Genomic DNA, 72,089 nt, shown 5'->3' on the forward strand with positions numbered 1-72,089 from the left:
CATCACAACTTTCCACATTTGATGAATGTTATAAACCTTCTTAATACTTATCACTCAATTTCACAATCTTAACTCTAAGACTTGTTTTTGGAACGAAGTATGATTGACTTCTTGATTTAACCATTTCTTCAATTCTTGATTCCTCTTCTTAGACATACAATTGTACTAAGACTCACTTAGAGGATCAATTGAGATATGGTTCTTAATCATTAAGACCTATCATAAAGCATAAAAGCTACTCTCCCTTCTTCTTAGAATGGAGAAACTTTTATCTTTCTGCCTACTTCATTCTTCTTATTCGTTCTGCTATTGATTTAAACCTTTTCAATCAATTCAGAATTACACTTAATCTTGTAAGTATAATCATATTTACTAAACCTTTAGTAAATCATGACGAATATTTTTGTTATTCTTATGGTGGACTTGATCAACACGCAACTTTGTGTACTCGATCTCCTAGTCCTTCACTTGACACTTTGTCAATGAATTAGTCTAATTTCCAAATATGAAATTTCTCATTCATCGTGCAACCAAGTTGCATGATTCCAAGTTTCTGTCCAATTGAAACTTGGGCGATGAGAAACTTTCCTTATTCGGTAAATTTCCAACATTTTTCACAAATAACATAATTAAGAATCAAATCCGTTATTGCTAATAATATAAACATTCAAACATCAATTTTTCATATACGCTATTGCAAGGATAAATAAATAATATAAAATCAAAATTTATTTTATTGCGGATTTTTTTTCCTTACAATGCAATTCATTGAAAAACTATGCTAATACATCTTTCTTAGCAATCTAATTCTAACTCTAAGTAGTAGCTCAAGAATCTAATCTTCGAGAAATGCGATCGAAATTCATTCCTTCACGGTTAGATTCTGCTCACTTCTTCCCTTAAGCTTCCTTTCTTTTCTTCGATCTTACAAAACATCAATTGCAATCTTATCACATTATGTATTAAGAATCTAGAATAGAAGCTTAAAAGAGTTAGTTAATGGATTTTACCTATATTAGAGCCATACGTTTCGACTCTCCCATCTCTTAGATCTCTTAGGTAAATGGGGCAGCTTCGTCTCCAATGCCCTTTCTCTTGGCAATAAAAGCAAATTTACTCATTTGGAACATGACATGGAACTACTTCAGACATTGCCTTTCTCTTATGATCAAACTTTTCGATCATAGCATGTCTTTCGTTGCCATTGTCTATATCCATAAAGGTCTTGAAGGTAGATTCACCAATCAACTTTGCTTTTCTATTGCGCCAAACCATTGCTGATTCAGCAGCAATAAGCATATAGGTGAGATCTATAAGGGTCACCTCGCGGTTCATCATATAGTACTTTCTTACGAACTCACTATATGAGTTAGGAAGTGACTGAAGAACCCAATCAACATCTATTTCCTCACAGACAACGGATCCCAACATTCATAACCTATCAATGTGTGACTTCATCCCTAGGACGTGTGCACACACTGACTTTCCTTCTTTATGTTTACTTGCCAAAAGGGCTTGAGTGATCTTGAACTTTTCAAGTCTTTGAACTTGTGGATTGGGGAGAATAATTGGAGGAGGTGGAGGAAGTGAAACATGATTTCTTGTTCCTCGATCGAATCGTGGAATATCATCTTCATGTGGAATGCTTGTTCCACGGGATTTGAGAAGACCATAGTTGTCAAACTTTGACATCTTCAAAATGGGAGAAACAAATTCAAGTTAGTTGATTGATTGAGTCCTTAGTAAATCACCCAAATGAGATACTAAGGCTAGGACCCAACACAATATTCTACAACTCGGGAGAGGGATACCGTAACCCAAATTGCAGAACATTTGAAGGTAAGTGAATGACGATTCACTAATTTCCACCATGAAAAACGAAAAACAAATTTAAGTTTTAAATCTATGAAAACTCCTAGATCCTATGAGATTCATTGAACTTTCAATGACGTGTTTAAATCTCGATATGCCCCTCTTGTTTGTGACTGGGATGCCGAGGATCACAAAACGGGTGTGAATAACCATGCAAACTTACATGGTACCCTCACATGTTACAGTCATCTATTCGATGTGCCGGTAAACCACACACGCTCCACCGGACTATGACAAACATTGAGTCACCCTTTGCTACCTTTGCTTAGAACCATTTAGTGTGCCGGTAAACCACACACGCTCCACTAACGTCTTCACAAGGGCACAAAGTGTAATTTCATGGAATTGCATCAATTCACTTTAGCCTAAGTAACTAAGATTGGGAATTTGTAAAACATTTAGTTACTTTAGAAATTCATTATACTTATAATAGAAGGTTTCGTCCTATCCTACCCGTTCGGCTAACGACCCTCCACTAGTCAAGAGTGCGGTGGGTAAGAGTGGATACCCATTCAATCGCCATTTTATAGGCAATTTTCTTTAACACCCCTTATAGACCAGCTTCGTGAATGAGGCCTACTAACGGTAAGACTGACTTTTACTCATACATATATATATATATATATATATATATATATATATATATATATATATATATATATATATATATAATGTTAGACTTTTAATGTTATATATATAGTATAGGGTGTATTTTACACTTTTAAAATATTAGGTGGTCAAATTTAACAATTATACTTTTAATTTAATTAAATGTAAACCAAAACTTTTATGGATTTATTAAACATCTTTTAATTATACACCTTAATTAATTAATAAAACCATAAGGGTGTGATATGAACTTTTCAAAACAATACTAGGGTTTTAGAATTTAACATTCCTAAATTAAACTTTTAATCAACTTTTAAATTCCAAAACTTGAGGGCAAGTTTTGAAACATTTCAAAAACTTAGGGTTTAGAATTTAAATATACATCAAAATTAAACTATTAATCAAAATTTAAATTTCAAAACTTGAGGGCAAGTTTTGAAACTTTTTTCAAAACAATAGGGTTTCAACTATTTAAATTTCAAAACAACAAAACTTTTGAGGTCAAATTTAAACTATAAAACCTAAAGGGGAAAATATGAAACTTTTCATAACACAAGGATCAAATAACAAATAATCTAAAATTAACATTTAATCACATAATTATCGATATTTGATTTATTTAATGATTTCTTGCAAAACATTTTACCAATTTAATGAGAATAATTAATCAATTATCACATAAGGAAACAAATATTTTATTAATTGATAAATATCTTCAATTAGATCAAGAATATAGTCAAATATATCATAAAATCGGATTTATATTGATCTAATGTGATAAGGTAACTATCCCAAAGCAAAAACAGCAAGAAATCCCGAGATATGCTCCATCTGACAAGTTGACTCGTCGAGTCAAGCTTGGACTCGTCGAGTCTGCATGGACTCGGCGAGTTCAGCTACGGACTCGGCGAGTCCAGCTTCCAGAAACCAAAAAATCGAATTTTTCAAACATATCAAGCATCAATACAATAGAAACCGGTCTAGTCTCTGATACCACTGATGGGTTTTGGTCCTAAGAACATCTTATGTGCTCATACAAACCCTAATGCTTGGATCTAGGTTTCTCTATTGTACATGCAAGTTATCCAAGACTATAAACCCTAATTCTAGCATTCAAGTAATCATATTAACATGAGAATAGGTTTAAGATATTACCTTGATTGTTATGTAGCAATAACAATCCCAAATCTCCTTGTATTGACTTTGGAAGGCTTAGAGTCACAAGTGTCACTCCTCTAATGGTTCACAAACACCATAAGCAAGAGGATGAAGAGGAGAGAGGATGGAGGCTGCCCAAAAACGTCTACAAACCCTAGAGGAGTCTTCACCACTTTTTTGGGTCATAAGGGTCTTATATATAGTAAGGCTATTAGGGTTATCTAACAAGGAAACCCTAATTTGGATGCTTAAGCCCTAAGCAACCCATGGACCTCTTTCTTTAAGGCCTTGGACGATTTCCTTATGGGCTTCCCCATAGAATTCGTCCACCCCTTAATACAAGGCAATCCATAGCCCAAATTGCAATTATCTTATAATTACAATTCCAGTCCCTTAAGTTTAATTAATCTCTTTTAGTCACAAAACTAATTACCAATTTATTATTGACTAATATTAATTAAACAATATGATTTCTCCTTTAATATATTATTCTCATAATATATTAATAAATCATATTTAATCCTTTCTCTCCATAATTCATCCTATCAAGTTGCTTTGGTGAAGGCAACCCAAAAGGACCATGCACCATCGGGTCAAGTACATACCAAAATAGTTATGGACTTAGACACTAATCCAATAGTAACTTCAGTCTGAAACCTCCACTTAATGATTTGATTCCTTAATCCATTAAGCCTCCAACTCCAAATTTTCCAGAAGCTTAAGGGGACACCAAAGGTCCATAAACATGATTACTTTATGGACATGCATGCTCCATGCATGTCCTCTATCCATTCTAGGATAAAAGTGAAGAGATAACACCAAAACTCACAAGCATGGATCCAAAACTCAACCAACTTCTAAATCTGAACCTTATAATACTCAAGGGACCTTTAGAATCTATAAAGTTGCTAACTTTATGGATCCCTTGCAATCAAGCTTGCTCGAACATGAAGAATATGGAACAAAACCTAGATCTGGCAACATAAAAGCATAAAGGTTGAATCTTGGACACTTACAAAGGTCCAGAATGAGCACAAGATGATGCTGAGGTTTTCCTGCTAGATCCACAATTAGAACACATTATTCTCATTATTTTCTCCTTCTCCAAGCTCCCAAATGCACCAAAAGGCCAAGAACCACCAAAAGAGATTAGGGTTATGTTTTTTCTGAGGTTTGAGGGTGATGGAGGTTGATAATGAACCCTAGATTCGAGATAATGGGGCTTAAATACGAGGAAAACCCTAAAAGATCATGGGCTTGGGCTGCATCCTTCCTCACGTTGTGATCACCTATGGGTCACGTCATGAGTACAGACTCAAACATGCATTTCTTACTTGTCTTGTCACGTTGTGACCACCCTTGGTCACGTTGTGATACCTGGTTTTTATGACATCCTGGAATTTAGGTCAAAGACTATGAGCGATCGATTCACTGTAAATCTCTTTGTAATTTGACTCATTCAGTCTTAGTGCATCTTTTGCAAAATAAATGAGTTAATTGCAACTATTATAAGATACTAGATGGTATTTTACTTCCGAATGCTTAAACTGGCAAACGAGTCAAACAACTTAAACTACACCCCTAGTTATTGCATTTGTAAAACTGAAAATTCGTATTAAGCAGTTGTAAGCGAAGCAAACACTTTAATCTCATAGTAAATGTTCCCCTGTTTCCAAAAATATAAAGAACGTCCAAAACAGATTTCGTGTGCAAAAGTTACGGCAGTTATAAGAAAACCATCCAGTAAATCACTAATTTTCTTTAAACTGCTAAAACCGAATCGATCCGTTGAGACACTTGCAAATCTCAGATGGAAATTCTAAGAGCATTTTTGGACTCGGGCTATGTTCTAGTATTTAATTTCATATTTGAAATACTTTTAGCAAAAAATATTTGCAAAAGTCGAAAAATCGAATGTTTCGGTCCATTTAGACACGAAACTTTAAACACAATTTCTCGTAGTTCTACAACTCGAAAAATTAATTCGTTCGTGTTTTTGGAATCCTTGAACTCGGCTCTATCAAACGACACTTTCGGAAAAATAATTCAACATCAGGATCTCAATATATCAAACTAGGATCGTTTTGGGCAATTAATGGGATTGTGACATATTGTCACAAAAACCTTTAATAATAACTAACAATTAATAAATGACAAAATAAATAAATAAATAAATAAATAAATCTTTACAAAAAAATAATAAATAAATATCCTAATGACAATAATAGAATATAAAGTAACAAACTAAACACTAATTTTTTTTATAACTTCAAAATTGATATCAATAAAATCCGTTAAAGTATAGTGTATTAAATCTAAAACAAATTTAGAATACGATCTATTGTTCTAAATCTTCAAAACTATCATAAAGCTAATCTACTAAAATTAAATAAATCTTCAAATCGGAATCACTATATGAAGAATAGAGTATAAAAGCTAGATCTATAAATTCAGTTAATTTTTATTTAATACTTTGGGAGCTACATATCAGTGTATTACCATGACTTTTGGTTCATATTTTTACCATTTTTTTCAATTAAACACATCTCCTTCTTAATATATATATTTTTTAGATTTATTGATAAAGTTGTTATAACTTACTCCTCATATTATGTTTTATGTTTACGTTAGCACTATCACTTAAGTTATTACATCTTGTTCTGGATTATCATATCTAGCTATTTAAAAAAAAAATAAAAAAAAAAAAATAATAAAAAAAAATAAAAACAATTATGAATATTAACATGTTACCCACATCAAAGTTTTATGTTAATTCAATACAGTTTTCTTTGTATTGGCAATCTCTACTTTAATATCAATGTAAAATACTTTGGTATATACGATTTAACTAAACAGAATAAAAGTTGTAAGATCGTAACAACTTTTTGTATGGTATATTACCAATATTATTATATTATTTATATATAACTTTCTAATATTACTCTTCGGAAGTAAGGACCTATACCCCACACAAACACGATGATAGAAACTCGAAGAAACAAAACACGAAGATTTAAAGTGATTTACTCTATCGAGATTTTAACGTGACCATTTATCGAGCACTATAGCCATCAAAAACACGCAGTTGCACCACAACCTACTAAAATATATATTTTGATGTGGCCTATATATCGAGCACCACAATTGCGGTGCCCAGTAACTCACTCCGTAGTTGCACCGCAACTTACTTAAGTCATTGATTCGCCATTTTTTATATGATAATTACTAATCCGTTTTGAAGCGTTAATATTATAAAAGCCCTAAATTTTTAATTCGTAATTGAAAAAAACTCTAATATATTTTTTATTATTGCTATGGTCATAACTTTTTCACAGAATTATTATTCTAGCCCACTTAACGAGTTTTATGGTTAAGTTGGTTAAATTTTTTGCAAAATCAGTCCTAAAATGTTCCAATTTAGTCCATGAGGTTTGCAAAAATGAGATTTTTAATAACTTTTGAATGTTAATAAGTTTTTTTAGTGATACTTTGTCGATTGGTTATCTAGTTAATTATGTAACTGTTCTACGATTAGGCTATCCGGAGTGGACAGCTCAACCCACGTGTGGAGTTGAGCTTGAGGGCCTGAAGACGCGCGTCACCATCCCCACACCCACTGGTTTGTGTGTGTTGTCTCTATGAAGACGGACGAAGACAGAAGAAACTCTTGGCTGACTTCCTATTTTAACTATTTGGAGTCGTTGGAAGCAATAAAAAAAATATTTTCCGATTTGCAGGTATTCAAATGAAGAAGATGATAAGAAGACACACATTTTTCAACAGTTTTCAACTATGGTATTTTAAGTTTGGGTCAAAGGCACAACAAACTCTATTCCTAATTTTCTTTTCAAAGCTGGTTTACTATTTTATCAATTATTATTATTATTATTATTATTATTATTATTATTATTATTATCTATGTTTTTATTAATTATGTTTTTTTATTTAATTTAATATTAAAAGTAAAAAAATAAAATATAAATATTGTGGATTGGTAACCAATTCCAATGTTAATGGGTTGGTGGTGGAGCTAACGTGACACAAAGGTGATACCATTTTTTCGGTAGGTTGCTGGTGACCACTTCCCACAACCTTAATAACCTTTTCTTAATTACCGACCTTTAAAAACAATATATAAATCTTTCATGTTAGTATATTAGATTCATGGTATAAAGTTATTAAAGTGACATCCAATTTGATACGGTAAAATTATAAAACAAATATATATATATATATATATATATATATATATATATATATATATATATATATATATATATATATAAAATTTAATTTTTGTGATTAAAGAAAAGATTTATAAAAACTAACTATAGATAAAACTGTAAAGTTGGTCATTATAATTTGCCAAAAATTATGGATAAGGTCTAAAAAGTTTTCAACTTGTATGAAATGTCTAAAATCAGAAAATTTTCATAACTTTGGTCCGTTTTGGTTCTTGAAAAAACTAAAAAACTGTTTTATCCTTTAAATTTTTTATTTTCATTTTTAATATCAAATATAATTATTTTGTAATTAAAAAAAATAAAACAAAAGGATCCTCCCTAATTATACCCCTCCCCTTTCTCTTCCTCATCTTTTCGTGTTTTTCTCTCTATTGTGCATCTTCTCTCTATTGAAGATGATGATTCTAACTCAATCACCTTCACTTTACCACCTTCTTCACTTAATCACAAATCGACCCCCAAAAGGTTCGTTGTTGTTGTTGTTGTTATTATTATTATTTGGCTAGTATTCCTTTTTTTGCATCTATGTTTAGTAACATCCTGAAAATTATAAAGATAATTTTCATTTTAAAATATATTAACCAAGTATAACATTTTACTTAAAATCAATAAGTGATATTCATTTATTTTAAAATCATAATGTTATTAGAGCCTTGTTACAAGGACAGCGGAAATCAAAATCTTTGATGCGTGTATACAATCCCGCCTAGCTCTTCTTATGAACAACCTGCAAAATTTTTTTATCCATAATTGTAAGCATAAAGCTTAGTTACTTCCCAAGTATACCACATATTTCATCATATATAAAATGCATCCACACAAAGTCCTCATCTCTAAAATCGACCTACTTGCTCTCCTAATCACAACCATACACCATACATATCGGACCTAGCCCAAATATACATAACCGACACAACACAAAGTATACAACGGGCCCATCCAAACATACATATAACTGTCAGCGACCAAACCCTGGTCTTTCATACGATACATAAAGTCAGATGTAGTCAATGATCAGATAGACAATCGAATAAGTGGACCACAACGACCCCTAGTATATCTACTCAACGACCATCCAAAACTATCATTACCCTAACCATTCTTAACTATACAAGTGTTGTGATCTAATCATAGTCTTTCATACATCTGTTATGATCCAACCATGATATTTCATATATGTGTTGTGATCTAGAACACTCATAAGTTATGGCTAGATGATTTAAGTGAATATAATAAATAAATTCATTTTATTGAATAACTAATTATTAATCGTACGCGTTGCAAACTATATAGACATTTTTATCACCGAGCGATAAAAAATAACATTTTTGATAGAAGATTATTTAGAATAAATAATCTTGATGAAATTAATAGTAGTCACGATGATGATTCTGTGGGTATAAAGAATTCTCAAATATGACTTCGTATGAATAAGTTATGATCTTTCGAAGTTTCGCGTTCAACCCTATACAACAACGTGTGTCATAAAATACGAATTAGAGATAGATTGCTTGTTAACCTAAGTAATCTAAACAAAAGGCGTAGTAATCATAAAAACGAAAGTGTGCATATAAAGAACGCCTAAATCTAACTTCATATGAGGAAGTTATGATTTTTTTGAAATTTCGGTGCGACATAGTACAACAGTACACGACACAGATGTTGAAATTAAGATCAGTTGATTGTTAGTCAAAACAAAGTAAACGAGAATTAAAGTTATCATAAATATGAATCCATCGATATAAAGACATATGAGAACGGAGCTCATATGAAAGAGTTATGATTTTCACACAGACTTTAACAGTGTAATCTCTTTTAAAATATGAATTTAAAAGAGAGTAAGAATTAGCTGTTGACGTCTAAAGAAAAGTTGTACTACTCAGAAATACATACACGTGGATATAGAGAGCATTGAAAACGGATCTCCATTGCAAAAATTATGGCTTTTCTAAGATTTTAGAAAATACTTGCGTATGATGACGTGCTGATACTAGAGTGCACCACGTGGTGAAGAGGAGGCCGAATCTTCCATCGACACGTCGACATGGCGCTATGAGAAGTGGACATATGCCACCGCCACGAGTTGACACGTGGAAAGGTCGAAGACAGTTAGAGACATGGTGAAGTGACCCACCGATTTGACAATACGTGGCACCTCAAAGGACCGGACATGCCTTCGAGGTGCGACACACCTCTAGCTTATGGCATGGCGTGCCTACCTTTTCATCCTATAAATAGATGCGTATTTCATCCCATTTGATCACACATTCAACCTTAAACATCTATAAGTTTTTCCCACCCTTTGAACTCGATTTTTCTGAGCTTCTGAACACTTTGGCAAGGCTCTAAGGTATCTAGGAGCCCAACGAAAAAGAGCTTTCGGGTCGAGATTCTGCCCGCACCTTCTCGTTTTTCGCTAGAAAATCTATAAGTTAAGCTACACTTATTATGCTTTAAGTGTAACTTATGTTTAAGTTCATTATCGTTATCATGAACCTATAAACTAGATTTATCAGTGATTCCATGTCATAATATTGATTTATCTAATTATGGGAGTGATGTCTAGGCTAGATCTAGTGAGGTGTTTAAAGTGTATTTTCCAAACAGTATATATATATATATATATATATATATATATATATATATATATATATATATGCTCTGTTTAGGATCGTTCCATGTGAACGGTATCCTAGTTCAGGTGTTGTTTGATTCGGGGGCTACCCAATCATTTGTTTCTCTTGCGCTTAGCAAGAAGTTTCCTGAGTCTTCGGGCACGTTGGATTGCCCTTTAGAGGTGGAGATTGCCGATGATCGATCGGTGCGAGCATCAGCAATGTTCAGGGATTGTGTTCTAAGGTTGTTTGAGGAGCGCTATTTGGTGGATTTGGTTCCCATTACGTTGTGTGGGAACAAGGTGATTATAGGCATGGATTGGTTGAGCCCTAATGGGGCGGTGATAGATTATGCACAACAGCTGGTGCGGATCAGGACCCCAAGTGGGGGAGAGTTGGTGATCCACGGTAAGAGGCCACAACGTGGACCCACAATGTGTTCAGCAGCGAGAGCTAGACGCTACCTTCAGCAGGGGTGCGCGGGATATGTCGTGTATGTTATGGACACCCGGGAGGCGGGTAAGGCGACGGTGAGCGAGGTTCCGGTGGTACAGGACTACGTTGATGTATTCCCCTAGGAGCTTCCGGGAATACCTCCGGAGCGACAGGTAGAGTTCAGGATCGACTTAGTCCCCGGTGCGGCTCCGATAGCCAAGGCACCGTACCGGTTGGCTCCTCCCGAGATGCAGGAGTTGTCTACACAGCTGCAGGAGCTGTTAGACAAAGGATTCATTAGACTGAGCAGTTCACCCTGGGGAGCCACGATTCTATTTGTGAAGAAGAAGGATGGGTTGCATCGGATGTGTGTAGACTATCGGGAACTGAATAAGGTAACGGTTAAGAACCGTTACCCACTCCCGAGGATCGATGACCTCTTTGACCAGTTATAGGGAGCATCTTGGTTCTCCAAGATCGATTTGCGTTCGGGCTATCATCAGATGAGGGTCAGAGAGGAGGATGTGCAGAAGACCGCGTTTTGGACACGCTATGGCCATTATGAGTTTGTGGTGATGCCGTTTGGGCTCACCAATTCCCCTGCCGCGTTCATGGACCTCATGAACCGTGTGTGCAGACCGATGCTGGACCGGTCTATGATAGTTTTCATTGATGACATCTTAGTGTATTCCAAGACGCATGAGGAACACGAGGGGCACCTACGAGAGGTGCAGTTTCTTGGGCACCTTGTCAACCAAGATGTGATTTCGGTGGATCCGGCCAAGGTGAAGGACGTGATGAGGTGGGAGGTTCCGAAGTCTCCATATGAGATTTGGAGTTTCCTGGGGTTAGCGGACTACTATCGGAGATTCATTCAGGACTTCTCCAAGACAGTCGTACCCCTGACACGGTTGACTAAGAAAGTCGTGGTCTTTCGATGGGGGCCTGAGCAGCAGGCAGCATTCGAGGTTCTGAGACAGAGATTGTGTGAGGCGCCAATCTTAGCCCTGCCAGAGGGCATAGAGGATTTTGTGGTATATTGTGATGCGTCCATTTCAAGGTTGGGCGCGGTACTGATGTAGAGAGGTCATGTCATTGCCTACGCTTCGAGGCAGCTGAAGCCTCACGAGGCGAACTACCCGACGCACGATTTAGAGTTGGGGCGGTGGTCTTCGCCCTCAAGATTTGGTGGCATTACCTCTATGGGGTTCGGTGTATCATTTACACGGACCACAAGAGTATGAGGTGCCTCATGGATCAGCCGAATCTGAACATGAGGCAGCGTCGGTGGCTCGATGTGGTGAAGGATTATGATTGTGAGATCCTTTACCACCCAGGGAAGGCCAATGTGGTGGTCGATGCGCTTAGCCGCAAGGCGGCGCCGATCAGGGATATTTGCATGCGGATGGCAGTGGTGACTCTGCTTTTGGGGCGGATTCGGGAGGCCCAGCAAGAAGCCATGAAGGAGGAACATCGGAAGAGTGAGCGCATAGTGGGTCAGGTTTCCTCCTTCGACTATGATAGTAGGGGATTATTGACATTACACTGCAGGGTGTGGGTGCCATAACTCGGAGGCGTGCGCTAGCTCTTGATGGAGGAGGTGCACAAATCTCGATTCTCCATTCATCCTGGGGCGACGAAGATGTATAGGGATCTTCTTCTGGACTATTGGTGGCCCTGCATGAAGCGAGATGTGGCTTGGTACGTCGAGCGGTGCTTGACCTGCAGGAAGGTCAAGGCCGAGCATCAGAGACCGCACGGCAAGGTGCAGCCGTTGGATATCCCGTTGTGGAAATGGGAAGATATTACGATGGATTTTATCATGAAGCTACCCAGGACCACGCGGGGGGAGGATTTTATATGGGTCATCGTGGATCGATTGACCAAGAGCGCCCATTTTATCCCGATTCAGGAGAGCATCTCGGCCGAGAAGTTGGCCGACATCTATATCAGGGAGTATCAGTGATTTCAGACAGGGATGTGCGTTTTACTTCCAGGTTTTGGAAGAAGTTTCATGACGAGTTGGGTACTCGTCTGCATTTCAGCACCGCTTTTCACCCGCAGACGGATGGTTAGAGCGAGCGGACCATCCAAACTTTAGAGGATATGTTGCGGGCATGTGTTCTGAATTTCGGAGGTAGTTGGGATACCTACCTCCCGTTGGCGGAGTTCTCATATAATAATAGCTATCATGCGAGCATCGACCGTCCTCCCTTCGAGATGTTGTATGGGAGGAGGTGCAGGACCCCGATATGTTGGGGAGAGGTTGGCCAGAGGGTCATGGGAAGCACCGAAGTGGTGCTCCAGACGACAGAGAAGATCCAGCAGGTCCGGAGTAGGCTTCAGACTGCTCAGAGTCGGCAGAAAGTTTATGCCGACAAGCGCCGTTCAGACTTTGAATTCCAATTCGGGGATATGGTTCTCCTGAAGGTGTCGCCATGGAAAGGCGTCATCCGATTCAGGAAGCGAGGCAAGTTGGGCCCAAGGTTCATCGGGCCATTCAAGGTTGTAGCCCGGGTGGGCAAGGTGGCGTATAGGTTGGATCTGCCATTCGAACTCAGCCAGATCCACAACACTTTCCACGTCTCTCAGTTGTGGAAGTGTTTGGTAGACGACTCGGCAGTGGTGCCTTTGGAGGATATTCAAGTCGATGACAACCTGAATTACATCGAGCGGCCTGTGGCAATCCTCGACAAGAAGTCAAAGGATCTAAGGAACAAGAGGGTGGAACTCGTGAAAGTGCAATGGCAGCACCAAAAGGGATCGTAGTGGACTTCGGAGCCGACGGAAGAAATGATGGAGCACTACCCCGAGCTGTTTCAGGATCGAGCAGCAGACTTCGAGGACGAAGTCTAAAATAAGTGGGGGAGATTTGTAGCACCTGGTTCCTAGTACGTACTCCTTGTGTTTAATATTTTAATAAAGTGCATTTTTGCCTTGGACTCGGTGAGTTGAAGGACCAACTCGCCGAGTAGGAGCGGGATAAGACGCGGGGTTTGAACTTTGGACTCGGCGAGTAGACCCTGTTAGGGCAAAAACCCTAATCCGGGTGTTTGCACCCTATTTAAATGCTCTAACTTGGCCTGCTTTGTCCCTAACACTTCCAGAGAGCTGTAGAAAGAAACCCTAGCCCCCATATTGTTCTTGAGAGTGATTTTGGCTTTGTGAAGAAGGTTTGGAGCTTAGAAGAAGAAGGAAGAGGTTGAAGTGTGCAAGGAGGGGAGGTAGATCCGGAATCTACATTGTGAGAAGCTTCCATTCAGGTAGAAAAGTTCTTACCTTGATCACTAGTTCATTAGATCCCCCTTTTGTCCCAAATTAGCGATTTTCAAGCCCTAAAACCTCAGACTCCATGTATTTATGCTCTATGTTCTGAAAGGACTTCAGATTGGGACCTTATGGACATCTTAAAAGTATAAAGTCTCTGTGCTTGGAATTATTAAGGTCCCTATTGAGTGTATGACCTCTTAAAGAGCTTGGATTTGCCTTCTTGAGCTTATAAGGCCATGCATGCACGTAAAGTTTGCAACTTTACGTGGTAAGCATGCCTTAGGAGCATAGATCTATGGTTTAGAAGCGTTGCATGACTCAGATTTGGTATGTATGGGAAGTGGGTCGAAGGGACTCGGCGAGTCCCAAAGTGGAACTCGGCGAGTTCTATGAAGATGGTCTTAGACTCGGCGAGTTAGATGAACAACTCGGCGAGTCCTATGAAGATTGCCTGGAACTCGACAAGTTGTTCTTCAAACTCGGCGGGTCATATCAACTTTCACTGAGTAAGAGGGGTTTAAGCGTTGAAGGTCCAACCCTTAGTATCTACACGCGGAATTAGCAATTTAACGTGTAGCATAGTCCCAGAACCCCAAATCCTCTTAAGGGATGCTCTGGTGAGGATTTGGAAGCGAGTAGGAGATCTGCTCGTGGGGAATCGGCGAGTCGGATCACGATTCGGTTCTATAGTCTGGAGTAGTGAGTTAAGGGTGACTCAGTGAGTGGGAAGAGGGACTTGGCGAGTATGACCGGGTTAGTAGGAGAAGGACTCGGCGAGTCTGTGCCACGACTCGGCGAGTCCAGTCAACTAGAAGTTGACTTTGACCAAGGAGTTGACCTTGGACCAGAGGTGGGTCGGTCAATTGACCTTAGGGTATTTATGAGTGGCTAATCTATGTTTATGGATTTGTAGCCGGAGGATTACCAGTGCAGCAGCCAAACGTCTAACAGTCAGACTTTCGGTAGCTACTTTTCGAGGTGAGTTTCCTTCCAGTAGTAACGGGTATAAGGCACCAAGGCCGGCTTGTATAGACGACATGTTAGTGTCGGAGTGTGGGCAGAGCCCGTATCTCATGGTTGAGTTTGATTATGATATATGCCAGTATGATAGAATTGTTTATACTCGTTGTTTGTGTGATACTTGTATGTTATGGTTTAGCAGCTGAGTGTGGGCGAGGCCCGTATCTCTCAGATAGTGGAGTGTGGGCGAGGCCCGTATCTCTTAGATAGCAGAGTGTGGGCGAGGCCCGTATCTCTCAGATAAGGGGGTGTGGGCGAGGCCCGTATCTCCCAGCTAGCGGAGTGTGGGCGAGGCCCGTATCTCCTAGTTGTCCATTGTATGTTTGTATGGTATGAGGTATTATGGGGGAAGTCACTAAGCTTCGTGCTTACGGTTTACAGTTTTGATTTTAGGTACCTCTTCTTCAAGGGGGGAGGAGCTGGCATGGTAGCGACACATCATACACGCGCCTTGTTTTCCGCACTATGAGTCATTTTGGGATTTTGTACTCTGATAGTTGATTGTTTTCATGTTTCGGTTTTTAGACGCGATGTATGTTATGAAATGGTTTGACCAGACAGTGTTTTAATTACAATCGTTTTCTAAAGTATTGATTTAAAAAGAAAAATTTTGGACGTGAAATTTGGGTCGTTACAATTTTATCGTGGTCAAAGTCAACATCCTGTTCAAAGTCAAAGTCAAGGTTAACTCCGAGTCAACCCCAACTCGGCAAGTTCATGAACAACTCAAACACGTGGTCAACTAAGTCAACTCGTCGAGTCCCTTAACAGACTCGTCGAGTTCTTCCTGTCATAAGGAACGGGACATATCAACTCTAACTCGTCGATTCCCTCCTTGGACTCGTCGACTTTTTCAGCTTCTAAGTCCTAATCTTGTCCAACCCACCGAGTCATCTTCTAAACTCAATGGTTTCACTCACAACCAGAAAAAAAGTTAGGGTTAACGACCCGAATCGCCGAGTTCCAAGAACAACTCATCAAATCCTTCTTGTGACATATCCATTCAGTCGATTATAATCCATTCCAATGTTTCTAACTCATAGATATGGACTCCTTAGACTAGCATTACACGTAAAGTTGCTAACTTTACGTGCATGCACGGTGTTATGAAGTTAAAACACCCAATCCAAGCCAAAAATGAAGGTCTAAGTCATAGCATGGAGACATGGTTGAATAAAGGTGGCAACTTTGAGCTTCTAAAGCTCAAGAGTGCCAAAATCTGAATTCCTTTCGTCCTCAAGGGTTCAATTCTCGGACTGACCTTGGAAATTGCCCAAAAATGAAAACATACAAGATAAGAAGGATATATAAGTGAATAATAGCCAAGGTATAATCTTTATACCTCCAGAAGGTCTGAAATGCAACACAAACTCTGGATCTACTGCTTCTTCTTGAACCACCAAGGGTTGCCTTCCTTCTCCTATCTTCAAATCACACACAATGGCAAGAAACTAACTCAATAACACACAAGGTTGATTAGGGTTTTAAGAGTAGGCTATGGAGGCTGGTGTGGAGTCCTAATATGATGTTTAAATAGGGTGCAAACCCTAAAGATTAGGGTTTCCTCCTGACGGACCTACTCGTCGAGTCAATACTTTCGATTCGTCAAGTAGACAACTTAAATCCCGCGTCCAAATAGGCATCTACTCGACGAGTTAGGGCTACCAACTCGTCGAGTAGCTCTTACAAAATAAATACTTAAATAAATTAAATGCGTACCAGAAGCGGAACGTTACACAAACGGATCCTACCTCCGATATAATCTTACCTGGTTGTTCCTTATTTTATAGATCTCGATGTATTCATTGGGATTGTTGAGGAATCTAAGGAATAGTTATAAAACCTGTATAAATACAAACAAATATTGGGGTAGTAATACTCGTATTTAGGTTGTTAAAAGGGATAAGCTGAAGTGTTAGCAAGGAAGCTAGCTTTCCCGAGGATCTTCCACCTTAATCAGGTGAGTGCATAGTTGCTTTCACAAACATGATTTTAATATAAGTATTATTTAAAGTATTAAATATCTACTGAAAGATATATGTGAATTACATGCTTATTGTATGAGATATGTGTTAGATGTATATTTGATGACATATGATGAGCTCACAAAATATGGTTCTATATGCGTTAAGATGTATATATGATATTATTACATCATGATGATGATGATGATGATGATGATGATAATAATAATAATAATAATAATAATAATAATAATAATAAGTATTATTACTGAGAAGATAAGTGTATATTAATACCTGATACTAAATATATACACTAAATTAGGATAGTGTTGCCTAAATAGTTTTGTATTGGAAGATGATTTTAAGCATTATAGTCTTGCCTAGTGATAGGATAAGACTTACAAAGGATGATTAGTATGATTTAAGATGAAATACTGATAGTTATACCTTGTATTGTAAAGATATTACATAGGTATGAAATTTATGATGATTATGGGTATTTTAGACTTGTTATACCCTTAGATCTAAAGGGGTGCTCAGTTCAATTAGGTTTAGATGTTGAATAACATCTTATTAACGGTACGTGTGAGATGAGAGTAGAGAGTAGAACCCAGTTCGATGATATTGAGAACCAGCGAGGTACGCTTCATGTACCATCCCTGACGTAATTGTCTTGTGGTGTAATGAACAATGGTTCCTTTGAGAACTCCATTCCCCTCATTTTTTGTCTTTATTGATCCTCGCTTGCTGTAAGGGAATCCCCGGAACAGTATAGTCAATTCGTTGTTTACCGTGATCCATCAGAGTAAACCTCATAGGTTCATTGCTATAGGATCACTATGAGAGAATTGATGGGATGCGTACTAAGGATAGATGGTTATATATATATATATATATATATATATATATGTGTGTGTGTGTGTGTGTGTGTGTGTGTGTGTATGTATGTATTGTTGATACTAGTTGGTTTTGTAAGTTGAGATATATGATTTAATATTATTAAAACATTGTGGAATTGAAAGCCCTATATATCTCACCTGATTTCCCAACCTAACACACTCAGTTTATATGCATCACAGGTAGTGGTGTTAAGACTGTTGAAGACTCGAATAGGATGTTGAGTGATTGAAGAAGAAAATTGTAGTAGTATTCAGGGTCGTTAGGTCTTTACGATGTAACATATGTTGTGTATCGATTATGGCATCCTTAGAGTTTTGATATTTTGGTATAATCAATTGTAATCAAAATACTGTAATATATTGGGAACTACCGCAAATAAAAGATATTATGAATTTTGAAAGTGTAAAGATTTTCTTTTTGGTTCTGAAAACTGGGGATGTCACAATTGGTATCAGAACATTAGTTTAAGCGAACTAGAAGTTATGAGGAGTTATAGACTTAAACTTAGATGGTTAAGTAATGATGATGAGATGTGTGTCTAGTAAGCTTTAGGTTGTATACCTAAGAGTAATATTATATTGACACATGCACTAGAATACTTTAGGCTATATACCTTAAATGCTATTAGGTGCTAATAAAATTTATTTTATAACATGCCTTAGGTTGAATACCTTACTTGCTATGACGTGTAGTAACATACTTTAGGAGGAATGTCTTATATGTTAATATGTGCTAAATGATATGTAATATAGCATGCCTTAGGCTGCTTACCCATATTGCTATTATTAGAAGAAATTTTAAGGTTTATTGCCGACCTTGAGTGGAAAAAAGGAAAATTATGTGTACATATTTTAAATGTTTAATTACTGTATTAGAGCCAACATGTAGCTTTTCAAAGAGACCAGGAGATTTATGGTAGTTGACATTGGTAACTTCGTAAAATAAATCGATCAAGTGATATCGTTAATAATACCTATAGAGTGAAATTGGTGAAACTATAATACATTTGAAGAAGTATTTTACGTATGAAGTACAATTTCTATATGTGGGATGATAAAACGTTGACGAAATCCATGGAATCGTCTTACCACCTGGCGATTCCACCGCCGACCAGATTGAAACATATATTAATTGCTTACGGATTGAGAAGAATTGAAGATAGTGATGAATACTTCAATGATATTGAAGTTAAAGTTATAAAGAATTCAAAGGAATTCAACAAATAGGAAGAGAAGAAGGCCGACGAAGTTTCCAAACTCAATAGGTTGAGTCTTTGTATGTCTAATGCAAAGGAGTAAACAGTTTAAGTGGTGTGCTAAGAGCTAATCTGTATTCTATACATGCTCTGACTTAGTATTTAATAATACTAAGTGATGATTGACTTCTGTCACATCCTTACGAGAATTTCTTAATATGTTAAGTCGATTTTAACATACAATATTAGGATGGTGAAAATAGTCATCTATTGGTGAAATCATGAGTAACTTGTTTAGTAAGTTAGAGTACTTAATTGAAGGAGCAATACCTCTGGTGGAAAGAAAAATCAAAAACTTCTGGAGTATGTGTGTGTGTGTTATTGTACATGGGGTTTTATAAATGGTGGAACCCCAAAAACCAAATCAACATTTTATGTGTGTGTGTGTGTTTAAATGGTGGAACCCCAAACCCCAATAAACCAACATCTTCATTTCCATTTCCATGATTTTCATATGTTCTTGACCAAGTTCTTCAAATGTTCATCAACACAAAGTCTCAACAACATCTCATATCAATTCAAGAATCAAAATTCTCCTTGAGTGGTGTGAATCTATACTCCAAATACATTGTAATCAATTGAAATGAAAGCAAAATCGATTATAATCAGATTGAAAATAGAAATCAATCAACTCAAATTTTACAATAAGGAACCAAATCTGAATCAATGATGAACAATCTCAAGATTCAAGTTTATTCACACACACAAATTCAAAAGAAATTGATTAGAATTGATCGATCAAAAAATCATTAGATCGCAAAAAGTAAAGAGATCAATCAATTTATCTTTTAAGACATGAATCGAGATATGGAAACAACATGTTGCCATATAATGCTGAAATTGGAAGTTTTTGTGATCTGGTTTGGTGTTACGTGGAGAGAGAGAGAGAGAGAGAGAGAGAGAGAGAGAGAGAGAGAGAGAGAGAGAGAGAGAGAGAGAGAAAGAGAGAGAGAGAGATGGGCACAATTTTTCTTTTTGATTTTTAATTAATAAAAGATTAAAATAAATATGAAAAAATACAAAAAAAAGCCAAGCAGACCTTTCAAGTTTTTCAAGACAAAAAACACGAGAATTTTTTATTTTAGATCTTCCAGTCAAGTTAAATTTTTTTTGGACTATATCCACAGTTTTTGATAAACCATATGGACAAATTTTGTAGTTTTGTCTTAACTATATATTAAAAAGCAATGTCCATTGATATATCTACCAATAATTTGCACCTATTTACTTTGGAAAATGATTTTTCTTAAAATATCATTTTGACCCCTTAGATTTTTACCATTGATAATTTGCACACTACTTTGTAAGATGGCATTTTGTCTACACTCTTTACTTTGTAAAATGATTTTTTCAACCTCTCTACTTTTTAAAATGTCACTTGGACCCCTCGACTTTTACCATCGACATTTTCACCCATCTGCTTTGTAAAATGACATTTTCCACTTCTTTACTTTTTAAAATGTCACTTTGACCCTCTCGACTTTAAGCTTTGTATAATATCACTTTTCACCCCCTTCATTTTCTAAACTTTTGTATTTATTCCTCATATTATACATAATCTCGTTCTCCATGATTACTTTCATTCGTTAACTTAAAAAAAAAAAATATTTACATGCTTATTTTTATGTATGTGTTGGTATAAATTCGATGTAGTCACGTTTCAACTTAAATTTATAACTTTTGGTTGTAAATTTTTTTTAAAAAATTACGTGATTTTTTTACGTACGCAAGGACGGTTCTAAGGGGTTCCCGGTGTAGCACCGGCAACCCCTAACTTTTCTGGCCGTAGTGAAATTTTATTTGATTTTTCAGTTTTTTTTTTACCTATTTTTCATGTATCGGCAACACCTATTCATCCCGGCAATACCTACAATGTATTCCCGCGTCCGTCCATGTACGTATGTGTCGGTATAAGTTTGAGTTTGTTTACATTTAAACTCTAGAAACAGAAACTGTTTTTTCGTCTATTTTCAACATGTAAGAAATTATTTTCTACTTCTTAAATTTATTATTGTCATAGTGACACGTGGCGGGTAAAATAATCCTAGTATTGATTAAAAGATAAAATTTACAAAAAAATCTTATAAAAAAATATAAATAAAAATTTATTAAATAAAATATTTATAATTACATATTACATAATTTTTTAATATTACATAAACTTAAAAATAATTTAATTTATAAATCGTTATTGATTTGATAAAAAAACTATTTATTACATTCAATTTATAGCGGATTTAAGATTATTTTAGTGGTATAACTTTGTTAAAAGTTTTGTACATATTTGAAAAATATTTTAAAGAAATAAGAACATATTTAAATATAGTATATATAAAATACAAAAGAATGTAATTATAATAATCACTTGGTTATAACTCATATACAGCACCGATTGACAAAATAAAATAACATAAAGATTCATAATCATTAATAGTAAATTTACAAAAAAAAAAAATAATCTTACAAGTCAACAACAAAATAAATTAATAAACAAGTATATAATCAGAAAAAGAAAAACGAACATAAAGTAGACCTCGTAGCCTTCCTTTCTTCTACTAAACATGTGTCTGATGTACAAATTCAGAGATAAACGGGTACAAATTATAAGAAATCACATTAATAATATTCTTCGATGCATAGAAGAAAGGGAATAACATGTAAGAAAGTTTTAAAGCATGTCCAGGAGCAAAAATGTTGAGAGGAAGTTGTATTTAGAAAGGGAATAACATGTGCGAACCTGAAAAAATAAATCATTTTGAATTTTCAGCAGTTTGACTTTCCTGAAAGTGCATTTATGCACAAAAATCTTCGGTACATGATGCTTACTGCGATCAATCGACTAGTTTGAGTGGCAATTATCTCATAGAGACAAAGAAAGAACACGCATAAAGATTGACTTGAACAAAAAAAAAATCACTAATTAGATACTAACCTATGAGTTGAAAGAAAACCTTTAATCTAAGTTCCAATACCTTGACTTTAATTCTTTGTTGCATGGTTGTAATGCATTATATAATGCGTTCCATGTATATAAATGAAGTAAATAAAACGCTTACGATATTCAAATTGAATTAGGGATAATATTTATTTCCTGATTTATTGTAATTTGTTTGAAATTTTGATGATTTTATGGGATTTGTTGTAATTTGTACTATCTAAATAAAAGAAAATGTAGTATCATGATTGAATTCAAATCACACTTAAGGGTATAAATGTAATTTATTATGGAAATGCAAAAGGGGGGAAAACCGGAAAACAATCCTAAGATGATCGCGTCAACAATAGTTACTCTTTGATTATAATAAAAATATAGGTAGATAGATAAAAGTTAAAAGGATTATAAATTCAACTATAGAGAGGTTTAACGTAAACATGCAATTGGCTAATTCAATTTGGGGCTACAAACCTATTTTCAGTTGGCTAATTCAATTTGTGGGGCTACCATTCTATTTTCACAAGTGATATAAAAAGCACCATATATTTTGCCAAATACGTCGTGTCGGGTGATTCCTGCATCTCCCTCCAATCAGCACCCTCTTTCATAATGTTATATATTTCCCTCTCATCACCCACTCCTCGTTCTTACCTTCCAAAGCCTTTCTCTCTATCAACCAACAAACTCCGTTTCCATGTATTCTCGAAAAACCAATTTTCCGGTGGTGGAAATTACACTTCGCCAGAGGAACCAGTTGTTACTCCTGAGGGACTCCGTCGTGAGTTAATGCCGAAGCACGTAGCAGTCATTATGGACGGAAACAGAAGATGGGCTCGGTCTCAAAGATTGACGCCTCAGGCCGGTTACTTGGCGGGTGCCGCAGCCTTGAAGTTGGTGTTGGATCTGTGTCGTAAGTGGGGAATCCAGGTTCTAACAGTCTTCGCCTTCTCAACAGATAACTTGTTAAGACCCAAAGTATGTGTAACATTGATATTAGATTCCAGTTTCATCAGTTATTTTCTGGGTTTAATCGATTAATTGCTTCTGTTTATGCCTTTATGGTAGATTGAAGTCGATCCCCTCCTTGGCATGTTTGGAAGTAAAATAAAAGATGAAATTGCTTATATGGAGAGGTAAATTTCTGTTGATTACAACATGTTATTGTTCGACCATAATTCAATTTTAGAAGAGAACTGTGATTGAATTACGTTGATCATTTGCTTGATCGAACAGGGAGAATATCCGGCTTTCTATCATGGGAGACGTATCAAAGCTTCCACAATCCTTGCGAGAAGTTATCATACATGCTGAAAACACAACGAAGAACAATTCACGACTCAATCTTGTTATAGCGATTAATTACAGTGGCAGGTATGATATCGTTCAAGCTTGTCAAAGCATTTGTCAAAAAGTCAATGATGGCGTGGTTGAACCTGAAGAAATCAATGAGTTTATGATCGATAATGAACTTTGTATGAAGTTGATGGGGCTTCCAGACCCTGATCTTCTTATTCGGACAAGCGGGGAGATTAGAGTGAGCAACTTCTTTTTATGGCAGCTGGCATATACTGAACTATACTTCACTGAAACGCTTTGGCCGGATTTTGGAGAAGATGAACTTTTACGTGCTTTACATGTTTTTCAACAGAGACCAAGGCGATATGGTGTATGATTTCTTTTAGATGGATTAAAAAATTGAACACATGCCATATACTTTGACTTTTGAGGTGATGCCGACTTGTTCAAATAATTAGGTTTTAAACACTTCGATAAACAATGCAATATTTCTTTTTCTGAGTAATAAATGTAAACGAAAAAACAAAGATAATCGGTTCATGTGATTAGAATAACCGGCTACGTTCGTGATGAAAACAAAAGAAAGATTTTAATGCTTTCTACGATGTATTAGCTTACACGAATTCAAAAGAATATAAATACTAGTTGTTCGATCTAATAGCATCCACAATCCATTAAAATCTAATGGATTACCATATCATCTATTAAACATCTATACAACACTACCCACAACGTGTCTTGATGTTGTTTTTGATAAAAAGAACTAAGCCACAAAAAATTTCTTCCTAATGCACGCCCATGTCCCCCATGGTCGGTTTGTATAATGGGTATAGGGTCAAACGTCCCCCATTGTTGGTTTGTATAATGGGTATAGGGTCAAACGGTGAATCAGTTTTCACAATTCAACATAGGTACTATTAGTGACAAAAATCTTTTTGAAAAGTTAAATACACCTCTAGTTATACTTACGTCGGGTGTTATGCCTCCACCGCAAGCTAGCGGTGTTAAGTTGGCAATGTGGCCACGGGCGGGAATACATCCTTTAGGGCAATGTTCGTGTTAGGGACCAATGTCTCGAAAAAGTAAATTTAAAAAACTAATTTTGATGAAATTTTCTAAAAAAACAAATTAGATCATATTTATAACAAAATTTAAAATTTGGATCAATTTCATAATAAAACATAAGACATCTGTTAAAACTGTATAATTAAAAAAAATGTTATACATGTCTTCTCTAATAAAAGAATAATTTTATTCTCCTATTGACAAGTGTCATAGTATTACAACTTCTCATTAATATTATGTCACCTATCATGCGACTTGTCAACCTATTAATTATATATTTCAAAATTTAAAATTTAAAATTGTCATTTTAATTACATTAAATTAATAATTGATTCTTCATTTTAAATTTTCTCACTCTAATTATATAAATTACTAACATTAGATTAAAAAATAAAATAAATTAATACAAATTATCAGGTGATATAACTTCATATATTTATTTAAATCAATGATTATAATTTTATACTAACTAAAAAAAATATCTTTTAAGTAATAATTTAGTTAAAATTATTGACTAATAATTTTGATTTTTTAATATGAAAGTTTAATTAATTTTATAACCGTAGTTCTTACGGGTTATCCTTCCTAATAAATAAAGATCTTTTTGTCACATGTCATATTCTCATTTATTTTGCCACATGTAATTTTGTGGTTATTTTTAATTAATTTTTATTCCAGATATCATTTTATAGATTTTTATTTTAGTAAGTTCTAGATATATTTAAACGCAATAATAAATACATATTCTCATTAATTAACTTTCCTTTTAATTTCAAGATTACTAAATTAATAATTCATTAATTTTATTTATTTATTTATCTAAATTTAATAAAGAATAAAAACACTTTAATTTTTATAATACAATATTTTCTCAATTTTCTTATAAATTCAAACTTATCAAATGTTTAAAATTTTATATTTAATTTTTATTTTAAATAAACACATATAATACATAGGTCTCACACCTAGTAAACTAATATATAATATAATAGGTGGACAAAAAAAGTTCATGTTACCTTAAATTTATGGATATATTTATATACACACTTCGACTCCACATCTTTTAATTTTTTGTTTTCTTTTTGTTGTTTCTTATTTTTTTTTTGTCTTTATATTTTATCTTTTGTTGTCATTTTTCTTTTATTAATATTATTTCATTTATTTGATTTAGACAAAACTGCAAAAATAGTCTATATGATATGTATTTTTTTTGAGGTCATTTTGAACTAGTTTTTTTCCTTAGAAAACTAAAAAGATTAAAATGCCATTTTATTTTTATTTTTCTATTTTCTAATACTTATTTTTCTATTTTATTAATTAAAAAACAAAAAAAAAACCACCTCTCTCTCACACACACCTACTCTCTCTCTCTCATCATCTTCATTGATAGATCTTAAAAATCCAAAATCAAATGGGAATATATGGAATAATATATTCGTTCATCCCTACACGATAGCAACTTCCTACTTCTCCATTCTTCGCAGTCCATTATGCGCTGGTGGCCTTCCCACACACTTCATTGATTCTCAGCATCGGGTAAACAAGAAACAGATAATAGAGGTAGGGGTGTGTGTAACTTTGTGTCTACTGGTGTGTGTTTCATGTTTTTTCTTTCTTGAATCAATTCCCAACTATTCCTCCTCTCTCGTGTTATAGCATCGATGGTAGATCCAAATCCAATCGGAGAAGAAGACCCGATCCACCCTCCTCCTACAAGCTCGATGTAACCTAGATGAAAACAATGAAAAACCTTCTAATACCCTAACGATACCCACCTAATTTAAGGGGCGCCAACCTCCATAATCCAAAATTAAGCCACCAAACTGAGCAAAATAAAGAAACCCATCCATAGATTGAAGTAAAGGCTGTTGATTGGAACACATAAAACAAACATCAACCAAATATGAAGAGAAACACCGAAAGCAAATCGATATTGAAGAAATCGGATGCAATAATTTGTAGCCCTCAGAAATTAGATGTAGACTTGTGGTTTCTTCTTCATCATCGATTTAGATGTGGAGTTTTGAGTTTCTTCACAGACCACAAACATGTGGAGTAACGATGGTTGATCTGTAGTTTTATCTGTGATTCTTACTTAAGTTAAAGAGTTTTTTAGGAGGAACAATCGTTCATCTGGTTTTCGATTTCATTGCAGATTTTTTTGGGTTTTTGTTTATTTCAAATATGTTTGTTGACATAATTGTTGGTGAAGAAGCCATTAAAGATGGTGAAGGAATGAAAGAAAGAAATGGTTTTTACAGTGGAGAGAGAGAGAGAGAAAAAGAAGAGATATGTGTCTTTTTTGTTTTTTTAACTAACAAAATATAAAAATAAAACTAAAAGGGTATTTTAGTCTTTTTAGTTTTCTAAGGGACCAAAAAAAACTAGCTCAAAAGGATTTCAATAAAAAAAATCGATGTTTAGATTAAACCTCAGAAAAAATGCATACAATAGGGACCATTTTTGTAGTTTTGTCTTTGATTTATTATCATTATTATTAAAAAAAATATCACAAATAACAATAATGTAATAATAATAATAACAAAGCATTGTTATTATTCATCGTATATACTGTATATACTGACAGTTTGTGTAACGTCTTAAAACTCAAAACCAAATTTTTTTGTTTTTATATTAAAGAAAACATCAACCAAACGTCTTTATCAAAACCTAAGGGAAATCATAATGTATTCATAATCATGCAAAACACATCAGAGTCAAATAAGTGAAAAGTCATGGTGTGTGTGCGATGTGATCACCTCGAGCTCTTCCATTTCGATCCGGAAGTGCCTGAAACATAAAAATCGATTTTGTAACTCAAGAGTTAGGATGGAAGGTCCATCGATGGATGAAAGAAAAAGTGGAGGTTCAAGCACCACCTTCGAAAAATAAGTTCAAACTTATTTGATTTTCGCTTAGAAAGATAGAAGAGCCGCAGTCGTTCTAAGCTAGTATATGAAGATGTAAGCATCTTTGCTTCAGATATGGTTAGAAGGGTGTCCTATGGAAGAGGGAGGAATCGTATTGAGATCAACAACAGTCTTTGTTGGTAGTGATTCCCATTACGTTGCTAATACCATCTTGTACCATTTTGTACATATGTACGTTGGTAGACAACTTTGTGCTTGTCGTAATCTTGATCGATATGTGATTGTGATATACGAGAAGATCACTCGTTGTGAGCACAAGTAGTTATACTACGTTGGGGATGTTAAAGTCATTGATATGACAATCAAGAAAGATAGTTTAGAGCAGGTTACCACAACGAGTTGATGTTAGTGGTGGTGGGAGAAGGAGGGATGAGATAGTTTAGAGGCTTAGAGCAGTTGCCATAGATGGTGATCGGAGGACTAGCTCTAAGGTTTGGAGTGAAAAGGAGGTGGAAGAAGACGACTTGCTGGGTATTTGCAGATTTGTGTTTGTTACTTCCCTTAATTTAGATGAGGGTATAGACATAATTGTCCACAGAAAAGAAAAAAATTAGCTTCCATTTAAAAAATATACATATAAGCTTTTACCATTTGAGACAATATAGCTTGTTTGGAAAACTACTACAACCTGGTTATTATTCTTATTCTTACCTAAATAATCAATTTCCATAAATAGACTTCATAAAATAACCATCGTATTCACGAAAAGCCCCAATGACCATATACTTTAACAATTCGTTAATTATGAATTTCAAACTAAAAAAAACACGTTTGAAATTTGTTTATTCGAATAACCTGCATGTTTGAGCGCCATTATAAATTTTTGCATGTGTTTATCCTGAAAAAAAAAAGCCTAAGTTTGAATTTTTCAAGTTTGCAAAAAAAAGGAATTTTTATTTGATTTCTTGACATATTTAATGCTGTTGTTTCCATGATTTTAAATTTATAACTTGTTCCAACTTTCAAATTTCCCTAGATGTTGTGGAAGTCATTCCAGTTTAACAAAATAAATAAATAAATAAATAAATAAAATTGTGGGAGGTATAAACTATAAACTGAATTTATTCTATTATGCTCGGTTTTAGAGGAATACCGTATTAAATAACCATGCTCGAGATAAATAAATAATGTTCTTTTATGTAATTACGTTTCACATTAATTTTCTTTTAATTTACACAACAAAGTGAAATTTTCTTTGTCTGCGTTTTTTCTATAAGTTTCATTTAAAATTTCACTTTTTTGTGTAAATTAAAAGAAAATTAATGTGAAACGTAATTACATAAAGAACATTATTTATTTATCTCGAGCATGGTTATTTAATACGGTATTCCTCTAAAACGGTAAATATAAACCTTTTTTGCTGCTTTTTTTTTCACTGTATCACTATAGTAAGCTAAAATGAAATAGACGCACCCTGAAATAAAGGCTGAAGACTTATATTTATATATGGATTAAAATAAGATGGGCCTAAAAAGGTTGGGCTATCTAATCATGGCTAAAATAACCCAACAGAAATATGTAACAATGTTTTCATTATAGTTATAGAAGCATAACATACAATATTTTACTTCAAATTGTTTAAACGGTTACCATAGGCGAATCGACTTAAAAAAAGTTTATCCAAGAATAGCATTTGAACAAGTCGGCATCACTAGATCACCTCAAAAGTCTAATTAAGTATATAGCATCTGTTCAATTCTTAGACCATTTAAAAGAATTTCAATTCATGCACCATATCGCCTTGATCTCTCTTGAAAAACATGTAAAGCACGTAAAAGTTCATCTTCTCCAAAATCTGGCCAAAGTGTTTGAATAAAGTATAGTTCAGTATATGCCAACTGCCACAAATAAAAGTTGCTCACTCTAACCTCCCCGCTAGTCCGAATAAGGAGATCAGGGTGTGGTAATTGCATGGACTTCATACCAACTTCATTATCAATCATTAACTCATTGATTTCTTCGGATTTAACCACACCATCTTTGACCTTTAGAGCTATGGTTTGACAAGCTTGGACAATGTCATACTTGCCACTATAATTAACCGCTATAACAAGATTGAGTCGTGAATTGTTCTTCGTGGCGTTTTCAGCATGTGTGATAACTTCTCGCAAGGATTGTGGAAGCTTTGATACGTCTCCCATGATAGAAAGCCGGATATTCTCCCTGTTCGATCAAGCAAATGATCAACGTAATTCAATCACAGTTCTCTTCTAAAATTGAATTATGGTCGAACAATAACATGTTGTAATCAACAGAAATTTACCTCTCCATATAAGCAATTTCATCTTTTATTTTATCTCCAATCAGACCCACGAATTTTCAAATGGAAAACTAAAGGCTTGTTATTTAACAGTATAACATGACTTATATGCCCGTGTCAACCAATATCTATCTGGATCTAGTTCAATTTTTTGTAAATCAAAAGAGATCAACTTCAGTCTACCAGCAACCAATCGCACGAATATTAAACCCAGAAAATAACTTATGAAACTGGAATTAATCTAATATCAATATCACACATACTTTGGGTCTTAACCAGTTGTCAGATGAGAAGGCGAAGACGGTGAGAACCTGGATTCCCCACTTACGACAGAGATCAACCACCAACTTCAAGGCTCTGGCACCCGCCAAGTAACCGGCCTGAGGCATCAATCTTTGAGATCGAGCCCATCTTCTGTTTCCATCCATGATGATTGCCACATGATTCGGCATTAACTCGCGATGAAGCCCCTCTGGAGTAACTACCGATTCCTCAGGCCATGTGTTTCCACCGCTACAGGCAAATTGATCTTTGATGGATACATGAAAAGAAGGTTTGTTGGTTGATAGAGAGAAGCGCTTTGGAAAGTAAGAGCAAGGAATGGGTGAGTAGAGGGAAAGAGATAGCATTATGAAAGACCGATTATGGTGATGATGATTGGAAGAAGATGAAGTAATAATCCGGCACGAGGTATTTCGGATGATTGCCAAAATAATTACATTTGAGTAGATATATAGTCACACTCTTGAAGCCTCTCTTATATTATGGATGAAAAAAAAAGAATCAAAGATAATCACAAAGAAAATGTGATATATATATATATATATATATATATATATATATATATATATATATATATATATATATATTATACCTTTAAGGGTATATAAGCTTACGTACCCAAACACACTATAATACGTCGTTTTGTTTAATATATTTATTATAATGTGTGTAAACTTCAACTCTTAACTTGATTAACTTTCAAGATTTTCGAAATTTCACTAATATCTTTCTCTTATATCATATCTTTTTGCCGAACACTTATTAGGCTATATATATTGTAGTTGAAAATGAAAATTACGTAAAAGGAAGATTTATGTGTAATTTATAATAATCTTGGAAGTAAATCAAGTTTGAAGTTAAATTATAAAAACATTGAACAATTAGAATGTATTATATGATACAAAACGACGTAGTATGGTGAGTTTGGGTACCTAAGCTTATATATCCTTAAGGGTATATTCACTTTTCCATATATATATATATATATATATATATATATATATATATATATATATATATATATACTACCTTGATTATAAAAGAAAATCATATTATTTCCATGAATAGATTCATTATAATAATATTATTTTTTTAAGACGATTAAATCTTTAAGCCTAAAGTACAATCAGTATAAATAAAATAATATTAAAATATAAGTTAACGAAACAAATATCTTTTATATTAAAATATGATCATATCTTTCCTTATTTTTTGACTTTTAATCCTTGATCGAGTCTTGTTGAATCCATATTAGTCGGATGATAAATTGAATTTACAGGGATTCAGTTTTAGAATCCCGATTTTTCTCGCATTCATGTTCCTGCTATATCTCGACATTTCCATATCATTTGAATAAAAACGAGATCAACATCCTTCTTCCTAAACCACCGGCCACCTTATTAAGTATGTCGTCCGATCTCTATAATGATCTCCGATTTAGGAAAAACTTAAACACGCCTCCTCATTCTCCGCCTACTTCTCCAACAATGAACCACCACAACTAACGAGTGTTTCCTCATCCTTTTTCTATCGCCACCATCACACCACTTACCGCCAGCTTCACTCTCAACAAACACTAACCACACTTACAACAGAGTGGGTAGGCTACCCTTCTTCTATACCAGTTGCCGCTTCACCATTCTCCTCCACCAGTAACTCCATTAATCCCCACCACATGCCGGTGCTCCCTTATCCTCTCTACTTTTCTTCTATGTGATTGAAATATACAGTTTGGAATATGGGAATTTCTTTTTTATTCTAGGGTTTTTGTTGGAAGACACCAAAACAATGACCATCATCTAATAACCACACCTACTCCCTTCTCCCCGGGACTCTCCACGGTAACACATGTATGCTTCGTTTCTCTCTTCTTCACCCTATTCTTTTCGATTTATTGTTTGATTTTCAATTCCTAATATCTCTTTTCACATAATCAAATTTTTTACTTAATTTTTGTTGTTACAGGGTTTTGATTTTATGTAATGGATTAAAAATCACAATTTCAAAATTCATCAGCTAAAAGGAAAGCAGTTTTCGTTAATATCCATCTTCATATTTTGATCCTGACTTACTTTTTCTCTCGATTTGGTTATCATTTTTTACTAGAAAAAATATGTTTTTTTGGTTGATTTTCTTACTCTTCCTATGCAGAAGACGATAACAACAAGATAAGAAGGCTCTATCAAACGTTTTCAAGGTATCAACAAGTAAAAGGTAACGTCACTCCTTTTGTGGTTTGTAGACTTGGCCTCGAGCCCTTACTGCATCTTCTTTCCAGTTTTTTTTTAGAATAAAATGTTAAATGAATGAAGCATACATATAGAATTTGCTTTCCCTATGTGCCCTGAACCCCGTTTGTAGTCACCAGGTTTAAAAGTGACCTACATTCTATGTTTCCATGGCAGCTACATGACCCACCTGGTCACCTCTTGTTTTTTTTCACTAAACATGATTATCTGTTTTATGATATAAGGTGTTGAAGACATCAATTGGGCCGTAGAGATGCTCATATCCATTTATTTGAAGGTTGTTAACATCCTGCTTGATTGTGTAAGTCAAGATCATAAAAGTATCTTATGATAATGAATGGATTAAAAAATAATTTTAATGATTATAAGTAACAAAAGTCTTATCATCTACATTTATCGTTTCCTCAATAATGAAGTTTTGGGTTGTTAGTTTTTGAAATGGTCCTACAAGAAAATTGAACTTACCAATTATGGTTACCGTAAAAACATTACCTTCGTATTACTTCATGCAAACGTCATAAAGAGTTATAATTTTGGTTCCTGTAGTGTACATTTTTTAGCTTTGTAAGGGCAGAATAGTCATATTTATAGTATTCACATCTATCTTGTTTCATGCATTCATGGTGTCTCATGTTCAAGGCAGTATAATTATTTCAGAGTATCAAACATCCCAGAACGTGAAGTAGTTATAAGTGCAAAACCATGATTTGGTGGTGGTGTGTGAACTTCACTTTGTCTTTCTCTTTGTTTTATATGGTCACCATTTCTTAACATTGCTTTCCTCTTGTTTTTGTACAGGTGAAGAAGAATATGTGGGTTTTCTTTTCAACTTTTTCACTGTTGTTCTCTGGTAATGTGAAAGGGGCCTCATTTTGCTAATTTTGTGTCTTCAGTGTTTATGTTTACATAACCTTTTGGGCTCTTATCTTCCGATTTTCGGGTGTAAAAAATTATAAATCTTTTTGCTATATTCTTAAAATGATATTGGACTAAGAAAAGAAACGTGTATAGTATTAATCTAGAGTCTAAATTTTGTTCTTTGTGATCTGTTTTAGATTTCTTTTTTTAGAAACATAAAGATGAAATTTTCTTTCCTTGATAACTTGTAAATGTTTTCACCCCTTTTTAGGTGCTTTTGGGTGGGTTTATGGTAAATAAACTGAACCTATTTTGGAGTAATAATGGATGGGCGTTGGCATTTAGTTGACATTCCTCATTCAAAAGCATTGATAACTCTTAGAAGAGTGAGATAACTTAGAAGAATGAGATAACTTAGAGACCCATCCACTAATTAACAAATTTGCTGTTTGTTTTTCTATAAAAACCTCTTCAAACCACTTATTGCTACGCGGCGCAGCACACGCGCAACACTTTCCCTCTCGCAGCAGTTTGTTTTTTGGAAGACTTCAGACTACAAAACATCTGCACGTGTGCTGCGTAGCGCAGCACTTGACTTGCCTCTTTTAACCTCTTCAACTTTCATTTTTTCTAAGTGTTTTTTTAAGAATTTTTGTATAACTTTTTTTTAATTTTTTTTTTTAAACTTTGATTTTCTTAAATTTTTATTTACGGATGTGACACAATTTATTTTTATAATTTCCACGATTTTTTTTAACATGATTTTTTTAATTTTTTTACCGTTTTATTAATAATATTTTCAATTTCAGTTGCATCTTTTTTAACATGTATAATTTTTTACGAACTTTGTAGACAATGTTTGCAATACTTTCTTAATTTTTTTATTATTTTCTTTTTTAATGTTTTTTAAAATTAGTTTTTTTTTCTAGAATAAAACTATTAGCTTCTTTTACATTTTTTAAAGTTTTTTTAAAAAAAAAGTTTTATATTTTTGTTTTTTTACATGTTCTTTTTACTATTATTTCAATGTTTTAAAACTAGAATTATTAAATTTCGGTGTTGAGAACTATTTTCAGTTTATAAAATTAGTTTATTTAAATTTCAGTTTACTGCAGCAGTCTATAGATGTTAAAAAACAAACATGCTTCTTATTATAGGCTGCAGCCGTTTGTTCCACCTCTTCTGCTACAGAAGACTGCAGAGGTGGTCTGCAGACTTCATGAATTTTCGCTTCTAAAAAACAAACAGCACCTAAGAGAATTGAATGTTGTTGCCAATTTGAATTAGGAAACAGATCCTCTTGAACAAATAACTAACTTATTGTTGTTTTATGTGTTAATTTTTAAATTTAAAATAGAATTTGTCACAAAGTCAAAGTTAGAATTTATGTTACAAACCGAAAGGGCGAAAGGAACTAATCACCAGAATGAACTATTCTTCCCCGCCGCTTTGCGCGGGTATATATATATATATATATATACTAGTCGTTACCCGCGCAAAGCAGCGGACGATGAATATTTTGTTTCCGAAATTAATTATGAGGGTATGCTATTACTGAGTTGAGACATTTGTTTACAAATTTTTATTTCCACTATCAAGGCTTATAGTTTATAGGGAAGGTCAATATGGTTTCTATCCAGTAGTGTATTCGTGCAATGCATCCGCGATAAATAGTTTCTTTCGACAAGTAGTATTGAGACGAGGATTAGTTTACTTTCGACATGTTGTTTTGAGTGATCTAGTTTTAAATGGTACCAAATGTGACATCCCCAATTTCACGGCCAGAAAAGACCGATTTGTTTATGTTTTGTTTTATAAAATCAGAGTAATCTTTTAAAGAAAATAGTTGCGGAATTTGTTCCCAAAACAAAATATGATAAAAATTATCAAAACATTTCTTTAAAGAAATGTATTTTCATTATATAACAAAATCTCAGGATGTCATGTTCAATACAGACCAAAAGCATAAACAGAACAAAATAGACTTTACAACATTTATTCATAACTACTGGCCTATAATCCAAAATCTATCGTCAAGTCCACCAACTGATACTCTTGTGCCATTACCTGTAATGCAAAGAAAACTGTGTGGGTCAGGCTTGAGAGCCTGGTGAGCATATAGGGTTTTCAACCCACAATAATATAATTATTATTTTAATTATCAAACAATCAATTCAAATACCCACCCCCATTATCTCCATTTATTTCTTAAAGATTTATCCTAAGAACTGATTACCCTTCTCCCATTCATTCTCCCATTCATTCCTAAGGATTGCCCTAAGGAACTGGCACAAAGTCTAGTGTTGCCAAGGTTCTTAGATTACCTTTGGTGAACACGCAATTCACAATAATTAATGAACACCTAGTTCAAGAACACCTAATGAACACTTAGTTCCAATATTACCCAATGAACACCTAGTGCACAAACACTTAATGAATACTTAGTCAAATATCCCTGATGAACACTAAGTTCAAATATCTAATGAACACTTAGTTCGAATATCCCTGGTGACCCCAATCACCTAAGGAACACAGAGAATGAAAGTTCTTAGTTCAAACAACGTGATAATAAAGCATATCTCGATCCTGCGAAACCACTAATGTTATAAACACATATAAATTATATTTCTAAAACAATATATCCCCTCTCGTCGATCCCCACATACTGACCCTATACAATGATCTTACGAGATCTAGCCTAAGAAGTCGATATGAACCACAAACTGACGAAGTTGCTTCGGAAATTCCCTGGTAGCAAACAAGGATCAATAAAGACATCAAATGAGGGGAATGGAATAAGTTTCACCACGAACCTTCGTTCGTAAAAGAAAGAACCACAAGACATTTTAAGTCAGGGGTAGTTATCTAGATAACAATGCCTAGGTGTGGTCCGACTATCATGAGATATTATACCCCCAGACTCTACCTATCCCAGCATCGAACTTTGCCTAGCAGTGGCCTGAATACATGAGGTATTTCACCCCCATACGCACCCTATCCAGCAATATAACACCAGACATACTTATCAATGGTCTATTACTGACACACTTTATTAGGTAGTCTACGAAGTTCCCTTAATTACTTCGTGAAAGAAAACGCTGACATATGAAGCTCGGTCGATCACTTCATAAAAGAAACGCTGACTCCAAAGCTCTCTCAAAATAAAAGTATGGGGGAAATACTACTAGAGTACTCCCGTACGCTCCCGTAGCCGACACACAAAATTGTCAAAAAGACTTTGTACATGATAGTACTTCTGGCACATTATAGTACTCTGGTATGCGAAAGAATCGTACCCGAGAACATAATAGTACCCTGGCACAAGCAGCACCCAAGACGCAAAGCTTTGAAAAAGACTTCGTACATAAAATGTACTTCTATACGTAGGACGTACTCCATCGATCATCAATCTCGCAACACACGTACTCTTAATAAGAGGCTACCCAATGTCCAAACTTAATTGAACTAAACATCCCTATTTAAGTCTTAACCCATCACTAGGCAAGCCTACAATGCTTATAATCAATTTGCGATATTAACTCCGTTTAGGCAATGCTAAGTAGTGTATACTTAACACAGAGTTTTAAGTAATAATATCATATATTCACATCTTAACACATATTGAACCATAACTGATTCGCACGTTGTATATCATCAAATATATCTAACCCGTATTTCGGACAATAACAAATACTTTACATACATATGTATATTTCATACTTTAGTCAATACACGTATAAAATTGATGTTCCTAAAAGGGACTATATGCATGATACCTTATCGTATGAACACATAATTCAAAAATACATAATTCATACTCTCGGATCTAAAATTTACCTCCTTACATAATCCATATTCCCGGATCTAAAACTAACCTCTTGATTTGATCCATACTCTCAAATCTAAAACTAACCTCCTGACCTGATCCATACATCCAGATCTAAAACAAGTTTATCTCTTTACCCTTTTATCTCCTGGTCCAACCCATCTTTTATCACCTACCAACAACCTCATCTACTCATGTTCTACCCAACATATTTTTAGATACAAAATACATATATAGTTTAACTCATTAAAACTTATATAATTTATCCATTCCATAATCATCTCGAATAAACAACGATATATTATACACATAGCACGTATTTCATAGCAAATACTTAATATTTATGCGTAAGAAGAAAGTGACTACACACTCACTTGACTAGAAGATGATCGGACCGCACTACGACTTGTAGAAGTAGTATTCTTCGGTAAACTGGAAGATCTTCACACAAAACCAAGCTCCTCGTGGGAGAGCTTCGGCTCGGGAATCTCACTTCTCGGGATCTTTGGGCTTCGGGACTTGATTCGGGTCTCGGGATGATACTGGGGCTTCGGGGGGTTAAAATAGGGCTTAGAGAGGGTATCGGGAGTGGGAGAGAGGAGCTGGAGCAACCCAAACTCGGCTGACCCTTGATTTCCATTTATAGGGCCATTTCAGGTCTCACGTCGTGAATTTTAAGTTCTCACGTCGTGAATTCAATAGTCATCAGGTGCGTCATCGCCACTTGCGTCTGTCAGGCTCCAGAAGTCATAAATACTGAGTTCACATCGTGAACACTGTATTCACGTCGTGAACTCTGACAGTTTTGGGGTTTCGCGCCCCGAACTTCAGAAATTCATAGCTTTCGCATACAAACTCCGTTTTCAACGTTCTTTATATCCACGCGTAGGTGAGATTATGCTATACAACTCTCGTTTAGACTCCATTGGCTAATTTTGAATTAAATTTTAATATATTATAAATATATTACTTTTATATTATTTTTAGTAGGTCGGGACAGGAAAGCTCTGTTATAAATTCATAACTTCTTCATCTGACGTTCGTTTTTGCCTATCTTTTTATCGTTTCACTACTATCGATGAGATCTTCGGTTATCATTTAGATTGTTTCGGCTAAAAATCACTCGATCTCAAATCGAGGATTCGGGCTGCATACTGCTAAGTCGAAACTTTGGAAAAATCATAACTTCCTCATATGAAGTCAGATTTGGGCGTTATTTTTATGCACGCTCATGGTTTAACGAACTCTACAAATTTCGTTTAGATTGCTAAGGCTAAATATCAATCTAACGTAAATTCACTTTTTACGTCATTCAGCGTCGTGCCGGTTCTGTCGTGAAACTTCGACAGGTCATAACTCCTTCGTTATAACTCGGATTTCAGCGTTCTTTATATGCACGGAAACCTTGTGACATATACTACAACTTAGTTAAGATTATTCATTCTAAATAATCTTTCATCAAAAATTCATTTTTGACACCTATCGTCTCTAAATTGACTAGCCTAATCTACGGGCGTTACACCAAACTCTCTTTGAAACAAATGTTAAACATTACAATATACCTGGAAGTTATGTAAGTAAAGGGTATTGCATCTTCATTTATGCCCTTTCCAGTCGAACATTTTACTTGACTTCCCGTGCGAAGCAACAGAGACGATTACTTTCATTCGGCAATTAGTTCTATTCGGGGAAATATATTATATTTTATGGAACACAAAACAGATACATATTGTTTTCAGTGGGTTTTGCAGCAACGAATTGTTTCTTTTCGTCAGATAGTTTATTTTTAGGATTATATTCGTTTAAACGATTAGTTTCTATACGGAAACATGTCATCTTCCAAAGAACATGCAATGTATCAAAATTCTATTGCATCCCACAATGGTCATACACATTGTTTTGGTATGTAGTTTGTTATCCCGAATTGCAACGTCATTATAAAGTTTTTAGGGTTTTTAAGAACGGATGGAAATAAGTTTTATTTCAAAAAATATTTTCCAAGCATTAATTAATTTTATTTCTTCAAATAATTTCTTTTTTACATTTCGTTCTTCTATAGCATATCATATTTTTTCCCAAATTTGTTCCTTGACCATATACTTTTTTGAAAAGTCAACTATTATTTTGCATGTAATTTATGTAACAATAATATAAACTGTTTATCATTATGAGATTGGCTCATTTAACCATTCCACTCATTCCCTTTATCGGTTTGTCAACGCTCAATCCTAAAACACTTGTCCCAAGGTTGCATATGCAGAATGTTTAAGCCCGACCGAAGGTATTTGGGGTTAAATATATAATAAAAGTAAATAAAAATGAAGGGCTAGTTATGTAGGAATTGTATTCCAAATTTAGAGGTTGTGTAAGAAGTGGGAAAACGGAAAAATGAAAATTGAGAGCTAAAATTCGAAAATACAGGGGGGGTAGTGTGGTTTTCGAAGGTGGTTTGGCACAAAAAGAAGCTTAGATGTAACCTTTTCTTAGAAATAAAGATGAGAAGTAGTTGTACAAAGTGCATAAAAAATAATTCTCGGTATTGGAAGGTAAGAAAATGGTATTGGAAAGCTATGAATAATTTTGTATTAATTAAATATGCTTCTGGGTGCTGTACAAAATGTTTCTTTTATCGGTGGAAAGGTAGTGAGAAAATACACATTAGAAATTGGAAATTATATTAGCTTGATTGGCGTTTGTGAAATGACGATTGAAGCAAGTTTGAAGAAAAAGTTGTATCAATTTTGGATTATGCAAAAGGTTTGGGATGTAAGTCATTTATGGGTTGTATTTTTATCTTGGATGCATTTATATATTGCGTTGTTTAGCGTGGTAAATACAATATTAGTGATTTAGTGGCATTTTATTTGTTGTACATCAGATAATTAACACACCTTTTTTTTTACAACAAAATTTATTAAAAGAAAAGCGGACCAATAGGAAGCTGGAGAAATACCATAATATTAAAGTGGTTTAATTTACAAAATAGAGAACAAATATGAACTAATATAACATCTTTAAATCATCATACTAAAAGCACTAGCACTAAAGAGGCTAATAGAAACTAACGTGAAATGAAGTAAATAAGGTCTCACAATAATACTTGTCCAACAAGTGACGTCATTATAAGAATTGATAATAGAATCATACTTTTATAGGCCTTGTCATGTGTTTCATTTGTATGTACCACAACATTAAAGTCTTGTTATCTGTTTTCATAATTTTTTTCTTCGTGATATCAGAATGAATCACACGCTTTCCTGTAGCAATATTTAAAAGTATTAATAAAATGATTTTTTAATAAAATAGATTTTTAAATGGGTTGTTACCTAACTTACAAATGTTTGATATTTTAGGAAACCCTTCTTTGGTCCTTTTTCTATTAATTTGCAAATTGCAAACCATAGTTCAGTTAACCTCACCACCAGTTTACTTTTAAGCTTCGAAATTGTAATGTGATCAATTAGACGATCATAAAAGAGTGTGTTCAGGTTCATTTGACCTTCAACCATGGTGGTTGGACTTTCTGAGGGTGCGAGACAGTATAACAGTTGAGATCCAGTGCGCTTAAACTCTTCTAAGAAGGAATGCATAATGAGTATGGTTTTTTGTTTCATAGAATCAAATCTATTTTCCAATTTCCATAATTGACATTTTAAATCAGATTTAGTAAATAAGTCATAAACATTGGCATTAAGTAATCAAACACTGAAGTTGTAAAAGTTGTAATCACGTGGTTGGACTTTCTGAAGGTGCGAGACAGTATAACAGTTGAGATCCAGTGCGCTTAAACTCTTCTAAGAAGGAATGCATAATGAGTATGGTTTTTTGTTCCATAGAATCAAATCTATTTTCCAATTTCCATAATTGACATTTTAAATCAGATTTAGTAAATAAGTCATAAACATTGGCATTAAGTAATCAAACACTGAAGTTGTAAAAGTTGTAATCACTTAGAACTACCTCTTTATCATCACTTGTTGCCCAAAATATATCTTCTTATGCTTGTCAAGTACTCAGGTGCATCATCAACCTATTCAAAAAAATAGAAAAGAAACAAAAACATGTGTTACAATTGAATGTTTTAAAGAAAATGTACATTATGTTCATAAGCAATAAAAAAATAAAGAAAGAAGAGTACCTTACCAAGTTAACACTAGAGCAACTTTATCAAATTTTCTGTAGACTACATGATCAAAATTTTCTACAATAGCTACTTTATGTATAAATATGAATATGTGAATATGAAAGTTGAAACACGCTTTAGTAGATCAACATTCAATTCTTTGACATATGACCTGAATTGGTTAGTTGTTTACTGAAATTGCTTTCACATATGTTGTGTGTTGTGTTACCATACAGTAGCTTGTGTACCATAGAAGGCAATGTTCATCCTTCAACAAACAGATGGAAATCCAAGGATAAATGGTAAGAAAAACATTATAATTAAAGTAGTATAATTACCTTCAACAGTTTGCAATGTAAGGATAGCCAACAAAAAATGACAAATTTACCCTTCATAAAACCAAACATGTAACGCCCGCGTTTCTGGGCTAAGCATTATTAGATGATCAAATTTGTCTAGGTCAACTATTGTAACTCTTTTTGAAGCAGTAATGATGAATTCTTTGAGTATTACATGAATTATGTGAATTTATGTGTTTTATACTTAATTATAAAGATATAATTAATAAAGAATAAAAATAAGCGTCAACATTAAAGTGTGAGATAAGCCCAATATCTTTGCATAAGCTTGTAGTGGTCGAAACAAGGATTCCGTAGATATAAAGAACGCCGAAATCCGAGTTATAACGAAGAAGTTATGACCCGTTGAAGAAGTTATGAATTCTAAATGAGAGATGAAGATCTCATTTAGTTCGAGCAGTTTTTGGCTTATGCGGCCTAAATGAGAGATGAAGATCTCATTAATAGGAACTCAACAGTAAAAAGACAGGCGAAAACGGAGTCCGTATGTAGAAGTTATGAATTCTACATGGTGGTTTAGTAGTGTAATCTTCGCATACTGTTAAATTTAAAATAAGGTCAAATTTAGTCGACGGAGTCTAAACGAAAGTTGTAGAGTATGGTTTCACCTACACATGGATATAAAGAACAGAAAAAACGGAGCTCGTATGTGAGAGTTATGCTTTTTAGAAGTCGGAAGTACAAAGTGCGAAGCTAGATGCGAGGCTACGCCCAGCACAGACTTCGGACGCCTCGCGTACCAAGTACGCCCCGTCTACAAGGACTCTACACCCCGCGTATTGACTTTTCCTGCGGTTTGAGATAAGCCATGCACCACCACCGAGAACCGGACACGTACGTACGGAACGAGGATTACGCCCTGCGTAGATCAGCAATACGCCCAACGTACTGCGAGGCCACGACCTATAAAAGGGTGTGAGGTGCAGCCCCATTTTCCTCACATTTTCAACTATCTTTCTCTCTCTATCTTCTCTCTAACTCACCCAAACACCCTCCTAAGCCTAGGTAAACCCCCTAGCACCCGAAGGAAGCCCCAAGGCTCCTGGAGTCTCCAAGAAAACGAGTTTTTCGGTTTGAAACTCTGCCCGCGCAGAGCCCGGTTTTCAAGAAAACTTCCCAGTTTCGTCAAAGAAGATTATTTTTAGAAGTGAGGTGCTGTTTAAATCACTCTGTATCAGGTGAGTGTATATTCACTTTCATCTTACACATAGATATGAAGTATTTATTGTGCTATGTGTATAGGTACATGTTAGTTATTTACTTAAGATGTTGCTGAATGAAAGATCTATGCTTATTTCTTTCAGATCTGAAACTTTTACCTTCAAATCTACACTTTATCTTTCAGATCTAACACTTTTCTTTCAGATCTGAGACTTTTTCTTTCAGATCTACACTTTCTCACCTCAGATCTAAGCTTTTTCTTTAGATCTAAACTGTGTACTTTGAGATCTACGAAAGATCTGAACTTCTTTCCTTCGGATCTGAACTTTTTCTTCAGATCTAGACCGTATATATATTTTATGCTTTGAAAGTCATGTTGGATGAAAGATGTAAACATTATTTTTCAGATCTAGACCGTATAAATATTTTATGCTTTGAAAGTATGTTGGATGAAATATGTAAGCTTTGTTTTACAGATCTGGACCATGTATGTATTATGTATCTACAAATATGTTGGGTAGAACAATGGGTAGATGAAATAGATGATGTGTGTTAAAATGATGAGAGACATCGATGTTTAAGATGATCCAGTCGTCTAGCGGAGTATAGATGACGACCACGGACTTTTCTTGGCAGTCCAGTGGAACGCTAGCCGGCTCGCAACCTGTAGATGTTTTTGAAGATGTACTCCATCCCCCCATGGTTGCCTTACGGACACATATGGCAGAGGAATCCCCTTATCAGTAGTGTCCATCCCGATGAAATTCCTTAGGATATGTCCCTTATAATAGATGCTTTAGGGATGTAAAGTGAGGATAATGGGAAAGGGTAATCGGGTTAGTAATTTGATGAAAATAAATAATGAACTTATTATTGTGGGTTGAAAACCCTATATGCTCACCAGGCTCCTCAGCCTTACTCACTCAGTTTCTTGTATTACAAGTAGTGGCAAAAGCATAGTTGGATGATTTGACGAGAGATTACGGATTTGAGGCCAGATAGTGTTTTGTGGCTTAAGGTGTTTATTTCTTTTTAGTTTATGCTTGTGGTCTGTATCGATGATTGACATCCCGAGTTTTTGCAATGTAATGGAAATACATTTCTTTAAGAAATGCTTTGATAAAATTTATATCATATTTCGTTTTGGGAACAAATTCCGCAACACTTTTTTTTAAGAAGTTACTCTGATTTTTATTTAAAAAGCATAAACGAAATTGGTCTTTTATGACCGTAAAAATGGGGATGTCACAAAACATCACTTCCACACAGCTTTACCTATAAAACCATAGCTCCATGTGTCGAATTCCCCATGAACATATAACATTAAGAGACTAAGAACTTAGTGACAGGGGGTTATCTGTGCACATACACACAAAGAGAGAGAGAGAGAGAGAGAGAGAGAGAGAGAGAGAGAGAGAGAGTTCCAATAGTTGCCAAAACATAAAAAGACTCTTTAGGAAAGTGAATTTTTTTTTAAAGAAACAAAATGAAACATCCACCCTCAAATCGAAGATTCTTCCTCCAGATCATATGCTACGCTCAACTAAAAATACTCAACTTGTTCATCGATCTGTATATTAAAGCAATAAAATGAAAAAATGGACATCAAATCAAAATCACCTAGAAACAAAAAACCAGCTCTAAAAAATAAATTTAAACTTTTGAACCTGGATATAAAAATCATATCCACAATCAAAGCTATGGAGACAATTATAAAAATAACATCCGAAGCTATATTACTCAGATCTAAAAATCCAAATAGAAGGTTAGCAACAGATGAAGAAGACATATAATGAGTTATAGAACCTGATCGGCGGGTGTCTTCGTTTTCAACAGATCGTGTCATTATTTCCAGCGGACGGTAGTCGCTTAGGGTTTTTATGAGAGAGATGCCCTAAGTTCAGATGTTGGATGATGCAGGAGATGGTTTCAAGGGTTCTGAGTAGTTAGGCGGTGGTGATGTGAGAATATGAGAGGAGAAACAGAGAACGAAAGTTCTTCCAATTCGAATGAGTCTCCACTGAATGTGGGATTAACGGATTCAATTGAATGAAGACGAAAAGCGTCAGAGTGAATGAGAGAGGGTAGAAGAATGAAGAGGAATGTATTTGGCTTTCAAATTCAAAACGAGAATGATGGGGTGATGGGGAAAATCTAATTGCTAGAGATCTGAGGGAAACAAAGGTACATAGCTTGGGTGGCAATGTCATCATTAGGCGGAAGATGATATGGTGGTGGTTGTTAACTGATCATGGAGATCAACCTGGGCGGAGCGTTCGACTTTTGAGAGAAAAGATAAAAGAGAGTATGTGTGGTGTTCATCATTTAAGAGACGAGAATTTTGGAATTAAAAATAAATGTAACTATACTTTCTTGATTTGTGCTTAGTATTGGTCAATCACTGTTCACCAAGTCAATTAAGGAGTCAAAGAGAAGAAAATAGATAATTAGGGAAATAGATAAATTAGAGAAGTAAAGATATGCATTGGTTTATTGTACATTTAGCTAAAAGTTTTGGACGTCTTAAATCTATTTTTAGAAATAGTAAGATTTGTATAATATATATATATATATATATATATATATATATATATATATATATACACACACACACACCTTAAAAAGCATTTACCAGATTTTGCTGAATTTTAAGAGATACCACCTCTTATACAATATCTACAATAACTGTATGCTTTAAAAAAATCACGAATCTTCTTTTGGTCGACATTTGAAAAACTCAAAGATAAGGATTAAAGAATGGTTATTAGCTTATCCGCAGGCCTTTGACTGAGTCATGTTGAACTTAGCCTCAAATCTTGGCAAAAATCTCTCATTTCTGGCCCATTTTCCCTATAACAGGTGTTGTCCATTTCTCTTTCTATTCTTCCTCCAAGTAAAAAAACCATCCTCCCCATCGTTTGCCATCGTCCCCACCATCATCGATTGTTTAGGGTTAGTCTACCACCATCTCTCTCTAGAACCAAAATCGCATAACGCTACCTTCACCAACAAACCACTATCTCTGAACCCCCTCCCCCATCACTTTCAACCCCCATCACAGAAAAACCCCACCACCGTCGCAACTCTCTGGTTTGTAGGGTTATTTAGTGGACAATTTAGCATTTACCCATGAAATGGTTTAAATTTGTACACCAGTGGATGGAACTTCATTGTAATTCAACACATAAATGTAAGCTTTCTCTCTGTCTCTCTCTCTCTCTCCCTCTCACTCGATCTTAGAGTCTCTCACCTTAACAGATCTTGCCAAATTTATGAGGAGGATGCTATCATCTGGCAATGCTTGTGCGAGAAAACTTCAAGCTAGGTTTTATTTCTGTTTTATTTCTCATCGATTTTGGTTTTTGATTTCCCTGGTTGGAACTTCATTTTTTTCCTTTCCCTTTTCCCTTGCCTTTTGTGTTTTGATTTCCTAAATGAAGACGAAGATTAAAATATGCAAACATGTTTTCAGGTTTAAAGTCATCAAATCTTGATCAAGCTTTCATCACTCATGAATATGTTTTGGTTTTGCATAACCAGTTACCATCTATATCTCTTCTCTGATCATATAGAACTCTATACGGGTCTATGCCGATCACCATCTCCAACTATTATCTCAAGTGTCATAGCTTTAACTTTATTTAAGGTAACTTTTATGTGTTTCAAAGTTCAGATTTTAGAACTTGGGTCTGACGTTAGTTTTGTTTTTATTTGTTTGCATCTGATTGTGAAGGTTTTGAACAAATCGTTCAAGAACATGGTAAGATACTCCTAATTTTATGCTTATATATTTGCATCTGAAGTTTTAAGTTTGGTTGCTCTGATTTGATTATTTGGAATGACAGGATTTCAATGGTTTTGTTTTGTCCAGTACTTGAATTTGCTTCAACTTATTGTTTTTGTCTTTTAGGGATTTATTTTTTGTAAAATAAGAAAAACTAGTTTTGTTTGAGTTTTCTTGATTTTTTTGATTATTCAGATTGTTTTTGGAGTAAATAATTATAGTTTATGGCTTACTCTAGCTTTAAGGGCTCTAATCGTGGTTTATGGAAGATGGATTATTTGTGGACAATTAATGTAATTGGCGAAAAAATCCTACACAAATTATATTTGTAGTTTGACTTTACAGTTTTATGTTTTTTTAATTCTATTACAGTTATAGGCTATGACTTGTAGACGGTGCAGAAAGGATTGCAATGGATGTGACTGACCTCTTCAATTACAGTTACGTTTTGTGAGTTCTTTCAATATTCTTCTTCTATTTATTATCACTGAGCTTCATTTTTCTTTATCATCTACACCACCATCGCCACCGCCACCATGAGATTTTTTCTTTGTTCTGAACTACAAATGTAATTTTTTTGGGATTTGTTTCTGAATCCAACCTAAAAACTTTAAAAAGGGTTGCTAAAAATTTCAAGGGATGCTCTTTTTACAAGGTTGCTAAAAAGTCAAGATGCCCTTTTAGTTTTTGTTTTCTTTAAAATTTAACTGGTAAGCACATTGATTCATTTATGCCTTCTTAGTGGTTTTATGGGATTAAGAACCTTTGAATTGTTATTTTTTTTGTCAGGTTACAGAACATGCACTCTATGCGTTCGACGAAATGGCTGAAATAATCTTTGGTCAAATGTTATCTAACAGCAACCGAAAGCCACTTTATTGTAGGTAGTTTTCTGTCACCATTATTCTTTACGTCTTCTTTTTGTAGTTGTTGGCTTTAAAAAAGTAATCATGTCTTCTTTAAATCCACCTTTGATACTTTATGCAGGTAACTTGGCATGTTGCCATGTTTTCCAACAAGTAATGTCCCTTGAAAACTAATGAAGTAAATTCAAGTATCTTTAGGATCAAAATCGTGAATTACTGTCATTGCTTTGGGATAGTACAATAAAATGAAAATTGTTGTCCCATGTAGGTAGAGCACTTTTGTCATATCCAATCTGTTATGATTATATTTATAAGCATATGGAATTGTTGTAATTATCAGTTGTTTTCTTTTTTGTCCATTTCCAGGTTTAAAACAGTGATCTTATAGCTTATAACTTCATTCCCCAGTTTATAGGATGTTATCCCATTGTACTGTATCCATTTATACATTTACTAGGATAATAAAAAAAATATATAAATGTATAACTATAAGAGGTAAAAAGTACAAATACTTGAGAAACATAATGAGTTGATGACAAACTAAAAATATATTATGTTTTTTTTATATTTGGCCTTTAGTTTTTTTCTTTTGTTTTAATCCCTTGTACGTATATCATATTAATTTTATGTATAGACATATAAAATAATATTTTTTAGCATTCAAAATAATAAAATTATGCTTCACGGTGATGATCGCTTGGGATCAAATGATGGGCAATTTGGTATATGTAGTCTTTTGTGAGTTTCTTTTAAAAACCTATGTTGCAACATTTTTGTTTTTAATCCGAAACTGTCGATCGAAAGAAAAGTAATCACTGTCGGAAAATGTTCACCGAAATATTGGTCATCTTTTGCAATCCTTTATATACAATGAAATAATAAATTATAGACGGAACGACTTTTATATATGAAATAATAAATAAAAGTGGGCTTTTATATAATGCAATTTTAGAATTTTAACAAAGTTTGAAAGAAAAGAAAAAAGTTAGAAATGATGCATGAAGTTTTGAGATAAAGGTTTGAGGCTATTATTTCATCTGCCAAAAGGCCGAAAAGAACTATCTAGCACCCACAAAATTTAATCACCGCTTTGTCTTATTGTTTGAGGCTATTATTCCGTCCCATAGTGTTTTTTAGGCTATTATTTCGTAAAACCCTTAAACGACCGTGAGCCAACTGTAATCCCCCTCCCCCTTGAAGGGTCTTTGTCTTAACGGTATCTTAAGTTAACGGATAGTTGAAATTCAACAATATGAAAGGGGTTCAAGTAGAAAAATGTAAATTTAGGAGTAGAGTAGTAGTGTGTGTGTAGACTGTTCTAAGATAAAGAAAAAGAGTACACCATCCGACAATACAACTAATAAACGTAGGACACTACTCATTGGAAAACGATTCATCAATCATGTGTTCATATACATTTACAAACAATCATAACTCTTCAGTTTTTTTCTTACTGATTCTGTATTTGCTAACATAACTATTTTTGATAATTGTTTTAATATTATAAACAATCCGCACCCGGCGCTTGGCGCGGGTAAACGGCTAATATATATATATATATATATATATATATATATATATATATATATATATATATATATATATATATATATATGGTTCAACAAAGAACAATTTCTAAACTTTTAGAACTTATTTTTTTATTAAAAAAAAACTAAAAATATAAAAATTCATAACTTTTTATCCTCTTTTGATTGATATCAAATTCAATAATTTTTTTTTTACTTTTTTGATATGTTCAGATTCACAATGTGAATCTGTACAGATTCACAATGTGAATCTGAACATGAACAAATCAAAAAAATTAAAAAGAAAAAATCGAATTTAATACCAATGTAAAAAGGATAAAAACAATTATGAATTTAAATATTTAAATATTTTCTTTTCAATAAAAAATAAACTATAAAATTTGAACATATAATGGTTCCTTGGTTCTAAGGTTTAAAATGGTTATTCGTTGAACTTTGGCTTATATATATATATATATATATATATATATATATATATATATATACACACACACACACACACACACACACTAGCTGTTTACCCGCGTCAAATGACGGGTGTGAATAATTTTTCCAAAAATTAGTTTTTAGAGGCGATTAGTTCTTTTGTGGAAATAATTACTACCAGAAATGAAATCAATAAGGATTAAAATTGAAAAGCTGAGATTCTTTACAAATATACATGAACACATGACTGATTGTGTATTATTAATCGTGTAATAATTCTTTGAAGGATAAAAACATTTTAAACATAATGGAAAGTATATCATAATTTTCGGTAAAAAATAAAAGCATGTTTACGTTTATATTTTAGGTTCTTATTTTGGGTTTAGAATACAATATATAACCAAATAGTGGGATACACGTGTGATGCGGCTGCGACAATTTATTTCATTTTAATGAATAATTTACATACGAAGATCAACTCACTCCGATGAATAGTTTCCATGCAACGCAGTTTCAATTCACAAACATGTCAAATTCCAAAGAAATACGCAACACATCGGCATAAAAAAAGGTATAAACGAAAAAAAATCAAATTTTTTTTCACTACGGACAGAATAAACAGGTGTTGTCAATGCAACACTGGACCAGGCAAAATCTACCCCTGAGTATGGATATAAAAATCATAAGTAAAAATATATTATCTTTTAATGGGAGTAATCTAAATGAAAGTTATAGTAGAATAAATACGAACATATGGATATAAAGATCGTAAAAATCTGAGATCATATGAAGAAATTATGACGTTCAGAACACATGACCTAAACAACCAAGTAGTCGAGATCGCGATGGACATAAACATCAAAAGCCCCAAACACCTCATTAATGAATGTCGCACATTAGATTTTGTGAGTAAAACATACACAAAATCATTCATAAGTATCGAATAAGTACAAAAATAAAAATGACTTATTTTCAAAAAAAATATATATTAAGGACTAAATGTGTACAAAAATATTAAGGACTAAATGTGTACAAAGTGAGAAATATATTACCCTATTAAGTCATTTTTACCGGCTAACCTGGAGTAGCCGGTCATAAGGACTAAATGTGTATAGTTTAACAAGTTGAAGGGGTAAATGTGAACGAAAAAAACAACTCAGTGACCAAATAAATACAAATCGAAAAATATATTACCCTTTTAAGTCATTATCCATTAAAAATTTACAACTATAAGTTCAATGCTATTAGTAGACATAAAAAAAAAATATAAAATCATTTAAATGAATCAGAACTTAACATCAAGTTCATTAATATTATCAGACATAAATATCAGTATTGTCCATACATCATGCACCATAATTACTTAAATATTAAATTATGTTCTTCAGATTTATAGATTATATTACCAAAAAGAATAGGATAAATTTTAAAGTTAACTATGTTGGCTTCTTGTAGTGTTTATACTTCTTTATTCTTTCTTAACTTATTCTTTACGAAAAAGAACGAAGAAGCCTTCTTTAGCCACTCCTCTTCATTTACACCTACAAATGTCACACAAATGCACACAGTCACATACATAAATACACTTAAAAATAGTCACAAACATATAAACACATCATAACCTTGTTTCCCATTTTGCACATTTTCTCTAGTATTTTTCCAAATAAAATACACCAAGTACTATAGAGGATATAAACTAAATAAGCCAAATATAGAATTTACACATACGTTCTTATACTTTTTAACACTCCAACCTTTGAATGTATTTAGATGTTTTCTTTTATATTTCTCTTAATTCATGCACGCATATCACGAAAAACATATAACCCACATCTTCTTCCCTATTTAAATCTAACAGAGATAAAGAATGATATTTTCCAACACCTACTTCATCCCAATAATCTACCACGTCCTCTGTGTTCATACTCGACACCACCATAACTGATGACGCCATATCTACCGACTCCATTACCACCACTATTTGATCTGTAACATCCATGTTTCTAGGCTAGACATTAATGATGATGTAATAGTCTAGGTTAACCTTTGTAAACCGTTGTGAACTAATAAAAATGTATTATTTTGAGTGTTATGTGTTTTATGCTTAATTGTGTGACTTAAATGAATTAAGAACAAGAATAAGCATAATAATAAAATATTATATAAGCCCGATATCTATACATGAAGTTGTAGTGGTCGTTACGAGGATTCCGAAAATATAAAGAATGCCAAAATCCGAGTTATAACGAAGAAGTTATGACATGTTGAAGTTTCGCGACAGAACCGGTGCGACACTGTATGACGTAAAGAGTGAGTTTCTGATAGAGCGATATTTAGTCTTAGTGATCTAAACGAAAGTCGTAAAATAAGTTAAACCGAGAGTGTGCATAAAAAGAACATCTAAATCTGACTTCGTAAGAGGAAGTTAAGATTTTTCGAAGTTTCGACTTAGCGGTATGCAGCCCAAAGTTCGAATATGAGATCGAGAGATTTCTAGCCGAAGCAATCTAAACGAGAGTCGAAGATCCTGTCAATGTAATGCAACGGCAAAAAGACAGACGAAAACGGACATCAGATGAAGAAGTTATGAATTTCTAACGGAGCTCGTATGCGAAAGATATGAATTTCTGAAGTTCGGGGCACGAACTTCGACCCCTGTGTCAGAGCTCACGACTTGAGCACAGTGTTCACGACATGAGCAGGTGATGGACACCTTCCAGAGCAAGTGGCCATGATAAACGCAGTGACCTATGAAGCTCACGGCATGAGGATTAGTGGCTCACGATGTGAGCATTAGTGGCTCCCGACGTGAGCATAGTTTTTCAACCTCCTATAAATAGAAAGCGAGGCCAGCCGTTTAGGGTTGCCAATTTCTTTCCTCTCACTCCATATTACCTCGTTTTACGTGCAAGTTATACCCCCGAAGCCCCGGTATCATCCCAACACCTGAAGCAAGTCCCGAAGCGCCGAAGATCCCGAGAAGAAAAGAGTTTCTAGCTGAAGTTCTGCCCGCGAGAAGTCCAGTGTGTAAAGATATCACAGTTTCACCAAAAAAATACTACTTTAAGAGCCGTAGTGCTGTCCGAGCATCGTCTTATCAAGTGAGTGCATAGTCCGTTTCATATACACGATTTTAATACAAGTATTGATTGAATGTATTAGGTATATTTTTTATGTGAGTGTGTTATTGATATCTTCTAAACGCATAGATATGATTTATTCTCTATGAAATACGTGTTATGTGTATATGTATCATCTGTTATTTGGAATGAGTATTGAATGAACATGCAATATATGTTTTAAACTATATATAAAATATGTATATTTTATTTACTAATATGTTGGTTAGAACATGGGTATATAGTTGGTGTGTGATGAAATAAAAAGATGAGAGGCCTCGATGTTGTTGTTGATCTAGTCATCTAGCGGAGTATGGATGACGACCACGGACTCTTTCTAGGCTGTCCAGTGGAACGCTGGTAGGTTCATAACCTGTAGGTGTTGTGAAGGATGTGTTCACCGGTGTACTCTATCCCCCTCATGGTTGCCTTTAGGACATCTATTGTTGAGGAAACCCCTTTGCAGTAATGTCCATCCCGATGAAAAATCCTAGACTAGGTCCCTTGTGATAGTTGTTGTTTTAGGGACGTAAAGTGAGGATTGATAGGTTATAAGCACTACATCAATCATATGTTGTATATGCAAACCCTAAAGTTTTCGATCTAGTTTTCTAATGAATACGCAATAATCATCCAAAGCTCATAAACCCTAGATCTAGCATACCATAATCAAATTAACATATGAATAAGGGTTTAGGTCTTACCTTGATTGTTATATAGCAATAACAATCTCAATCCTTCTTGTAATTGACTTCTGAAAGCTTAGTGCCTCATATGCTGCACCTCTAATGGAGTCACATACACCATGAGCAACAAGATGACTTAGGAGAAGGAGGAGGAGAACCAAAGACGTCCAAGAACCCTTAAGGATTACTTCACCACGTTTTTGGGGCCTTAGGGGTTCTTTATATAGGTAGTCTATTAGGGTTTTCAACTATGAAACCCTAATTTGACTGCTTAGGCCCTAAGCAGCCCATGGACTCCCTCCTTAGAGGCCTTGGATGAATTCTTATGGGTTTCCCCATAGATTTCGTCCACTCCAACTTCTATGGAGTTCATTAGCCCATTTATGCAACTATCTTATAATTGCACAATCAGTCCCCCTTTATTTAATTAATCTCTTTTAGCCACAAAATTAATTCTTATTAATTCTTGACTAATATTAATTAAACAGTATGATTTCTCTTTTAATATATTATTCATATAATATATTAATAAATCATAATTAATCTTTTTTTTTTCCTTAATTCATCCTATCAGTTGCTATGGTGAAGGCAACCCAAAAGGACCATGCTCACAATCAGGTCAAGTATATACCAAAATAGTTATGGGCTTAGACACCTAATCCAATAGTCTCCCACATGGATAAGTCTAATAACTATATTGCGTATGACTTCGGAACTTGATCAACAATCGTAGCTTTCAAAAGCCGCTGTCGAACTCCGATCTTATCATAAACGTGTCTGTTAGATAAGGAATCATATATTCCTTCATTGTAGATATTGTATGAACTAAGACATGAATTTTAATCATACTCTCTGTTAATGTGTTGTTTCCCGATTTCCGATTTATGACGACTGACAACAGACTACAGTTGAACACATCAACTTAGTCTTGGCTTGGCCAAGCGCTTAGGGTGTCATCACTAAATCATCGAGGGGCCCACATATATCCCTTTTATCCCACTTTGAGTAAAAGGAACAGATAAACTTTGACTCAATGCTCGCTTGTACCTACTCATCAAATCACACACAACAATATGTTTTATAACACCAAGTTACTGGTGCGTTTACATATTATCAATGTGCAACCAACTTGCAAAATACAACTCACACGTCTCGGTTTCAAGAATATAAGATATTATCGTCTCACCAATCACTCGTGATAAAATCCATGAAGCGATCCAAGTGAGCGTGGGTTTAATCCAATACTTAAATATTAATTCATAAGCACTCATGAACATTGCATCAGACTTTTGTTATGTCTAATACACTTTAGACAATCTACAAGCCAATTCATGACAATCTTTTTTCGTACCTACTCCCAAAGTATGAGCGACTGTGGAACGTTCAAATAGTCTTATTATTTAGGAAGTCAAAACATGCAAAGTGAAACACAAGAATAATCGAACCCAATATGGCCCAAACTTTTGAGTGTAAATAAAACTCGTTTTATTTAGTCACCATATTGATTACACATTATTCATTGTATATTGTTTCAGATAATCAACTTATTACTTGAATTATAACAATAGTTGTCCCATGCACCAAACATGCAGACTCTGTTTACCTATGGTCCATACTTTGTGAAATAGATCAACTGAAAACATTTCCAATGATGCTCATTTCACAATCCCTAATCCTTATCGTTAGTGTAAGAACACAAAATTCTCGCCACTACTAGAATATGTTAGATTCTAACATTTTATGCAATTATCATTTTGTAATCTTATTGCACAAAACTCACTAAGACTTTGTCAATGAAATTACAAAGTTCTCTATTGGAGATTGTTACAAGACAATTCCATAAATGCGAAGTCTCATATTCGAAGTACATTCCTTTGAACATCCTTCTTGCATAAAAGTTTCTAATCTAGACATAAATTCTTAACGTCCAACTCCCAATATAGAAACATTTCCATATTTTCCATACGACAGCTCATTATTAATAGAATCATATCTAATCATAATAATGCCCTTATGATCCATTCATTATTATACTTCCAACTGCCCACAAGTGACCAATCCTTGGCGAACCTTAGATTGTACTTGACAGTTGTTTAATTATTTTAGTCAAATTCGGTTCTAGTCCCTTTTCCCTCTAAATTCCCTAGGCATTTGGAAAATTTTGAAAACGGTCGAATATTACAGCATATGCAATCTATCCTATACCTGAAGCGTATGTGACATGATTCATAATGAAAACATGATACTTTACCAGTTCCTTGCTATAATATTGCCATATATAGAATCCTTTTAAGTTGAATCTTTTCAACATAACATCCATATATGTCTTTTGACTAAATTCAATTAAAATTTCTTGATCCAAGCTTTTAGATTTCGAAATGAAGTATAATATTCTCTCTCTTAGTTATAGCAAAAAAAACTTTTCAACCCCTGCAACTTTGCAAAGTGAAACTTTGTTTTCTATAATTAATATTGATAACTTGCAACACTTAAAATAATAATCATGTTCCCACTAACATGATAATTATCTCCATACCAGCATAACACTTATGCTCCCACTAGCTTTGACACGTATTCAGTAAACAGTTGGACTTTCTAGAAAGCAACACTTATTGACTTCCAAAGTTCATATTTCTAATACGATATGCTTCGATAAGCCTTTATCTAAGCTTCTCAAACTCATACACCTTTCCTTAGATAGCTCATATATGTGTCTAAACAATTTCAGCACTTATAGCAATAAGTCTTAAATGTTTAAATTAATTGCCAAATCTCACAATTCGAACTATGAAGAGGGATGCTATAGTCATAATCGAATTTGAGAATGCAATTTACACAATCGCTATCTTCTTAAAATCTTTCTTAGTGAAAGCATTTCCTCACAATCATTTTCATGAAGGAGACAAACCTTATGACACTTAGATTTTATGGTGTATTTGTTCCTATCCATGTGAATTTGTCATAACCATAATCATAAGATAATGTTTGAGACAAATCCAAACTCTTATGGATAGAACTTGTTCATTCTTAATTTCTTGCCATCAAGGGTCCCACCATTGCCTCCAAGTTATTTAGTAGCCCACCTATACTAGTCAATGTACTTTCATTAAACAAGGTTCTTACCCTTATGCAGTCAATTGAGAACTCATAGAACTCATATGCATAAGTAACTTTACTGGAATGGCAATAAAATTTTTTCAACACGATAGGTTACAAACCTCAAGTCGTGCGCTAGTCTCTAATAGGTTTACTCTTGATTAGTTCTTGAACCTTTTCAAGATCATTTAGACTCCCATTGCCCTCTTGACATATAAGATTCTCTTATCAAGAAACATTTCTTGACAAACAAATATTCAAGAGTTAGTGCGGAACCTTATTAAGACAAACCACTACACACAATTGGTCTTAGTTGGTCTTTGTCTTATCAAGACATCACAACTCACCAATTTCAAACGTGCAAGAGTAAGAAAAACAATTTTTCTGCTTCACATTTGATGAGTGTGTTAGAACTTCTTAAGATGTGTCACTCAAGTCACAATCTTGGAGTATAACTCTAAGACTTGATTTTGGAACAAAGTTTAATTCGCCTATTGATTTAACCATTTCAACAATTTCCGATTCCTCTTCTTAGCCATACCAGTGCACTAAGTTTTACCTAGAGGATCAATTGTGACATGGTTTAACAATCAATGAGACAATCATAAAACATGATACAAAAGTACTCTCCCATCTTTTCAGATTAGAGAAACTTTATCTTTCTGCCTTATTGATTCTTCTTATTTGTTCTGCTATTATTGAAACTTTTCAATAATTCAAAATTATACTTAATCTTGTAAGCATTTACTAGACTTTTAGTAAGTCATGACGAATAATCTTATTGTTCTTTGTGGTGGACTTGACCAGTGAAAAACATTGTGTACCAGTTCTCCTAGTCCTTCACTTGACTCTTTGTCAAGGAATTAGTCTTAATTTTTCAAATATGAAGGTTCTCATTCATCATACAATACAAGTTGTATGATTCCAAGTTTCTATCCAATTGAAACTAGGGCGACAAAAATCTTTCCTTATTTGGTAAATTCTCGACATTACCACAAATAACATAACTAAGAATCACATCCATTCAACATTGCTAAAAATAGAAATACACAACATCAATTTTCATACATGCCATTGCAAGGAATAATAAACAAGACAAAAAATCAAAATTTATTTTATTTATAAAAGGTGCAGAAAACTTGTCCTTACAATGCAATTCAAATGAAAATTATGCTATTACATATTCCTAAGCAATCTATCATAACTCTAAGTAGCATCTTAAAATCCAATCATCAAATCATGCAATTGAAATCCATTTCTTGGCGATTAGACTCAACTCACTTCTTCCTTTAAGCTTCCTCTCTTTTCTTCGATCCTAGAAAACATCAAAATGTAATCTTATCACATCATGTATTAAGAATCTCCAAATAGGAACTTAATAGAGTTATATTGTGGATTTTACCTGAAGTAGAGTCATACATCTTGACTCTCCCATCTCTTAGATCTCTCAGGTAGTCAGGGCAACTTCGTAACCAATGCCCTCTCTTTTGGAAGTAGAAACATATGGATTCTTCTGGAATGGTACACGAGACAATCTCAGACTCAGCCTTTCTCTTGCGTAGAGAAAACTTTTCTGGACTTCCAATGTTTCTATTTCCCATAGAAGGTTGGGAACTTGATTTACCAGACAAATTGCTTGACCAGTGCACCAAATCATCGTTGATTCAGCTGCAATAAGCAAATAATTCAAATCAATGAGGGTTACATCGTGGTCCATCATATAGTACTCTCTAACAAACTTACCATATGAATCGGGAAGTGAGTGAAGAACCAAGTCAACACCCAACTTCTCTGAGACATCGACGCCCAACATTCCCAATCTATCAATATGCGACTTCATATCCAAGACATGAGCGTATACCGACTTTCCATCTTCGTGTCTTTTTGCCAATAGGGCTTGAGTGACCTTGAACTTTTCAAGTCTTCTAACACGTGGGCCAGGGATAATTATTGGAGGAGGTGGAGGAAGTGAAGAGTGATTTGCATTTCCACAATCCAATCGTGGAACACCATCTTCATATGGAAAACTTTTTCCAACGAATTCAGGAAGACCATAATTGTCAGACTTTGACATCTATAAAACAGGAGAAATTCATGTTAATTGATTTGAGAACTTAATAAAACAACCAAATGAGATATTAAGGCTAGGACCCATCATAATATTCTACAATGGAAGGTTGTGTCCTATCCTACCCGTTCGGCTAACGACCCTCCACTAGTCAAGAGTGTGGTGGGTAAGAGTGGATACCCAATGGCGGTGATTTTACAGGCCACTTTCTTAAACACCCCTTATAGACCAACTTCGTGAATAAGGTTGTAACACCTGGTTCCTGGTACATATTTTTAAACTAAGTATTTTGCATTTTGGCTTGGGACTCGACAAGTTGGTAGCCTAACTCGTCGAGTAGAAGCGGTTTGGACACGGGAGTTAAGTGGCTGACTCGGCGAGTCAGAGACCAGACTCAACGAGTTCGTGCTGTCTGGAGAAAAACCCTAATATGAGGGTTTGCACACTATATAAACGCCTTAACTCAGCCTCCCTTGCCCCTAACACTCTCCTAGAGCTGCATATCGAAACCCTAGCTGTTTGTGTGTATGTGTGTGTGTGTTAAGGCCATCTTGGTGCTTTTGTTGACTTGTGAAGCTTGGAAAGAAGAAGAGGAGCTTGAGTATTCGACTTGGGGCTTGTGGATCCAGAAATCTAATTCCATCTTCAGCATAATCAAGGTAAAATGCCCCTGCTTTGTTCTTTCTTTTGGTTGTTCATCTTTAGATTGTAGATCTTGGGTGCATTTTGGGCTTTTCAAGCCATTTTTGGATTTAAGGAGTGTTATGTGGACTCTAGCTTCAGATCTGGACCTTAAGAGGGGTCTCATGGCATAAAGGTGCCAACTTTAGGGCCATGAGAGCCCCATGCACATTGTGGGACACTTTATATGGATTCTTGAGCTAAAAACCCCATGCATGTGCATCAAGTTTGGAACTTTGCGTATAAAATGAACATTAGGAGGCCAGATCTATGGTTTTGGTGTGTTAGACATCATTTAAATCGACTGTATGGAATTGGTCAAGGTTGGACTCGGCGAGTTGTTCTTGGTACTTGACGAGTCGGTGACGATTGTGCACCAAACCCAACCTGTGAATGGGTAAATGTTAGGAAGGAAGTCTCTTGTGGGTTTAGACGCGATAAGGGACCTGGAAGTCATGGGACTCGGCGAGTGGTATGAGCAGACTCAGCGAGTCCTTAGCAATCTCCCAATCTTTGAAGATGGACTCGACAAGTTGTTCATACAACTCGGCGAGTCATACACTGGACAAGTTCTTAATTTGGAGATGAACTCGACGAGTTCAAGAAGGAACTCGACGAGTCAGATGAAGATGGTCCCGATGTTATGATTGAAGGAGAACCCGTCGAGTTTTGCTAGACTCGACGAGTAGGGCCGGGGTTTTGTGTGGGAGTAGTGAAGCATGGACTCGACGAGTTAGTAGGCTAACTCGGCGAGTCGGGTCAACTGAATGTTGACTTTGAATGAACTTGGACTGACCCTGTTTAGGGTTGTATGTGATGTGTGTTGACTTGAAGGCTGTCATGTAGGGATCGAGGAGTCGTAGGGAGTCGACTTGTGCGCCGAGGATAGTTCAGACACTGCATCAATCCTATGATGTATATGCAAACCCTAAGCTTTGTATCTAGTTTGTCTAATGAACACACAATAATCATCCAAAGCTCATAAACCTTAGATCTAGCATACAATAATCAAATTAACATATGAATAAGGGTTTAGATCTTACCTTGATTGTTATATAGCAATAAAAATCTCAATCCTTCTTGTAATTGACTTCTGAAAGCTTAGTGCCTCAAATGTTTCACCTCTAATGGAGTCACAAACACCATGAGCAACAAGATGACTTTGGAGAAGGAGGAGGAGCACCAAAAATGTCCAAGAACACTTAGTGATTACTACACCACGTTTTTGGGGCCTTAGGGGTTCTTTATATAGGTAGGCTATTAGGGTTTTCAATAGGGATGAGCAAAAGAACAGAACCGGTCGGAACCGGCCCGAACCGAACCAGACCGGGGAACCGGCTTCGGCCAAAATGAAGAACCGGACCGGCTCGGCGGTTCTACCGGTTCCGGTTTTTGCCGGTTTTTCGAGTTTGGAACCGGCTAAATTTTGATGTATCCAACGACTAAATTACTTTGCGTTTTATTGGTTTTTCGGGTCCGTTTTTTGCCGGTTTTTCGAGTAATTCCAACAACTAAATTACTTTGCGTTTTATTGGTTTTTTTTATGAAGAAGTGGATGTTTAAATACTAGTAAATAATCAACATTTTAATAAACGATTCAACATTCAAGCAAATTAACCATGGATCTTTTATTTAAATTATTACAAGCAAATTAAACATGGATGTCGTCAAAGTTATGTTATTAAGTATCCAACATTCAAACATTCAAATATTCAACATTCAAAATACACTTTCGACATTCAAAATATACTTCCAAGTTTCACCAACAAAAAAAAAGTCTAATATGTGGATTCCAACATTTCTTTGACATTTTGATTAATTCCCCGATCTCTTCCCCGTTAGCTTCAAGTTGTGTATAGCATCCACAATGTCTATATTTAATACAAAAGAAAAATGTTATTACTTACTAAAATGTAACAAATACTAATAAGAAGTTAAAAATAAGATGTAACAAGTATTAGTGTATTACCGATAGCGAGGTCATCGTCAGCTAACACATCGTGCACTTCGTCGTAGTCATATATAGGCAAGCTACTCTTTCTTAGCCAATCTTGAGTGCATATGAATGCCTCCACAATCACAACGGACAAATTAGTACGGTAGTCGGTAATTACTCGACGACCGTTACTGAATGTGGATTCGGATGCTACGGTGGAAATTTGCATCCCCAAAATATCTATTAATAAACAAATTAGTGTATAATACACGACACAAATTTATAAATTAAAAATGTAAATTAGAGTAAAAGAAGGTCGATACCTCTTGCCATTCGAGCAACGATCGGGAACCGCACCACATTATTTTTCCACCATGTGAGGATATCATATCCTTTGTCAAATCCGATTGGGTCCTCGTTTAAGTATCGTTGCAATTGACTTTCTGACGAAGTCGAGGGGAAAATTCCCGAAGTCATATAGCTTCCAACGAAATCGTTTTCGTCATCAAAATTAACAACTTCTTCGGGAGTTTCTTGTTGAGACGATGAGGTCATGTTTGACCTTTCCAAGTATGTCTTGAAAAACTTGTCCAATTTGCATTTGATATCAATAACCTTTGCACGTGCTTTGGATTCTATCTCATCAGCGGACATCTTTTTATCTTTGTTCTTGACTTTAAGCATTTGGGTAAAAACAACTTTCATAAACTTTGACTTGCATTGAGGATCTAACAATGTCACAAAGAAGACATAATCACTTATAGTATCATAGTCACCCCAATATTTGTCATATTTATCTTTCATATCCGGTACCATAAACATAAAATCCAGGTTCGTTTCATGTTTCCTAAGATGTTGCTCTATATCTAGGATCTCCCAGGTATACGTATGGAAGATAGGCTTTGTTGAACACGAAACTTTTTCAGTTTTCTTCTTAAACTTCTCAAGGAACTCCATCATCTTTTTAATCATCTCAAAATCTGAATGTGATGGTACCCTTCCCATAGTTTTCTGAAACATTGGATCTACAAAAAAACAACAAAATCACATTACGTTTTATTGTTGTTAGAAAAAAAGTCATATTTGACACCCTTCCTTGCGAGCCTTGTAACTCATTCAATTTTTAACCAAATCAAGTGTTTTTATAGTCTAAACTCAACTACAAATCCTAATCTACGTGTAGGAAAAAGATTCAGGTCAAAAAAAGTTAAATTGAATGAGTTATGCACATTTGAACAACAAAATCAGATCACGTTTTATTGCTGTTAGAAAAAATAAATCAGATTTGACACCCTTCCTTGCGGGGCTTGTAACTCATTCAATTTTTAACCAAATCAAGCGTTTTTATAGTCTAAACTCAACTAAAAATCCTAATATACATGTAGGAAAAAGATTCAGGTCAAAACAAGTTAAATTGAATGAGTTATGCACATTTGAACAACAAAATCAGATCACGTTTTATTGCTGTTAGAAAAAATAAATCAGATTTGACACCCTTCCTTGCGGGGCTTGTAACTCATTCAATTTTTAACCAAATCAAGTGTTTTTATAGTCTAAACTCAACTAAAAATCCTAATCTACATGTAGGAAAAAGATTCAGGTCAAAATAAGTTAAATTAAATGAGTTATACACAATTTAAAATTTGGACAGATTGCTAAAGAAGTAAATATTGCTATTTTTAGTGCTGAAATATATTTGGTTTTATTTACCTTGATGGCTATATTCGAGAAATGTGTCTTTCACATCGTATGCTGATTTTAGCAATTCAAAGGTAGAGTTCCACCTTGTTGGAGTTTCACCACACAAAAACCTTTGACTTTCTACAGCTGCATCATTCATGGCTTGTTTAAAGGTCTTGATCCGTTGCGGGGAGGCTCTAATGTATTTCACCGCATCTTGTAGGTTTTTACATGATAAACTTCGTGTTTTAACCCCATTTTCACAACTAGGTTTATGATATGAGCCATACACCTAATGCGAAATTTTTTTCCATTCTCGTAAATACCCGGTAGTTCTTTCACAATGATGTTGATTGCCGTGTCATTTGTCTTGACATTATCAACGGTCATCGTCATGACATTCTTCATCCCCCACTCGTTTATGCAAATTAGCAACTCCCGGGCCATGTCTTCAGCTTTGTGAGTATCAACCTCTCTAAAGTTGACTACCCTTTTGTGCATGACAAAATCTTCGGTAATGAAATGGGCCGTGACAACCATATAATTTATCTTTTGACACGAGGATGTCCACGTGTCGGTTGTCAAGTGGATGGCTGTTTTGGGGTTGCTCAAATGTTTGTACAACTTCTGACTCTCCATTAAATAGAATGACACAACATCACGAGATATTTTATGCCTTGAAGGCAATTTCACCCTACCATTGAGGGCGTTCACAAATTCTATGAATGCCTCGTTTTCAATGAATTTAAATGGTAGTTCCCCGATGGTGAAAAGGCCTAGCAAGGCAAGTTGGATCCTAATATCATCATGTTTCCATGTGTATACATGACCCTCACCATTAGGAGCTTTCGTAAATGACAACCTTTGTTGTTTGTCATCAACTTCTTTCGGTATGTTGTCTGGAGTTAACTTGCACCCATTAAAATGCTTGTTTATTGAAGTTGTCCCATTCCAGTTTGGATCCGTGGCTAGTAAATGTAAACAATAATTACATTCGGCCCACTTTCTTTCAATTCTATCGTCCTCCTTTATCCATTCTATCTCGAAGTATTTCCAAATAGGAGCGGTACAATTATCTCTACCCTCACCTCGTCTAGTTGGATTAATCCGGTCCCTTAACTCCTTTTGAGTCTTTTTTTTTTGGGTTTTGGTTTTGTTGGGTAGTTTTCTTGTGTTCGTTTTTGTGGTGGTGGTGGTTTTTTTTGTTTGTGTTGGTTTTTTTGGTTGTCTTCGTTTTTGTGGGGTTGCAAATTTTCGTTTTTTTTAAGGTTGTTGTTCTTGTTGCTCCTCTTCTTGGTATGATTCATCACTTGGTATAACATTCCATGCCGGTGTTTCTTCTATATAATCTTCTTCTGAGTCTTCTCCATAATCCTATATTCTCAAAATAAAGCATATAATAAGTTATATTACGTTTAAATGCTGAAAAATAAATATAAAAAAAATCAGATTTGACACCCTTTCTTCCGGGGCTTGTAACTCATTCGAATTTTAACCAAATCAAGCGTTTTTATAGTCTAAATTCAACTACAAATCCTAATCTACCTGTAGGAAAAATATTCAGGTCAAAACAAGTTAAATTGAATGAGTTATGCACAATTGAACAACAAAATCAGATCACGTTTTATTGCTGTTAGAAAAAATAAATCAGATTTGACACCCTTCCTTGCGGGGCTTGTAACTCATTCAATTTTTAACCAAATTAAGCATTTTCATAGTCTAAACTCAACTACAAATCCTAATCTACATGTAGGAAAAAGAATCAGGTCAAAAAAAGTTAAATTGAATGAGTTATGAACAATTCAAAATTTGGACAGATTGCTAAAGAAGTAAATATTGCTAATGAGCTAAATGTTAATCTTACTTGGTCATCAAAGTCTTTTCCAATCCAATTAGCCGGATTACCATCTTCAATATTGGCATTATGAACATCCGAGTTTCGGTATCTTGATGATGGTACATTTGGTAACCCATCCAAATCCTACATTGTCAATTTTACACATTAATTATATAACAAAAGTACTAAACAAATTCGTAGTTTTGGCAATCTTACATAATTACATTCATACTATAAACAATAAACTAATCTAACAAAAATCTTGCATGTATGTCTACAATGTACATTGTTAAATGGAGCTTAAAACATGAAACATATATTATATGTACAAGAATCAAGATCTTTTAATTAAGCAGGGATAAGAATGCATATATTTGGAATGGAGACAACAAAAGCAAAGAAAAAAACTTGCATGCATGCCATTATTTGGCGAATCATTGAAGCATTGAAGCAAATATTCAAATATATAATCTTAACACATGAAATATAAATATATGCTCTTACTTGATCTTCATGAACATCCATAGTTTGAATCATTGAAGCAATTGAAGATGAAAATCAATGAATGATGATGAAGAATTGAAGATCGATTGAAACTTGGAGATGGAGAGTTGGAATCGATGGAAACTTGGAGTTGGAGATGAAGAATTGAATGATGATGAAGAGAAGTCGTGATTGTCGTCGATGATCGCCAGTAGGGTCGCCGGTTCGTTCGTGACTTGGGGAGTTGAAAACTTGGAATCACGATCTTTTTTTTGTTACGTCCGACTAAGAACTCCAAGCGACAGCCCAAGTGTTTCATCTAGCCGGGCCGGTTCCCGGTTTTGGGCCAGTTCCAACAGCCGGTTCTTACCGGGTCCCGGTTCCAAATAATCACGAAATTGTAGTATAGGTCCCGGCCCGACCGGTTCCATCGGGTGCCGGTTCCGGGACCGATTCCGGCAGGTTCCCCGGTCCTTTTGCTCATCCCTAGTTTTCAACTATGAAACCCTAATTTGACTGCTTAGGCCCTAAACAGCCCATGGACTCCCTCCTTAAAGGTCTTGGACGAATTCTTATGGGTTTCCCCATAGATTTCGTCCACTCCAACTTCTATGGAGTCCATTAGCCCATTTATGCAACTATCTTATAATTACACAATCAGTCCCCTTTATTTAATTAATCTCTTTTAGCCACATAATTAATTCTTATTAATTCTTGGCTAATATTAATTAAACAATATGATTTCTCTTTTAATATATTATTCATATAATATATTAGTAAATCATAATTAATCTTTTTTTTTCCTTAATTCATACTATCAGTTGCTATGGAGAAGGCAACCCAAAATGACCATGCTTACAATTAGGTCAAGTATATACCAAAATAACGGGAATGAGTAATCAGGTTATTGTTGGTTGGTGAAATTAAATATAATTGTTTATTGTGGGTTGAAAACTCTATATGCTCACCAGGCTCCCAATCCTGATCCACTCAGTTTTATTTGTATTACAGGTAGTGGCGCGAGAGCATAAGTTGGACAACTTGTGAAGATATTTTGTTTATAGGCCAGAAGTTGTATATAACTGTTGTAAGGCTTATAATGTGCCGTTTATGCTTTTGATCTGTATCGGAACATGACATCCCGAGTTTTGTTATATATGAAAATACATTTCTTTAAGGAATGCTTCGATACATTTTATTTATCATATTTTGTTTTGGGAACAAATTCCGCAACTCTTTTAAATCAAAGGATTACTCTAAAAATTACTTTAAAAACATAAATTAAATCGGTCTTTTCTGGTCATGATTTTGGGGATGTCACATGATCCACCTTCGCCACCAGTGCACCACCTCCTTCACCTTACAACCATTAAAACGAGTTTCATCATAATCCCCCACGGTTTGAAGCAACCGGACACCATCATCCGCTACTTCCTGTCACAGCCTTCTTCAGCGTCATAACCCAACCACCCATCACCTTAGCCTCCTTATTGCAGCAGTGAACCACCATATAGCCACGTTTAGAGAGACATCACCTAGATCATATCTAGCATCACCTGTTATGTATATCACACCCATACAGTGGGTTTCACCAACCATCTTCATGCATCAATACCACCTGCGAGTCCCTCCTGTCTCTATCAGACCAGCCTTCATCTCAGAACACCACCGACTACAACCTATGCCACCACAAACAAACCTTCAAAACCAGAAAAAAAACCAACAAACAGAGCAAAACATATTAAAAAATATTGGTTCTTGGATGTGATAAAAAAGAGGAAGATTAGAAAGGAAGTGTTGGTTGTGGTTATAGTTTTTAAATGCTTTTGACAAAAGTTGGTGTAAGTATCAAACAAGAACATGCATGAGGGACATCTATAAAGGATGGATGAAGAGAGGTAGTGTATTAAAAAGGCCGAAGATCTAACCTGATTAGTAAAACTCTCTAACCGCAACCTGTAATTGATCGAAACAAAAAAAATCATTAGCAGAAAAGAAAATCAAAATCATTTGTAACCAAAAAAATAATAAAACTCTCCCTCTTCAACATTCGAAGTTGTTATGGACATCAACATAAAAATAACTCCCAATGGAAACATACATAGGCAAACTCATTAAAAAATTGTTCCATCATATTATGGCAATGAACTTTGATAGTTACAAGAAATAACAAACTTGAATTTGAATAAACACTATATTAAGCGCTCCCACTCCACATGACAATTAACTACCATCAGAGCAGTAGGAAATCCAAAATCTTGTACTTTGGTCAGCCCACCATCAACAGTTGTAAGCTATAAATTCCTCCAGAATCAAGCAAGCAAAGAGAATCTACAAAAATAAGTTGCTATTTCTTGCATATCATATTAAAATATGTTTTAATATCTTGTCCATACCATGCCAAGACATAATCAAATTTCAAAAATGTTATCTAAAAGCATTTGGAAGTCAAAAATAAATACATGGGGTTATATAAAAAGTTAATAGTATAGATTTAAAATAAAATAGTGGTTCATACTTCATCTTAAAATTTCATAATTCTATCCAGATCAAAGATCAACATACAGATACCGGAAGCATTTTCTTCCTTGTTTCTTTGTAGTGCAAGAGAGAGAATGACTCATAGAAAAAAAAAGATATATATATATATATATATATATATATAGAGAGAGAGAGAGAGAGAGAGAAGCATAAGTACATTGTTGTTCCAAAACAAATCTACAGAGATCTAGTTTTAGAAAAAGAAAAAGAAGTATCTTCTCTATTTTTCTGTTGTGGTTAAGAAAGTACCTTCATTTATTTTCCATTTTATACATATTACTCTCATGACTATTGAGCACCAATCACCTGAAATAGAATGGAGAACATTAGGAAAAAATCAACAATCAAATAAATAAACTTTGTTAAAACATCGCCAAACAAAGAATGTTGAATCACAATGTTATAATGTGTATATTTTTCAATTTAAAATCTAAACCCTTGAAACATGAACAAGATAAAATAAAAACCAAGGTCAATAAAAAAATCCAACTATCGTTTTTCTTGCAAGAGTTGCAACTGAAAGCCTGAGTAATAAAACTAATGAAAATAATACTAATAAAGCATGAAACTTAATATATTTTGGAAATATACATTATTGAATAGTCGCAAATTCTTTCCTTCATAGTTTGTTCCATCCTATTTGATTAATGTGGTCACAAACTCATCCAGAGATGAACAAATTTCATGTTGTCCTTCAATTTAGCAAATCGGACAACATTGAACTATCTTTTCTTCAGTCTTCATCATAAATTCACATAAATGTCAGAACTTTGGCTTTAGTCTCCTTCAACTGATGTCAATATGGTGCTAATTACGTCTTGGTGTAAACATAATTCTTATTTAGACCCAAAGATCATAACCATGTTACAAAAAAAAAAAATCATAACCATGTATTTTAGAAACAATAGTAACAAACTATCAATTTAAAATTCTTTCTTCACTTTGACTGACTGGATGGTATCTTGAATGAAAAGAACATAAAGTACCACGTTAGCTTCCCCTGTTATTGAAAAGAACACATGAATTAGAGATTTCTATAGAAAAAACAACAATAGAGGTGGCCAAGTCCATCTTCAAAGATTTAGCACCCTCAAAATAGTCGATAAAGAAATACACCATTAAAATACTCACCACATAAGATGTAATGTGTGTAATTCAAACCACGATAAACGAGACCTGCAAATCATCTTCTTCTTCAAATTCGGTCCCAGTGAAGGTGAAGTGTAGGGTTTTTGAGAAAAAGGTAGTGAGAGAGAGCAAGAAAGGAGCGATTAAATTCCATTTCACATTTAGAATTAATTGTTATTCGCCAATTTTGAATGTTCTAAACTTCACCCAACCTCTAATCGATTTAGAAAATTTTGGTAATCTAATATGAATCGAGATTTCTCTATCTAAATCAGTTGCCTGAATCGATTAAGAGGAAGATAGAGGGATGAAGAATAGTGCCGAGAAGGTGGGAAGAAAAAGTGTAGTAGATTTGTACGCGAGATATGAAAGAAAACATATGCGGGATCGGGGATTATGTAACACTCTAAAAATTTCAAACAATTTAAACTTTTCAAAAACAACCCGGTTTCATAAAGTTATTACAAAAAGGTTTTCAATACAATTATTATCAGAGTCTTCCCAGAACCACATCATAAAACATAATCATGAGGAGCGGTACGATCATGCCTTTGCCTTGCCACGGTCTCTTGGAGAACCTGAAAAACATTAAGCCACAACTATAAGCCCGAATGCTTAGTGAGATACCCCCAAAATACCAACCACATATACCATACACACACAACATGCCAAATCATAACAGAACACAAAACAACCATGCACTTCGGGTCTACTGTGTGACTGGTCCGCCGCGCCGGCCTTCAGTCCACCTGGTCCACCCACCGAGTCTAGCCATATACATCGAGTCTACAGTGTGATTGGTCTGACCGCACCGGGCCTTCAATCCACCTGGTCCACTCTCTGAGTCTACAGTATGACTGGTCCGCCCGCATTGGGCCTTCAGTCGGCCTGGTCCACTCTCCGAGCCTCGGCACGTCTGGTCCGCCCTCTTGGGGCCTACAGCCTATCCGGACCGCTCGCTGGGCCTTCGGGATAACCGGTCCGCCCTGGGTATGTTGGCCTACAACACAAAGCTGGACCCGCCTCAACCCAACCCCAGTCCAACAACCATGTGCACATAAACATTCAATCATATAACAATTCACATACAATCAAACCAATCAAGCAGATCACATAGCATAACATCATCCTAAACAGGATACCGACCTTAACCAGGTCTCTAACATATACCATCCTAACTACCAGGATGCAAACATAGCAAAACAATAACATAACATCGATACCCAGATCACAATCCGATAAAGGGCCGACCTTGGTGCCGTAGACCCTGTCGATAAAGTAAGGATAACTCACCTCGCAACTGCCGACTGAAATGATAAGACCGAGATGCCCCGACCACTAACACGATCTCCACCACTAGCCAACACCAAAACTGAACTCAAAACAAATACCAACAATTACCAAAATGCCCCTGGAAGTCAATTGGTCAACCCTTGCTCAAAGTCAGAGTCAACCTCCTGACTGACTCTACTCGCCGAGTCCCCATGCTCAGAACTTCCCCAATTCGCAACTCAACTCGCCGAGTCACCCCGAGACTCACCGAGTCCAACAACTCTGATTCCCCTCGCACTCAACTCACTGAGTCCTCCCTTGACTCACCGATTCACGGCTCAACCAGAAGAAGGTTAGGACCTCACGACCAGACTCGTCGAGTCTAAGGCTATCTTCAACCAACTCGCCGAGTTGTTCTTCCAACTCGTCGAGTTCCTGCCCACCTTCATGCAACTCGCCGAGTACACCCTTGTGACTCGTCGAGTACCCCTAGATCTTAATCCATACAGAAGCTTTCCAGGCCATGCAGATGATCCAAACCATAGATCTACCCTTCTACAACCCATCCATCATGTAAAGTGGCAAACTTTACGTGAATCCAAAGAGATCTAAGCATATAACACTCTAGGGTTAGGGTTTGGGACAAGATGGCCTCACCAATCACTCAAGAACAGGGACTTTAATGCACTCTAGACCTTCTCTATTCCAGATTTGAGGTAGCAACCTCAGATCTAACCTCCAAACTCAAAATATCACAAGCTATTCTTTCCAAATACTCCAAAATGATGAATCTAAATGAATAACAGCCCAAGCAACGAAATAATACCTCAAAAGAAAGAGCTCCAACAGAAGAGAAATCCGAATCCTTGCAAAGCCCTTGCACCAAGCCTCTTAACTCTCCAAGATCTCTTCCAAAATCTCTTCTTCGAGGTTCAAATGCTCTCAAATCACTCACAAACACGCATTAGGGTTTTTTGGACTTCAAGTGTAACGCCCAGGTTTCAGGGCTAAGCATTTTTGTCAATGTAATAGTCTAGGTCAACTCTTGTAACTCTTTTTGAAGTAATAAAGATGAAATATTTGAGTATTATGTGAATTATATGTGTTTATTATTTAATTATAAATGTATAATTAATAAAGAATAAAAATGAGCGTCAAAATTAAAGTGTGAGATAATCCCGATATCTCTACATAAAGTTGTAGAATATGTCTCAAGGTTTCCGTGCATATAAGGAACGCCGAAATCCGAGTTATAACGAAGAAGTTATGACCCGTCGAAGTTTCACGACAGAACCGGCACGATACCGGGAAGCGTGAATAGTGAATTTACGATAGAGCGAGATTTAGCCTTAGTGATCTAAACGAAAGTTGTAGAGTACGTCTTCACCTACGCGTGGATATAAAGAACGTCAAAAACGGAGTTCGTATGAACGAGTTACAAATTATAATAGTATATTTACGTATTAAAATAAAGTATAAATCATGTATACGTACACACATATATACATATGTATATATCATTAGAAAGGTATCGACGATGCGGTCATTATAAGACTAATGTTGAGTTCTTTCGACATTAGTTTAGTACAAATATCATTAAATCCATTTATAATAGTATTATAGAGGGGTGTTTAGTTGTTTATATAACTAAAAGGTCATTAAGTAATTATGGAGGGTAGTTTTTGAAAATTCAATTAGTATAAATAAGAGCCTTGGGCTCTCATATTTCTTGCACCATTCTCTTGATTCAAGAGTCTTTCTCTCCTTATCCCCCGAGCATTTCGGTCCCTCGTGATTCGACTTCTCTTTCTGTATCTTAGTATAGTAAGGTGAGCGCTGAAGCGCTGCACGAATCTTTCTTAGAAAGATTCAGCGACGAAGTTCTGCCCCTGCAGAGCCCGACTCCTAGCTAAAACCCCCTTGTAAGTAAGTTATGCTTACCTTATTTTAATATAGCTTATATTTAAAATTAGTATTGTTATTATGAACTTATAATAAATATTTGAGCTATTATTATAACTTATATAAGTGTCGTTATAATATTTTTTTTAATTACTCGCGGTACGGGGAATCTGGTTTAAAGGGCCGCATAGGGTTGTTGGATTTCAGAAGTGCTATATGCCAAAATGGTCCTGCCCTCCGGTGTTTTATGTCTGGCCCCTGTCTGTACATAGTGGTTGGAAAATATTGTTTAACGCTTACATAATAATAATAATAATACTAAGACTAATAGTTGGTCACGGTAAATATTAG

General features: G+C 35.0%; 1 protein-coding gene, 2 long non-coding RNA genes and 1 pseudogene across 6 annotated transcripts; 3 read left to right on the forward strand and 1 right to left on the reverse strand.

Annotated features, from left to right (window-relative positions):
• The first annotated feature begins 22,848 nt into the window (after positions 1-22,848).
• On the forward strand, positions 22,849-24,127 carry LOC145051794 (cis-prenyltransferase 4, chloroplastic-like). Its single transcript, XM_078999616.1, has 3 exons — positions 22,849-23,252; positions 23,343-23,410; positions 23,511-24,127. Exons 1-3 carry the CDS (start codon positions 22,887-22,889, stop codon positions 23,947-23,949), a joined length of 873 nt encoding a protein of 290 aa, XP_078855742.1. The 5' UTR covers positions 22,849-22,886; the 3' UTR covers positions 23,950-24,127.
• A 1,861-nt stretch (positions 24,128-25,988) lies between these two features.
• On the forward strand, positions 25,989-26,787 carry LOC145054896 (uncharacterized). Its single transcript, XR_013684999.1, has 2 exons — positions 25,989-26,198; positions 26,295-26,787. It is a non-coding gene; the product is annotated as an uncharacterized LOC145054896 (long non-coding RNA).
• Positions 26,788-29,292: 2,505 nt separating this feature from the next.
• On the reverse strand, positions 29,293-30,457 carry LOC145050742 (dehydrodolichyl diphosphate synthase 2 pseudogene; annotated as a pseudogene).
• A 912-nt stretch (positions 30,458-31,369) lies between these two features.
• LOC145054897 (uncharacterized) lies at positions 31,370-33,399 on the forward strand. Of its 4 annotated transcripts, none has more exons than XR_013685003.1 (5): positions 31,370-31,791; positions 31,873-31,960; positions 32,076-32,324; positions 32,584-32,660; positions 33,158-33,399. It is a non-coding gene; the product is annotated as an uncharacterized LOC145054897 (long non-coding RNA). The 4 variants fall into 4 exon arrangements; XR_013685002.1 differs by having other exon boundaries at positions 31,382-31,791; positions 32,262-32,324; XR_013685001.1 differs by having other exon boundaries at positions 31,378-31,960.
• Positions 33,400-72,089: the final 38,690 nt, after the last annotated feature.

Source organism: Lactuca serriola, chromosome 5 (genome assembly GCF_051521515.1).
Source record: "Lactuca serriola cultivar US96UC23 chromosome 5, Lser_US96UC23_V15, whole genome shotgun sequence".
Lineage (NCBI taxonomy): Eukaryota > Viridiplantae > Streptophyta > Magnoliopsida > Asterales > Asteraceae > Lactuca > Lactuca serriola.

Coding starts and splice junctions, on each gene's coding strand:
- LOC145051794 (XM_078999616.1), top strand. CDS start 22,887: ATGTTATATATTTCCCTCTCATCACCCACTCCTCGTTCTTACCTTCCA. Junction 23,253..23,342: donor ATAACTTGTTAAGACCCAAA/GTATGTGTAACA, acceptor CCTTTATGGTAG/ATTGAAGTCGATCCCCTCCT. Junction 23,411..23,510: donor GAAATTGCTTATATGGAGAG/GTAAATTTCTGT, acceptor TTGATCGAACAG/GGAGAATATCCGGCTTTCTA.